The sequence below is a fragment of the Callospermophilus lateralis genome, chromosome 9 (assembly GCF_048772815.1).
Source record: "Callospermophilus lateralis isolate mCalLat2 chromosome 9, mCalLat2.hap1, whole genome shotgun sequence".
Taxonomy (NCBI): Eukaryota; Metazoa; Chordata; class Mammalia; order Rodentia; family Sciuridae; genus Callospermophilus; species Callospermophilus lateralis.
In genome coordinates, this window is record NC_135313.1 from 41,815,367 (window position 1) to 41,887,455 (window position 72,089).

At 37.5% G+C, this 72,089-nt stretch overlaps 1 long non-coding RNA gene across 1 annotated transcript; it reads right to left on the reverse strand.

The window, feature by feature from the left end:
• Positions 1–806: 806 nt before the first annotated feature.
• Positions 807–41,559, reverse strand: LOC143407610 (uncharacterized). Its single transcript, XR_013092364.2, has 3 exons — positions 41,375–41,559; positions 21,998–22,195; positions 807–1,023 (listed from the first exon to the last, which is right to left on the reverse strand). It is a non-coding gene; the product is annotated as an uncharacterized LOC143407610 (long non-coding RNA).
• Between the last annotated feature and the right edge of the window lie 30,530 nt (positions 41,560–72,089).

Consider the following 72,089-nt stretch of genomic DNA (forward strand, 5'->3'; position numbering starts at 1 on the left):
CGCAAAGGTCACACTGGGATGAAGAGGTGATGACAGTGAGAATCAATGAATTATTTGCTGCAGTCTTTACTGAGAAAGACCTTAGAAAGAGTCTCACTTCCATCTTGCTTTAAAGCAGAAAGGTCAAAGATATTAAAACAAACTGGAAAATACAGGATTCTCCCAGGCGTAACTGACAAACTAAATGTAAATAAAAATCGCCAGGACCAGATGGCATCCACCCAAGACTTCTAAAGGAACTCAAGAGTGAAATATGGAACTGCTGGCCTAAATGTATAACCTGTTATTACTAACCAGCACTTTGTAAGAAGAATGTCAAACTGCCAGTGTGACTCACACACATACATGGACTCCAAAGGAGATTCTGAAAACAAAGATTTCACTTTGTTGTTTTGTTTTTTAATGAAGGTGTTTTTAATTTTTTTAATTTAAATTTATTTTTTAAAAACTGATATATAAAACAAAAATATATGGTATTTTTTTATCAGTTTCCAAACAAATGTGTATGTATATATATGTATGTATGTATATATATTGTACCATAGGAGATATATATATATATATATATATATATATATATATATATATATATATATTGTACCATAGGATATTTTGGTACAAGTATGCATTCTGCAATGTTTTACATCAGGTTTGACGTATCTATTTCCTCAAACATTTATCATTTCATGATAGTGGAAACATTTAAAATCCTTTCTTCTAGTTTTTTGAAATATGCAACTCATTATCATTAACTATAGCCACCCTACTGTGCAATAGCATACCAGAATGTCTTACTCTTACCTAACTGTATAGGTATGGGGCTATCCACACTTTTTAACACAGCAACTCCAGCAACTTGTGGGTACTGGCCAAATTTCAGTAGAAATACAAAAATTCGTGGACATAGAGGTGTTCTCCATCTGCAGGACAGCTACCAGTCCATCCACAAGCTCCTGCAGAACAAGCTGTGAAGGTGTTCACTAGATAGGACACATCCACTGATGAATCTTGGTCATCTTCTCCCTGTATTGGGGGATCAAAGAGGGATATTTCAACATGGGAAGAGCAGCCACCAGCAAAATGGTACTGACATACAGTACATTGAACAGAACAAAACCTTTTCCCTCTATAGTCTCCATATAATTAATTAGCATTAATTATAATGTTCCCATCTTTCAGTTATATAATTTAGTAACAATAACCATAATGTTGCCCATTCCTCTGAACGGAGCCTCTGCTGCCATGGCTAATATCCAAAGCCTTCGCACTTTACTGGGCCCATTGGCCCCTATAGGCCTTTTTTGATCCTCAGCAAGTAGCAGAAGGAAGATCTGGAGGTGCACTTCCTGAGGGACTCCTTTCCATCCCTGGGTGCCCTGGCGCCCCTGGCCTCCCGCCTTGGCCTAGAGGAGCAACACCTGAAGGACGGGTTTAGGGTACAGCAGTGCTCATCCTGGTACTGGGAACCAGGCTGTCACCACTTTGAGTTCCACTCTTACTGGCCCTCGAGCTCATGCTGGGCACACTCAACCTGGGCAAGCCAGAGCTGGGCAAGCCCCCTTCCGCCCCCCTCCCTGCCCTCCCCGATCTGGCTCATCTTGTACATGCCCATCCACCAAAGACGCCCACTCCCCCAGCCCAAGAAGCACCAGAAGCTTCTTCATTCAGGGCCAGGCCTGTGGGAACCTCCCGGAGAGTGCCCAGGAGAGTGTCCCAGCAGCAGCCTTTCCCAAAGGGCCCAGTGGCTGGGGCCTGGGGTATATGGCAAAGAACTAGAAGCCGCCTTGAAGAGACTTGCACATGACCTTCAAGATGTCCTTGAAGAGGGAGACAAATGAAGTCCAAGAGATTTCTGAATGGATGGGGGTTCTGCACCTGCCCCATTCCACAGGTCCCACAGGTTCTCACTCTGGCCACTATTCCATCTAATTGTTGTCATTTGAGTCACTTGGGAGTGTGTCTGGGTCTCTAGGAGTGGAATGGGGTTTCTGGGTGCACTTCCTTCCCTTCATGCTTTCCCCCACCCTGCAGGTGGACACTCAGTAATTTGAGGCTATGACCACCTGCTGGGTTGTGTCTTAACCACGGTTGTCCCTCATGAATAAAGTCCCCCCCCAAAAAAAAAACCATAATGTTAATAATTATGAAGAGACAGTAGACTACAATTCATGTACAAAAAAGTATCCACTAAAAGTTGCAAACATTTCTATTTTGACTTGTCATTATATTATTTTCATACAAAAAGTTTAATTCACCAATGATTAGAAAATTAACATTAATAAATTATTTTCTTTAGCTTTTCTTTTAAAATTTTATTAATTTTATAAACAGGTAACTAAATTATTTCCTTATTCTTAAATGTAGATCATATTCCCATATGAGATTTTTATATCAATGTGTTACTCATGGCATTGTCTTATAAATCCCAAAAGACTGTGTGTGAGATAGAAAATCCATTTCATCAAATAACCAAGAGGAGTTGTTTTACACTTAGGGAAAATAATGCAAGATAAACATTAGACCACAAAAAGAATGTTGTCCATCAAATACTTGCTTCTTTTACCTTGTTTTAAAGTCATCATAGTGCCTTCCCACTCTGTTATAATCTGAATTTTAAAGTTAACTAATCTCTAATTCTAAGAGTAAATATTTTCTGACAAGACAGCATAATTTCTTAATGTCTTTCAGTTTGACTTGTTCATTCATAGACTCCTTTTAGATCAGACACGGGAAACTTTGTGATCTTACAAATGATAAAACCAAACATGAGATTGAACTGAAAATTCCCATTTCCCACAGCAGATGGTAGCCATGGTTTTATTTCTTGCTCCATAACAGGTGAAGGCAGTCTGGAACCCTGGGCAGCTGCACAAGGCCAGCTGGCCAGAGTGGACCTGACACTGCTTCATACAGATCTTAGTACAGATCAGTCTCTGTACTACCTTGTAGCTCTTGGGCAAATAGCAAAAAACACAAAAACCTCATCATTAAGACCAACATTAATGGTAATAATGACCCTGTATAGTAGTTGTGTTTGTCTGCACAGTGTTCTAAAAAGAAAATTATTCAGTTAAAACAGCTAATTAACTAAAATGTTAATAGTGGTGACTTCTGGTTAGTGATTTTATTGATGACCTTATTCTAATGTCTTTAAAACAGATTAATTGATTTGCATCTGGAAAAACATTAAGAGCATTGTCAAATACATATCACTAATCCCATTAATGTAACCTGGAAGGAATATTTAAAGTTAATAATATCTGATTGGCAAAGAAGTTTTCAAGTGTATAATGACTTCCCATTTTCTCTAAAATAGAAAACACACTTAACTTCCATCCATGTGGAAGTTGTGAGAAATAAACTAAACAGGTTTATGAGGCTCCATTTTAATTTTTGATAAAAATATTTGATGGCAGCACTACCTACCATCCCTTATATCTGAGAGAAACAAACTTGGAGATGGACTATCAGAGCATGCAGAGAATACCACTGTGTCACTATCCTGGCGACTCTGGTATAGTCTGAATCACAAGAGGAGCTTGATGCTTGACATTTTGGAGTAAAATGCCACAGAATCTCAAAAAAGGACTTTTAAAATTCTCAGGATCCACATACAAATGTGTGGGTGGGTAGGTGTGTGTGTGTGTGTGTGTGTGTGTGTGTGTGTGCGCGCGCGCGTGCTCACTCATGCATACATGTATGCACATGTGTATATCTCTAAGGGAACTAACAGGAGTTTAACTTTACCCCCATTCACTTAAGGAATCACAATCTGTTGTTCCCCAAATAGCAAGGTACAGACTCAGCAAAAGGACCCAAGAATTATATCACACATTGTTTATGGCTGAGTGAGCTTATGGAGTGCTGGTATATGCTGAGCACACAGCTATTTGTCATGAAGCCATCAATCAAATTCAGTTGATAATAGAAATCCCTAAATAAATGAATTACAGAAATCAATGAGTCTGCTATTCTTTCAGAGTTTAAAATCACTGAAAAATTTACCATGGATTTAGGAGGCAATTAAATAGTGGGGCATCAATATTCCCTTATTCATCTCTCAGCTCATTCAGGCCTAACTGCTCTGTTTATCAGGGACCCAAAGAGACTGCAAAAGACAGAGTCTACTGGGCCATCCCAAGGATAAAGGGATTGAAGGGGAATGAAGGCAATAGGCAAGTTGTTAACCTATTCTGTGTGCTCCTAGGTACAAAATAAACTGGAGTTTCTTGGGACCTATCCAATCACATCTACGAATCTAGACCCAGATCTCACTTTCCTATTATCACAATTAGTAAGGCCAGATGGAAAGAGAAACTGAAACCCCATGGGCAATCAACAACTCTCACATGGGCTGTGATGCTCCACTTCACTTTTTCCCTCCTGTTACTTAGAGTAACAATGACTTTTCTGAGTTTCATCTTTTCTCTTTGTTCCATTGCAAAGCACTATTATCAATACCTAAAACTCCCAGCTGACACTTAGTCAGGTCTAGAAACAGAAGGCACAGATAATTATAAATTCAATAATACACACAGAAGTGAGTATGAGACCTTGGCTGGCAAATGCAATCCAACACTGTGTTGAAGGGAAACTCATGTACCTATACAACAGTGAAGCTTGATTTCTTTCATTGTTTAAAATACTGTTGCATAACACCATGAAGGCAGTGTGAAAAGGCTGCCTGCTATGTGCCTTGCACCGTGTTAGGTGATAAAACACAAAGATGAACAAACCTATGGGTTAGTCCCCTAGGATGGTGGGAATAGAAGACAAACCAATTACCATATGCCAAATGAGGATGTTTTAGTCAATTTTTTCACTGCTGTGACCAAAAGACCTGACAAGAACAATTTTAGAGAGGAAACGGTTATCTGGGGCTCACAGTTTCAGAGGTCTCAGTCCATAGATGGCCAATTTCATTCCTTAGGGCCTGAGGTGAGGCAGAATACCATGGCAGAAGGATATGATGAAGGAAAGCAGCTGGGGACATGGCTACCAAGAAGGGGAGAGAGAGAGAGAGAGAGAGAGAGAGAGAGAGAGAGAGAGAGATAGATAGATATCTCCCCTCATGGACAAAATATAAACCCAAGGGCTTGACCCCTTGGACCCACATCTTCCAGCCACACCCTACCTGCCCTAGAGTCAACACACAGTAAATTCCTATCAGGGGATTGATATTGATGCACTGATTAGGTTAAGGCTCTCCTAACTCAATTATTTCAACTCTAAACTTTCTTGCATTATCTCACACAGGAGCTTTTGGGGGACACTTCTTATTCTAACCATAACACAGGATATTGTATAAGATGCAGCATCAATAGAAGACTAACTCTTTAAGGCATGGAAGCCCAAAAAGGGGCTCAAAAGAGATGCCGATCTGAGTATTGTTGGCTAAGAGATGGCTTTGGAGAACAAAAAATTTAGCTATCATTCATGTACAAATTATAGCATGTGCAAAGGTAGAGAGCATAGAATAGGCTAGAATGTTGGGAACTGTAAATAATAGGTGTGCGATAATGACAGTGCCTATCCTCTAAGAGTACATACTGTGCACTCATTCACTGACCGCAGGATGTTTACAGGGAAGAGTCTGTTGGGGTTCACTGTGTTGTGCAATTTTTGCACAAATAGAAGTTCTGATTACAACTCCTTGTTCATCTTGTGTCATTCCTAATCATTAGCAGCTATGTTGCACAACTGACTTCCGGTTATGCTTTATCATAACCTCTGCTCACCTTGCTTCAAAACACTAGAAAGGAAAACTGACACTGAAGGAGTCAATGCATTTTTATGAAAATGCAATTACTAACAGAGCTTTATTGCCGAAAATACAAACCGAGTTCTTTCTTTTCTCGCTTATCTATATCTATTATCCTGCTCCTCTCTCCAAAGATGCATTTTTTAGTTTGCACCAAAAAATACAGGTTTGTCTTTTTGAATACTCTTTGATTATAGGGATTGTGTGGTATTTAACTGTTCCTAGTTAGCTGGCAGAGAGGCTTGCCTACAAACGATTGATGAACAGAACAATCAATCAATCATCTCTTCTGATTACTGCATTGAAGGCAAGTGTGCAAGCATATGCCATGGAGAGTCAGCCAATTGAAGCAAAGGAAAATATTGCACATTGTGTGCAATTTTAATGACCTAAGAGACTGAGGCAATATGAGAAATCATAAACATTTAGTCTTTACATAAATCCTAACTAAAAATAAAATGATAGTAAGTTGATATGAGTAACATTGCCTTGCTACAGGAAATGAAAAGTTGCCTAAACAATAAGGAAAATGTGTTCTTTCACATAAGAAGCCCAAATTTCCAAGGCTGAATAATTCAGTGGCTCAATAATGACATCTTTCTCATCTTTCATCTTCAGATTTTCATTGCAGTTTTCTTCCTTTGTGGTTACAATTGGGTGCAGTAGGTTCAAACATCATATGATCCCATAATATCCGCCCCCTGCCCAGTACCAGATGGAAAAATTAGGCACATGCCTCTGTTTTAGTCAGTTTTTGTCACTGTGAACAAAAGACCTGACAAGAACAACACTGTGGAGAAAAAGTTCATTTTTGGCTCATGGTTTCAGAGCTCTCAGAACATGGACAGTCAACGCTATCGCTCTGGGCAAGAGATGAGGCAGAACATCATGGCAGAGGAAAGCAGATGGAACCTAGCCACCAGGAAACAAAGAGACTAAGCTTCAGTCACCAAGGACAAAATATACCCCAAAGGCTTGCCTCCATTGACCCACCTCCTCCAGCCCCACCCTACCTGTCTAAGGTTATCACCCAGCTAATCTATTCAAAGGGATTAATGCACTGATGAGGTGAGGCTCTCATAAACCAAACATTTAACTTCTAAATTTTTTTGCATTGTCTCTTACATGAGCTTTTAGGGGGATACCTCATATCTTAACCATAATATTGTTCTCATACTGTTCTCCTGTCTCTTTGGCCAAAACTGTATCACATGCCCAGTCCCAAGCCAATGCAGTTAAGTAGATTGGAATTATTGGAATAATTGACTTAGTCATGAACTAAATAAAGATCCATCTTCCTGGGGTACTTCTTTCAGGGATACGAACAGAATATGCATTCTTAAGGAAGGAATTAGAGGATGGGGAAGCCCAAGTAAGGTTTGTTGTTAAGTAAGCAATCATCAGCGTCCATGATAGTCAATGACCTACTTCATTTCATTTCATTCATGGAACTTCCAAAGGGTGAAATAAACAATACATAAAAGAAATTTTCTATAAAAAGGAGGCATGACTGTATATACTCTTTTTTAAAATTTGTTCTTTTAGATATACATGACCATGGAGTGTATTTTGGCATATTACATATACATAGAGTATAACTTATTCTAATTAGGATCCTATTCTTGTGGTTGTGCATGATGCAAAGTTAGCCTGGTCATGTATTCAAGAAAGTTGTGTCTGATTAATTCTACTGTCCCTCCTATTCCCCTCTCCACTCCCTTCCCTTCTTTCTTCCTTGTCTAGTCCAAAGGACTTCTATTTACTCCCACCTTGTTGTGGGTTGGCAACCGTATATCAGCACATTTGGGCTTTGATTTTGAGGGTCTGGCTTATTTCACTTAGCATGATATTCTTCAGTTCCATCCATTTACCAGAAAATGACATAATTTCATTCTTCTTTATGGCTGAATAATATTCCAGTGTGCATACATACCACATTTTCTTTATCCATTCATCTGCTGACAGGCACCTAGGTTGGTTCCATAGCTGGGTTGTTGTGAACTGAGCTGCAATAAATATTGATGTAGCTGTGTCACTGTAGTATGTTGATTTTAAGTCCTTTGGGTATAGACTGAGGAGTGGGATAACTGAATCAAATGGTGGTTCCATTTCAAGTTTTCTAAGAAATATCCATACTGATTTCAAGAGTGATTGCACCAATTTGCAATCCCACCAGCAATCTATGTGTGTACTATTATTCCCACATCCTCATCAACATTTATTGTTATGTGTATTCTTTATAATTGCCATTCTGACTGGAATGAGATGGAATCTCATTGTAATTTTAATTTGCATTTCTCTAATTGCTAGAGGTGTTGAACATTTTTTTATATATATTTCTTTGTTCATTTGTATTTCTTCTTCTGTGAAGTGTCTGCTCAGTTCCTTTGGACATTTATTGATTGGGTTATTTGGGTTTTTGGTGTCAAGTATATTTACTCATAGGAAAGAAGGACCAGATAAATAATACTTCAACAAATAATATTCAAAAAAATAAGTATGAAGAAGAAAAACTAGAAGTAGATCATAAAGCATTTTAAGCACCATTGTCTTTGACAGAAATAATATTATTGTGGATTATGTTTACAAAATAAATATCACAATATCACTGCATCAGATTCAGTAAATCGAAGTTCTTGCATGTATTTCTTCTGTTGACAGTAAAGATTAAAAAGTGATCATGCTTAATACCAGAAATGATAGACTAATAAAGACAGAGAGACTCAACTTTAGCTACAGACCTTATAATTACATTTGCTATGTCTGCAATATCCTTTACCCAGAAATATGCAAGCTTTCACCAAGTCTTTGAGAACAACACTAATTAATTTGTTAATTTATTCAAAAGTTATTTAGGTGGGCAGAATAATTTAGCTCTAACCACAGTTAATAACAGTTTTAAGAAACCTTTCTGGAATTCAGTGCCTGTCACACATTTAGTGTTAATACCATGTTGCAAAATTTAAAAGTTTATTAACATAAAGTATTTCAAGCTATACATTTTTTAAATTAATCTAAAACTAAATTGAAGATTACACCCATTAAATATACACTTTAAGAGTTGAATCTTGGGCATAACAATCACGACTGGTTGCCTAGCAACCATGGTACCTGCTCTTACAGCAAGTTTACCCTAAACACTAATGTAAAATCGGTGATGAATATACATCCACTTCAAGCCTCTATTTACTGGGGGGAAAAGGCACTTTTTCTGTTATTAGTAATTGCATAATTTGCTATTCCAGGGAGTTGAATTTCAATGGAAGGGTCGGGAAAGTGGTATACCGGTCATTAAGCTACCAGCTACTCTTAACAAGCATCCCTAACAATGATGCCTGGTTATTAAAGGAAGAATGCCAATCACAGGTCATCAGAGTTAAAAAGAGATTAATATCAAGTGACTATCTCAAACCATCTTAAAAAAAAAATAAAAAGTCATGTGGAAAGTATACCTTGCTTCCATACATTCTAATTTCTAAAAGAATATAGGATTAGACCATGAGTGCCTTCGGGCATTCCCAAGGCTATGCTACTCTTTAAAATGCCTGAGGTAGACCCCACAGTCAAAAAATGTCATCTCTTATCCCATTTTCTACAGCTGGAGTGCATTGTTACAAATAACCTTTCTAATTCTGCATACATTCCCATGTCTGCACATTTACATTACTGGAGTCTCTGGTGCCACAATTGCCAAGGAGCTCTCTGAAGCACTGCAGCTGTGCTCTGCCAACTGCGTTTGGCTGCCCAGCTCCTCCTGGGCTCCCAAAGCTGGCAAGTTAATATGCTAATAGAATTCATTAGCCCAGACTTTGACAGACAGTTAAAACAGGACTCCACATCAGCACTCCAGCAAGCACAGCCATTATGCCATTTCAGGAGGCACAGCTAATTCAAAGAAGATGATGACAGGGTTTGCAATCAGGGAACATTAGAGTGTCGGGCAGTGGAGAGGCAGAACATGCTCGGCAGGCAATATTGCCAGCAACCCTGATTTGATTTCTGGCATCACTGGCGGGCTTGGCAAAAAAAATGGAGGTAATGAGATAAACTGAAATACCAGGCACTGGGACTGGTCTTTGAAGTAATTATTCTCTGGGGTAACAAGGGACAAGATGAAAAAGCTTTCAGGGACAGGCAGTGGGCACCCGTGGGACCTAGTTTCCATTACAGCATGACACTCTGCTGAGCAACTCTCTCTCCACTCGGGAGAGCAGAGGACTAAATAGGCTGTCAAAGGGGAGGGGACACTGGGAAAGAGTTTGTGAAAAGAAATAAAGCTGAAGAAAGACAGAAGCAAGATAGAGAGGTTGTCAGAGACCTGTAAGCCAGCTAGAATGAAGAGAGGTGTTTCAGAACCCGTTAGCAACTATGATAACTTATGTGGCTCGCAGCAATTAGTCCCTACAGTCAACACACTGGGCGGGAAATGGAGAGGGGACAAGGCAAAGGACACCACAGCCCACAGAATCCCTAAGAGGAGTGAAATCCCTTAAGATGTTGGTGGAAAACGGATAAGCCTGTGGCGATTCCCCTTTGGGGCTCTTGGCGCTGTCAGGCTGAGGACCTGAGTGAAATGATTAAGAGAGCACTTTCTGGAAGTGCCAGCCTCTGAGCCTAGGAATATAATCAAGCTCACCCGGCAATTCTTTATGGAGGAACAGGCCCAAGGCTACAGTTGAACCAGAAATGAATCATTTCTCATTCTGCAGTGAATACTACTTCTTCTGAATCAAGTTGGAGGTCACTAGCTAAACAAACTGGGAAGCGTTCCTGTTACAAACCAGGAGTTACTCCCTGCCACAAACCTGGCTTGTTGGCTGTGTTTTCTTCTTTCTTCCTTCCTTTTTTTTCCTTTCTTTCTTTCATGCATTTTTTTTCATTAAATCTTTACATAGGAATACATTCCCCAGCTGAAAATAAACACCATGCCAGGATTGACAACAGAGAAGATGCATAAATCGTGTCACCTTTGCTCTGCTTGTTTAAAAAGTGGAATCAGGATCTAATATTTGACAGCATTCCTATGCCAACATGTACAATGCTATATGATTCCAGAGACACTGTATATTTCAGAGGTGCGTTTTTAATTTGTGCATGTAACAAAGCCTAGTTGGTGTATTTATCAGCTATACTTCCCATGGATTATCTCCAAAAATCTCCTTTGTATACTTTCCCTTTTCATACTTGCATCCCAACCATTCCTACAATTTCAACTATCTCTTTAGCAATGCATCCTATCTATTCCTGTAATTTCAACTATTACAGCTATGGAAACCCAGTAATCTATAAACTGCAAGCCCAAATTACCACTGGTCTGTTGGAGAACACTAATGATGTACACTGAGCTGGCAAGCCATATGCTTGACTCATAGTCACCACCTCAAATTCTCCTTGTCCCAAACTCCTCGCTCTGTGTTCCTGTTTCCATGAATAACATTGTTATCTCATTATTCATCAGGTGCAAAACCTTGGAATCATCTTCTCTTTCTCTTATTTCCCACATCCAAATTGATATGAACTTTTTAGATTAACTCTCTCACATCTCTTTCATGGATCCTGCTCTTCATTCCCACCATCTTTTTCTAATTTAAGAGCCTTGTTACTAATGAAATCATGTTTATGAAGAAAATAGAAATATCATATGAGCAGAAAAACAAATAACCCAAGTGCTCTGATAAAGGTTAGATAACATTTATAAATTTTTCCAGTATTCACTTTCTTTCAAAGCAAGATAACAAGGTTTATGTTTGTGAAGGTTATTTTATGGAACATACCACATGCAGATTGGCCTGTAATCATGAGTCTTCCCTGGGATATAAGTTAAAAGCCAGGATCCTAATAACCAAGTTAGTAAGACAATTCAATTAACTGAAGAAAATAACACACACAGTTGATTAGTCCCATTGTTCTCTAAAAGGTTCCCTCCAAGGTAACATCCATGGTCTCTGTGTCCACCCAAACCATTTGAAATGAAAATTATTTTTTAAAGTGACATTCCCACATATTTCTCACTCCTAACATCTCTACTTGGGTTGTGAAGGAATCCTGCTGACTCTCTTGAGCTCCCTCCTCTGATATCTACAGAACTCTTGATAATCAAAGAAGCTTTTCAGAAGTAGTTTAAACAACCAGAAGAGGTTAGGTGGAGCTTCACTCTTAGTTGAGAGTGAAGCTAAGATCATCCTCAAATTTCCAACATACCTTCTGGGAGGAAGGACAGAAGCCCTCCTGTTGAGAAACTGCCATCCCCAGCACCCAGTTGATTTGAGTGCCCTGTGTCACTCAGGTGTTTTGAGAAAGAAAAAATGATTTTCAGAACCTCTGGTTTGGGTCCTGCTGATAAACACATCATCTATATCACAGAGCAGTTATGAATATAAAGATGATAATGACTCTGAAAATGCATTAAAAGGAAAAAAAACCTCTCTAACTGTAGTTTTAGGTAATCTAAATATGTCTGACTACACAGTATAGAATAATTAGTAGTTAATAATCTACCTTTGGGTCACTCATCTTATGTTCACCAGGTGGTTCTTCTTCCAGATTACACTCACACAATGCAAAGTGGAATGACCCATAGAACTAAGGAAAAAAGATGATCTGGCCCTACTTTCTATATCTGTCATGTTGACTGGTTATTTTCATATCTCCACCTTACTCTGAGTTTTATAGAAGCAGCCTTGTGCCTTTTATTGATAGAGCCATGGAAACAAATTCACGGAGAGCATAATTAGAATCATAGAATTTTAAAGCTAGAAGAGACCATAGAGATTGTAATTGAGACTAAAGTTTATTTGGGAGATATAATTTTATTTTTCCCCTTTGGGGGTTAAATGGCCAGTACAATCTGCTCCAGATTGTTGTGTCCCTTCTTAAAGGTAAATTAACTCAATCTTCTAGAGAAAGGAAACCTTTTTTTTTCTTCGCACATATTTTAAATGGTACTTACTGGTACATTTTACAACAGTTTGTCTCTTGCCGCCATCCCAACCAGAAATCCAGTTTGGCATTTGCACGTCCCTGTGCAGATTCTAATTACAACCTAGTAACAATGTCAGTGACAAAAGGGAAAAGGCTATGACGAAGGAAATGTCCTGGTGCATTCCTTCACAAAATCTTCAGAAAAGCAGATACATTGTGTTAGTGTAGTTTTAATGCTAAGTGGATACAATTGGCAATCACAAAAGAAAGGGAACAATATAATGTGGATTCTGATATCAACTCTTTAAGTAGTATAGACATGAATTAAATCAGGTGAAAATAATTTGTAAACTGGTTTTTTTCTTAAGTTTAAAACAGCAGAGTATTTTTAATCAGCCTCTGTTATATACATCTATATTCAATTATTATTTGCCCTATGAGCTTGTAAACTGTGGATGTAAAAAAAAATCAAGAATGGCGGGGGACATTATCATACACAATATCTTGCATATAAAAGATACTTAATAGATGTGAGTTGAATAAAAGAATATATGATAAAGAATATAAAAATGAAAGAATGATTATGTGATTGATTGAATGAAATAATATGCTAAAGGAAAAGGAAGAGAACAAAATCATAAATGGACCATAAACACCGTACTAGGTGAGAATTGTTGCATTGCATTCTAATGTGACATACAAAATATGCTTTCTCTTTTTAGTAAATAAGAAGGGTATTAATCTAAGGTGTTTCTCTTCCTGTTTCCAGAGGAATAACATTTCAAAACACTGTCACCTTTCAGATTTTCTATTCAGATAGGGCAAGCCAGAATGCACCCACACGAGGATGGGAATTAGAAGGGCTATTCATCCGAAAGCTTCAGGACATAAACTGATCACCAGCTGGGGTCAGGAAGAAATTATGGAGACTCCTAAAAGCTTCCTCCAGAGCATGCTGCAGTGCTCCCAGCTGGAGCCACAATACCAATACTGAAATGAAGCTCAACTGTTATTTTTTTATTGAGTAGCAATTCTTATGGTTTTCAAAATGAGAAGAGAACACAACAAAGAAATCTGCTCAAACAGCAGCAGCAGCTTTCGTGTACTGGCTACCAGACAAAATGCAGGCTATGGGTGATAAAAGCAAGGAAGACTGTGACATTGTTGATCTAAGGTCCAAAGCATTTCTACCTGTGTGAGGGACCACCATATTTCACTGAAGGACCAGGAAAATAGCACAACTTTCTCTTGAGAAAATACACAGCATGCAAAGGCAAATATTTCATCTTTAAGGTCAACAGCTATATCACCGTCAGTTTTCTTATTGAAAAAGTACTTGGGAAGTAAAAAAATGTTCTATTCAAACATAAAGCTTTTCGTCCAGGCTGGTAATTTCATTAAGCTAAAATGGTATTTTTTGAGATCATTCCACCTGAGAAAATAAATAGGATATGTAAGAAGAGATGAAACCCCTTTCAAGGACACATTGCCTTAATGCACAGGAACTTACTGCTGGTGGCAAAGCTGTTGGGGTTTATTTAAAGAAGAAAACAATTGTCAGACATTATTTCCAATACCTGGATTTCCAGGAGTCCTGGATGACATATTTAAAACAAGCCTTGATCTTTAACTGTTCTGTGTGCTTTTTAGGCAAAAATAGGTGAAGCTGCCTAAAAGCATTAGCGAAAGCCATTGAAGTACTTAACTCCTTCCAAGTTCCTCACTCCTACAGGGAACAGCTTGAAGCTTTATCTGGTGCCCAGAGTCAAAAGTTCATTCCATCTTGGGGATATTGGCAGCCATGGCACCTGAAGAAAACAACTCCACAGTCTGTACAGCCAAAACATTTTGCCAGATCCTCACTGTTTTGCCTTAGACATCAATGAGAATGCTGTGAACAGAATACAAGCCAGATGAACAAAACCTGTTTTCAAATTTATAGTGCCCTGACATATAACAAGAATACAGCCTATGTTAGAGAATAGGAACATTAGGTGGTGCTGAGCTATTTATAGAGAAACTGAACATATTTAACTTCAGTGCAGGTCTCCTGGAAATTGTAAACTTATTTGCATAATAAATATTTGTTGAGTACTTATTCTGTGTGTAGGTGATAGAAATACAATGGCAAACAAGGCTTGGTCCTTGTCCTTCAATTGTTGAAGTAAAGAATTCAATAAATAAATTATTCTTCTTCCAAGTTTTCCCTAGGTGTCACACTTCTGTAAAGGAAAGAGAAAAAAAAAATGTTTTTGAAGCCCATTGTGACTATATTCATTCATGTGTTTGGAGGAGTCAGGACCAGGATGGTGATGGTGATGTTACTCACATAATGAGGGAGAAAGGAAGAGGGGGGGACATGGATGGAACAGTTGGAACACTGTTTAGCAGAGTGCACTGGAGAATAACTGCCATGCAGAGGAAGCTCAAGAAGAGCTTATAGGTAGGGAATGGAGAAAGTTGGAGCATGTAGTGCAAACAAGTATGAGAAAAGATTATTTTCCATTTTGAAATGGTGATATTTTGAGAATCTGAGGAAAAGAATCATGGAGACGAAATGACCTCCTATGTCTGAGTCAATGCCCGAACAGAGATAAAGGAACAACCAGAGGACACAAAATAAACAATATAAATCCAGTTCAGTAAAACATCAGAGCCCAAGATGATGAGATGAAGCAGAACTCCCTGGGCATTTGCAAAACTGCTAGGGCAGATATTGGATTTCCCTGAAGACGTGGGGTAGACTTTTCTAAGAGCAGCAGGTGATTTCTAGATTGCACTTCTGAAGGGCAGGCCCAAGTCTTTGTCTTTGTGTAATACATAATGCCTCTGCAGGCACTAGTACAAACCTCCTAGGAAGAACTTATGAATGTTTGTTGAATAATTTATAATGGTGAGATGAAATCTCAGCACCTAACTGCCAAACAGGGAATCAGGGACTTCCCAGGGGCTTCAAGTCTGAAACGTAAGAACTTCTCTATTGGAGGTAAATGAGTAACTTCCCCAAGACCCTGATTGGGAGGGCTCAAAAATTTCCTCTTCACCAGTCAGCCCCAGACTGAGATTCCCACCATTAAGAGTTCTAGGTTTGACTTAGGACCACAGATGCAAAACCAATGCCTTCATACCAGGTTTTCAAAATTCAGCACAGAGAACAATCCTGCCAGGTTTTGAAAAGGTCTTCAGAATCTTAGAAGGCTCATTTTTTACTACCACTTGGATTTTAAAACAGCAAAGACCAAGTTAGTAATTCATTTGGTTATGAGTAGTGTTTAATGCAGAGGCACAATGTCAGAAGGAAAAAGAAATAAACAAATAGTACTTTAAAATATATATATAAATTTACTATTATTTTTTCTGCCCTAATGAGATGATAACTAAAGAAAAGTGAGGTTCCTGGCCTTCAGTCATTCTCTGATTTACTGAACACAGGTGATGCCAAGCAGAGAGCATTTAAAAAGTGTATAAGATAAAAGTTGATTCTGCCTTCATGGCAATAGCATTATAATGGGAGGTAAAACAAGAAGAAATTGTGACATAGAATGGTAATCGGAAAATTGAGGGAATACAGAATGCAAAGAGAGCCCCTAAGCAAAGGGCTTAGACCCTCTCTTTTTTTTTCAATCTGGTATATTCCAAAAAAGATCAAAATAGCAACATTGAAAAACATCACACCCTTGTTAGTCTCACTTTTTGCCTAAAATGGACATTAAAATTCTGAATTGTTTTGATTTTGAATCACAAATGTGGGGTCCCACGTTCTTCAGTGCTAGGGCTAGTGGTAATAGCGGATAGAGGGTGATTTTACTGAGTATGCCCCAGCATGCTCTAAATGTTTTACTCTCATTGACTCATTTAATCCTCATAATAATTTCATCATTATTCTATATTATAGATGGGAATCTGAGATTGAGTACTTAAGTAAGCTAGCTACCTGAGGTCATAATATTAAGTGATAAGCTGGAATTTGAACCCTTATAGTTGTAAGTCTATGTTCCTAACTAGGTACTTTGTACTCATAGTATGGAGACTTGGAGTAAGTTCCACACACCTCCTTTAAAAATAAAGCCAAAGAGGAAAACGAGAACAAGATCATGAAGGGTCTGATAAGCTCTATCAACCAGTATGAACTTCTTTATAAGAGAATAGGGAGTCATTGAAGGATTTTAAGCCTGGAAATGACATAATCTGAATTCCTTGGTACCAAGATCCCTGGCTACAGTGGAAACCACTGACAGAAGAACAAGGCCACAGACAAGGAGACAAGTAGGTGATAAATGTATTCTAGGTGAGAGATTGTAATTGCCTGATCCAGGATGGTAGCGGAGGAGTGGAAAGAACTGCACATATTTGAGAGGTATTTGGAGGGTAGAAGCAACAAAACTTAATAACTTACTAGAGATGAAGTTGACAGAGGAAAAGACAAGAACGGCCTCTGCATTTTGGAGTGGATGGTAGTGCAAGATCTATACAAGGAGCAAGTGATGAGTTCAGGCTGGACAGGTCTGATGTTTATCCAGTAGGTGACATCTAGCAGGGAGCTGGATATGAAAATATGAAGTTCAAGAAAATGATAGTAATTATAGCCATGGGAGTAGATGAGACCCCCACAGCAAGTGTGCTGCATTATGCAAAATGGAAGCCGGGAAGAGGATTCCGCCAAAATGTAAGAGATTTGTCTAAGAAGAGAAGAACACAAAGGACACTAGAACAAGTCATCGGAGTAGTGGAGGACTGAAAGAATGAGTCACAGAGCAAAGAAGTATCAAGAAAGGAGCAGACACTTGTCATCTCCAAGAGGTTAGAAGAAAAGGGTTGAAGAGCATCCTTAGGATTTAGCAATGAGGATGATATTAGAGACTGACAAGAGGTGTTTTCCTGCAGAGGAGAGGGAGAAGCCAGAGGACAGCAAACTGAGGAAAGCACAGGAAAATGGAAGAGTGGAAACAGGCTGGAACATCCAGAGATTTGGCTGGTAGGGGGAAGAAGAAAGAGGACAGAGAGTAGAGTAGAATTGTCATTATCTTTGTCATCACTTCTGTAACTGTTGATTTCCTAAAGATGTGAGCACAAAGACAGAGGTGGATAAATATTAAGTGTTATTAGGTGGGATAATGCTAGACAGATGGGAATTATAGAAATAAAGAAGCACGCCAGAAAACAAAATCAAGAAATCATCCTGATATAAAGCTCCTTCTATAGGATGAATAATAGAATCTTCTGGAATACTCGGGGTTTTTTCCTTTTTTATATTCATATTGGACTTTGGGGTCTCTGTGATAGCTAAATAGAGAAGTCTGCCACAAGATAAAAGAGCCCAGCACTAAATATTTATGATGTTGCAGATTCATTTTTCTCTCATTCTAAATTAGGATATTATAATTTTCAGAGTGAAGCCAAATTTATTTTACAAGTTTTTTCTTCATATTTTGTAAAACTGTCATCAAAAACCTTATGTTTCTTGGGCATTCCTTTATTAGATTCTGTGCATTAAATTTTATTTAGAATAAAATGCTGACACTATCCCTTCTGAAGAATTGATATGCTCACTCCATCCTGATGACAAAAATTACGCAACCTCTTAGGCTCCCCTCCTCTGACCTTGCCACAGAAAAATTCTCATGTGTCTTCAGAGGTCCCTTTTGCCCTGGTAGTTAGCATACACCTCCTTTTCCTTTTCATGTCTCATATGTCTTCTTCTAGTCTTTTTTTCCAAATTATGTCCCTTCAAAAACAACCCTTTTGGATATGTAATACAAATAAATTAATTAAAAGGCCACCTTAATCTCATGGGTAGTTGAAACAATCATTATCGACATGAACATTTAAAGTTTACTGATCTTCATAATAAAGAATAAATCTGTATAAACTGAATACTGAGTTTTGCTTTAAAATCCTGAGCCTACACTGCGGAAAACAAAAAAAGTATATTGAAAAATTCTCATACTTTAGATTAAATCATGTCCCTGGTAGACCTTAGTAGTAAGCAGCATTCCACCTTGAATAAGCCACAAAACAATGTAAAAGAAGACAAACAAGAATACAATTCTTCAGTGTTTTAGCAAATACGGAAGCTGAGGGTTGTTTTGTTTTGTTTTGTTTTTATAAATGTTCTTTGATATATATATTTGTTGTAGTTGGACACAATACCTTTATTTTATTTATTTTTATGAGATGCTGAGGATGAACCTAGTGCTAGGCAAGGACTCTACCACTAAGTCACAACCCCAGCCCCTTGTTTTGTTTTTTAACCATATCTTTTGTTGCCCATTTGACCTGGGTGTCTTCCAGAAAGTAGCCTTCTAACATTTCTGATAATCACTGATCTACTCAGTGGTTTTTATTCTTCCAAGTGATTTGTTTTGCTCAATTTATACCATCCCGTGTCTGGTATCCTTTTTCAGGAGCCAGCCTGTGCTATTGAGAGGTGATACACATCTGGCACCTTTAAAGGTAGCATCTGCATTGCCTGCAATAATTAGCATTTTGCTTTATGATGCATCCTGCTTTGCATTTATACTGCACCCTGAATCAAATGACTTTAAGACCCTGAATTAGTTAATCTGCACAACACAGCTCTCTTGCCCAATATTGCAGAAAGATCTGAAGAATTTTTATTCAAATTTAACCTAGGAGACGTGAAAGTGAAATTAGGTAAGCTAGGCAATAAAACAAGAAACCTGGGATAGTCGCACCTGGAGATGAAAAACCTGGAGCTGTGTCTATAAGCCAAGCAAGAATTCCTGAGCACTAATAAAAGCAATTAAGGCTACATACAGCTTGCCTCCACCCATATCTTGCATTCTGTTGACTCGCAATGACCTATATATCTTCTCTGTGATAGTATTAAAATAAAGCAAAAATTATTTATAAGACAAGGTCCCCTATCCTCTCATTCCAGAATTTCCTTTACACTCACTGAAACAGGTATTTTAAAAATCATTAAAGAATACCACCAGTTTCCTTGATAAGCTCAGTGGATTATTCCAAATTTTAAGAATGACTCCTAGAGTTTAGAAGTATTCTCACTCTTGCCTTTGTAAAATATCTAATTGCCTCTCTCTTTCCATAATACCTACACACCAGAGGATAGAACAATGAATACATATAAATTTTGCCCTGATCAACTTACTTCATTTGGATACAAGAACAATTTCTCTCTCTCTCTCTCTCAAACTCTTTGCTGAAGTTGTGGGTTTAGTCAGAGTCTAAAGTGCATTTTCAATCTCATTAGGCTTTTCAGGATCTGGGACAATCCTGATGCATTTTGTAAATATCATTATGTTTATTATACAGTGATCCACAACTTTCAGCTTGAAATAAATGAGTTGTTCCAACATCATCTCTTTCCCACTAAGTTGAGACTGTACCCTTACTGTGTACAAAATTTCCATTATTTTTTGAAGTTCATTTCTGAGTTCCTCCTTTTTTACCTGATCTATTTATTCTCTGGTAGAAAACTGCAATAAGTTCCAAGGCCCTGTAATATTTTTAATAGAAAGTGTTAGCCCCCACTTTGTGTTCATTTTCAAAATATTACTAGCTATTAATATTTATTGTTTGTATTCTTTGACATCAGCATGAATATTTCAAAAAATACCATTGATCTTTTTATTGGGATGCCAATATACAAATTAACTTAGGGAGAATGATAACTTTATTGACTATTTCTATCAAATCATGATGCATCTCCCAATTTGTTCAATAGTTTTTTTTTTTGTGTGTGTGTGTGTGTGTGTGTGTGTGTGTTTGTGTGTGTGTGCCCTTCAAAAGCATTCTAAACTTTTCTATATATAGATTGTGCATATACTTTACAAAGGGTATTTCTAGGTTTTTATTTTTTTATGCTACCACCATATATGAGTTCTCTTCTTCTATTTGATCTTTTACTAGTCATTTGTAGATAAAACTATTGATTTTTATATATAAAAGTGTTACCATACTATCTTATTTAATCTCTTATTGTTTTAGTATTTCTTTTTTAGTTTCTTCTTTTGGGTTTTCCAGATATATAATCATATAATCTGCAAAAATGCTAAATTTTTAACCTTCTTTAAAATTGTTGTGCCTCTATTTTCTTTCTTTAGTCTAATTAGATGGACTATTCTCTAGTATAAGATTAAATAAAAGTGTTGATCATTGTATGTCTTATTCTTGCATCTAGAAAAATAACTGTATCCATAGATTGTACCTTACATGTTATAGTAACAAATTCCAAATCAATCAATGGTTTACAAGTAAATAATTAAATCACAGAAAGAAACTTTTTTTTATAAACTGTGTTTCAAGGAGTTCTTTCAAAATATCATTCAAATTTCAAGAGCCAAAAAAGATTGACATTTTTTACTACATTAAAAAAAGTGTTCTGGGGCTGGGGTTGTGGCTCAGTGGTAGAGTGCTTGCCTCAAATGTGTGGAACACTGTGTTCTATCCTCAGCACCACATAAATAAATACAACTTTAAAAGTATTGTGTCCATCTACAACTAAATTTTTTTAAGACAGAGTTCTACATGACCAGTAAAATAAAATGAAGCAAAAAAAAAGAGACAATCATTAGAAAAGTATTTTTAACACATTAAACAGAGAAAGAACTAGATTATACATTAAATGCTTTTAAAATTGGTTTAAATAATTAAAGACCAATAACCCAAGGGGAGAAACGAACAAAAGATATAACAGACTCCATAGAAAGTAAAATATAAATGGCTCATAGTTATATGAAAAAGTAAACACTCATGATAAAAGTATGAAAATTTAAAAAACTAATATTACCAATCAGTATGGGTAAAACCTAAAACTTGACAAGACACTATTCTAGCAAGTTTTAAGGGAAGCAATCATTTCAAAATTTTTTGATAGAAATATAATTTGCTAAAACCTTATGGGAGATATTTGGAAATATCAATTAGTATTACAAAATCAAATACCATTTCATTCAGCTCCTCTGATTCTAAGAATTTATCATATGGACATATTTTCCCATATGAAAAATACATTATTACAAGGTTATTCACTACAACATTGTTTGTAAAAATAATTGATTGGAAACATCCTTAATGTTTATCTAGAGGAGGCTGATTAGCCAATTGCCCATGCAGTGGAACACTATGCTGCTAAATAAAAAAATGAAGACTCAGTGTTCAAATTTGCAAAGTTCTTGAAGATATTGTTTGATGAAAATAAAAATTCGAAGTAAGCCACATGGCATAGCCTTCAATTCAAATATATGATAGTGAAATAAGAAAAGAATTTATACTTGTTTGTGCATAAATACATTGTAGATGCAAATATAATAAATAATTAACAGTGCTTACCTATAATAGTAGAGTGAGAAACTCAGCACACTGAAGACAGGAATAGGACAGTGACATTTCCTTTCTTCTTTCCTTCCTGCCTTTCTTCCTTCATCTCATTCTTTTCAGAATTTTAACCATTTAATACACCTCTTAAAGTATGGACTTCTCAGAAAGGTGAGAACAGAAAAGTAGGGTCAAATCTTCTCTTCATACCAGCTGAAAAATAAGCAAAGAGTGTCCAAGAGTTTCTCCCAGAAATGGCCCAGATGGAATAAAACTGAAGCTAGTCACCAAGAGCTAACGGATGACCTCGGTTTCCAAGAAAGCATGGCCCACAAACTCACCTAATGTTGCACAGACCATGAATAGCCCAGGGTAAACTTTTGTGCAAATTAGAAATAGGCATTTGCACTGAGAGGACACAAGTCCCCACACTGGGCAGATAAACAATGTCTTTATGATAATTTGTAAATGGTGCCTATTCCTCTGGCAGGAAGGAACCCTGCTGGAGGTCACACAGCTTAGTCAGCAGGAGTATGTGAGTCAGTCCCCTCTTGGGTTCCCCTGTACAGTGACAATCTGTCCAGCCATTAACAGTTGTAAGAAAATGAGGCAAGGGACAGATAAGAACTACTCTACTTGGAACACCTGAATCGGTTTCCTGGGAGCAAAGTATGCCTAACAGAAAAAGCGGTAAGGATTTCTACTGACCACAACTTCCTGTTAGAAGTCACTCCTCTCCAACGTGATGGAGTGCTTTTCTGAATCAATGAGGAATTTTTTTCCTATAACAGAAAGGGAGTGAGAGAGAAAAAGGCAGAGGAGGGAGGGAGGGAAGGAATAAAGGAAAGGAAGAAGGAAGGGAACTGTGGAAAATAAGAACTTTTTACATTTAGAGTGTGTTTCAGTGCTACACAAACACACACACACACACACACACACACACACACACACACAGCTGCTCTTAGGCAGAAGCACTGGGCTGAAAAAATAAACAAGACCATGCAAAAAGGAGTTACAGACAGACAGCTTCCCATCCAATGATATATTCATCCTGACTCAAAGGCATTTTCCTAAACTAAACAACATTTGCCAGGATTGGCAGGTAAACAACAAAACAATGTTATTTACCTAAAAGCAATCACTAGGTTCAAGGGAAAATTAGATATGAAAACCGGGTCACTTCAACAAATATTAAAAGGACTGTTTTCCTTCTGTTCTTCCGTAGACTGCTTACACACCTCAATTTTCTCTCCATTCCTCTCTGTCAGTCTAATAACCAAATGATTAATATAAATCTATATCATCTCTTTTATCAAAATTATAAAAGGAGGAGTGGGAAATGTCAAGCTACATCATGAGCAGACCCAAGGAATATATGCCATGTTAATTTTTATTCAAATAGCAGATCAAAATAGACCTGCCTTCTATCAAAGATAAGAATATACAAAATAAACAGTGTTAAAGCCTTTGAAAAGTTTTGGCAAGAAAACCAAGACAGCGTGATAAAAGCTGGATGACTGTATTTTTACAAAGATTTGTTCCAAGGAACAAATATTTTAGAACATTGCTTCATAATATTTAAAAAAAAAAAAAGTAAAATGAAATGAAAGATAAGATATAGGAAGACGTTTTTGAAAGGAAGTTGACTGTATTGGGGGAAAAAACCATAAACAATGTTAGGTAACTAATAATGTTGTGACAGTATTTAAAAGATCTCTCTCAAAGTCCTGAAGAGCTAAATTGAGCTTGCAGAACATTAAGCTGGGCTGTGGAGAAAGATTTGACACACTCTTAGAGAAAGCAAAGGTAAAGGAAAAAGAAATGAAAAAGTCAGAGAGAAAGAACAGAATAGAAGAGCAAGTGGCAGAAATCTGACATCTGGATAATTGATCTTCCTTGAGGAGAAAATAGAATTGCCCAGTCCAAAGCCATTTAAGAAATAGGGCTTTATACTTCCAGCACTCTCCTCCAGTTTCCTCTTGTTAAAAACTGAATGCTATTTCAAATGTCCAATTCATTGATCCCCATCCAGATTGTGGGCTGTTTTCCTCAAGAGCTAAATATGAGAGTGGCAACCCAAATTCCTTATTTTAAAGGAGAATAACTCTATGTGTTAGGTAAAAGTAGGAGAGACAGAGTGGTAACACACGGCCCTGATTTAGGTACTGACCAGTGATAATAACAACTACCACATAGAACATTATCTAAATAACCTCAATCTGCAATAGTCCTATGATGTAGGTATTATTATCATCCCTAATGTATTCATTAGTAGTGGAGAGCTTGGCTAATTGGTTAAAAGTCACACAGTTAAAAGGAGAAAAGCAAGGACCTGAGCCTGTTTCTCCAGAATGCTTGCTTTTAATCACTACCACATTGGCATACGCAATGATCCTGGAAGCCTGGGTTATCCCCAATAACAGTGCTCATTCCCAAGATGGTCCTTTGTGGTGACTTCAGAGCTCATGCTTCCAGATGCATGCAATGAAGAATTACAGAGGTTGCATCTCCAGTGTGAGCAAATCCACCTCACATCTCTCTGCCAGTTAAATCGTCATCATTTCTATGATGTAGAGAAATCTGTAGCTCATTACTGGCCACAGTCCAGAGCTGCATTCAGTGAATCAAGCCTAGTGTTGCTTGCAGGTGAAAGCCCCACAATGCTCCAAATGAGGCTGAGATAACAAAAAAGAGACGGGGGGTTATGAAATTGCAGAGAAAAGATAATAGACTCAGAGCAAAGACAGCTTTCTAGCTGAACAAGCAGATGAAACTGATCCTGCAGCCTCCAGCATCTGGGCAGAGTTCCATCGACATCAGAGATGCCATCAAATGTCCAAACAATGATAGAAATATCTCCAGGTTTGGCCTAAGTAGGATGACATGCACCATTACCTGTACCATTGCTTATCAATTCCTGGTGTTTTTTATGAAACATGTCTTTTTTACTTGAAAGTAAACACTGTCTTGCCCCGGACTAATATAGCAGAAAAAACACATTTCATGGGAAGAAATAAATAAACAAAATCAAAAAATAATAAGATATACCTGCATGTGAAGCAAAACTTATTAAAAGTGACCTATGACATGACCATCCTAATAAAGTACTGAATTTCCACCATTAGTAAGAAATCTACAACTATACAGGTAGAAAAAGAAGGTGGCCTATAATAAGTGACAAAAGATCTGGCTGTCTTAAGAATCCTCCTCTGGAATCCCTGGTACCAAAAAAAAAAAAAAAAGAAGAAGAAGAAGAAGAAGAAGATGACGACGACGAAGAAGAAGAGGAGGAGGAGGAGTCATCTACGTTGTATTCAGTGTTCTCTTGAAGACTCAGAGTGCTCATTAGCATACATAGATACTGCAAAATCCTGTATGCATGTGAAAAAGAATAATGGCAAACCTTGTTGAGTCTACATATTAATTTATTGACTTCTCATTGTTTCCATAGAAGATAATAGTATTATTATATTCATTTTACAAAGGAAGATATTAAACCACAAAAGAATTTAGTGAACTTCCTGAGGTCACTTATCTAAAAAGTGGGATTTAAACCCAAACACTGAAGTTCCAGAATCTATATTTTTAACTGTCATACTGTTTTAACCTGCATGTGTGTGTGTTTGAGGGGGGGGCGGGGGGTACTGGGATCAAATTCAGGGCCTTATGCATGCCAGGCAAGCACTCTACCACTGAACTACATCCACAGCCCTCTCATTATATTCAAAATGAACAAATCTAAAATTAAAGATAATGTACACATATTGTTTGTACCAATTATGGTCAATTTGTTTTGGATAGCTCATATCCAGGTTTTGGCTTAAATGTCATTCCATCAGGAAATCTTCCCTGTGACATCTTCCAGATTAGGCCAACAGGAAATGTAAACACACTAGATACCTCAGTCAAAGGGGATTTATACAAAGAATTTATACAAAGGTGTTTCAAAAGTTGGGAAACCAAACAAGAGACAGTGAAGCGACACAGATTTACTATATTTATTTAAATCAGGAATTTCCTATGATCTCTATGGAGTAAGAGAACAGTGGCCATAACCAGTATCCCAGAATCCATGGCCATTTAGAAGAAGCTAGGACCACAAAGTGAAGGGCTTTCTGATCAGAGCTGAAACCTGGGAGGTGAGATGAGAGGAGGCAGAGAGATAAGGAGAAATAAACTGGATTCTCCTCTTTCCTACTTTCCAATTTCTTGCCTGTGCCTCCTGTCTGCTGAACCCATCAGAAAGGCACCAGGAGAGGGTATTTATGTAATATTGTTTACTATGACATGGAACAAAACAGGGAAAGAACATGCATGTTAACTTCCCTTACTGTACCACCAAAATACCTCCTTGGCATCCTTTCTGTGATGCCTCACTCTTGTATCAGTTTGTCTAATGTTTGTATTTTCTATCATTCCAGTCATGGTAATGTACCTATTACTTCCCCCTTCAGGAACAAACCTACACAGTTAGCTGACAGCCTATACATGCTGTACCTACTGGATGCACCATGATGTTCAATCAAAGCCAGACTCTCCCAGAGCTTCTCTGAGTCAATTACTAAGACCAGCAGAAGTAGTAGAGCTGGACCATTTTTGGCCAACCATGGGACTTTTCCAAGGAGCAATTTTGCTCAGGGCTCCACATCAGCCTAGCTGAGACTTTCTTGGGATGCACTGTAATCTTAGGTTCTCCCTGCCCAGTCCTCCTTCCATATTCTTTTCCTATAGCATTGTTAGGCCTGCATCATGGACTGAGTCACTCCCCGTATACTCTCACTATTCCCTTTCTCTGTTATGCTTCATGAGCATTTTCTCCAATAAATCTCTTGCACTACTAATTCCATCTTGGCATATGCTTTCCTAGAAACCCCAACCTGTAATTTCCTGGAGAGGACTCAATGTATAGATCTTGTTCATTGCTATCATCCCATGATCCAATTCAGAACCCAACAAATAGCAGGTACTCGACATATATATGATGAATGGCTCTTAAATGTTTGAAGGAATTAATTGGCATTGTTCAATAAATCTTTAGTAACAAGTTATAATCATGAAGAGATTTAAGAAAAGAAGTAAATGAGGATTCATTGTGAGTCATCTCACAGTTTGCACTTTGGTCTACACAAAAAAGAACTGTGTATTAATCATTAAACTGAATAAGATCCAAACATTCCTGGACTTGACATAGAGAACTCCTACAATTCTTCCTTGGTTTCCAAGTAAACCAAATAACTTTTAACTTCACATTTTTAAAACTTTCATATTTTCACCATTCACTGAAAGACATGTATTCAGGAAATAGTGAACAAAGAGTCCTAACTACAAAAAGTCAGAAGAAAGGATAATTAATAGAATTATTTGTGTGTCCAGGGAACTGAACACTATAGAATCCAATTTAACTGCCCTTTTCCCTGTTGGTCCCATATTTAAGTCTCACTTCTTCTTTTCTTCTCCAGAGGAGAAAACATTTTAAAAATCTAAATCAAAGCTGAGATTACTAAAACCAAGCACATGGTGTTACAGAACATTAACAATTTTCTTTTATCTTATTCCACAAAACCAAAAGCCAAATAAGAAGATAAGATGTCAGGAGAAATAATAGACATCATGTTAAGTGCCAATCTCTTTTAAAAAGTCTCCTTTGCCATGAACATTAGGCCCTCCCTAAGACAAAAATCTGAACTAAGTAAACATTTTTATGCTTGCGTAGGAAATTTCTGAAGAAATCTGGGCTTACTTTGTATAATGAATATACACATTCATTTGTAGTTTCTATGTCTATTATTTTTTAAGAAGTGTATAATGTAAGTTAAACAAAAACATAGTTGTTTCCCTTGACCTATAATTCCTGTAAATTAATAGTTAAATCTACAATTTTGATATGATTCAAGCTTTATTTTTTTTTAACAAGGCTTCTTCAGAGGTGTTGCTATGAACTTCCATGGGAGGTCCATGACTGGTCATCTTCCCTTTGGTAATGGTCAATGGGGAGCTATACCAAATCAGTAGGAGTTGCAAAATACTAACATACTGTTATATTTTTTTTGTTTATCAACTAGAATATTTTATAAAAAGACACAATCTCATTAATAATTTTGTTGGTTTAGGTACAGTTAGTATTAAAAAAAGATTAGATTCTATCAATTTTCTTACCATTTTTCAAAATAATTAATTAGATCCTCAGCATCTTCCAATTTGACTCATGAAGTATTTTTTTTCTGCTTTAGTGTCATTATGAACATGTTTCTTTAAACATTTTTGATATGTTTTAATCCATTGGAACTATTTATTATCTTTACTAATGCACAAGTTATTTTATCTTTGGCCAGTGACCACCTGTTCAAATTGTTTTCTGGGTCTTTTGAAACATCCTAGCTGTCTTTGATACTGGCTTCACTTTCAAGTATGACAAGAGTTCCATGACTATTTTGTGCAATTCCTAATAAAGGCCAGAAATCAGCCTCTTCTCCAAGATGGGCATGGTTAAATTTAGTGGAAGTGGTTTTAAACACACAAACCAGGGCTGCAATTGTAGCTCAGTAGTAGAGTACTTGCCTAGCATTCAGAAGACCCTGGATTTGATCCCCAGCACCCTTCCCGCCCCCCCACTCACACACGCACAGTGCTCATTGTTCTAGACTTTTGCCAGAAGCAGAGTAGGAAATATATAATTTGGAACAGAATAAAATATGTCATCTGTCCATGCCACACTGATACTTCCAGTTTAAATTCAATACTAAAGGATTTTTACTGTTTTTACAAATTTTGCATTGTATGTTAGCAGTATGTGCATATATTCAGGAAAATAACTGATTATGGAAAATCAAGACATTCTTGTTTCTTTAAGGAAGAGAAAGGAACAATAGAGAAATAAGGAAAAAATGTATAGATTAGAATAGAATTCAGTCATAATGATGACTTATACAAAAAGAATAGAAAATAGCAAGTGTTAGTGAGCATATGGAGAAATTGGAACCTTAGTACTGTTGGTGGAAATGTAAAATAAAATCATCATAAGGCCCAATTGTTCTACTTTGAGGTATATACTCAAAGGAATCAAAAGCAGGTCTCAAAGAAGTATTTGTACACTCGTGTTTACAGCATCATTATTTACAGTGGTCAAAAGGCATACACAAATCAAATGTCTATCAATAGACGAACATGGTACATACCTACAATGGCAGATTATTCAGGCTTCAAAAGGAAGGAAGTTCTGACATGTATTATAATGTGAATGAACCTTGAAGATACTGTGCAAAGTAGAATAAGCTTGTAATGAAAAGGAAAATAACATATGTTTCATTACATGCAGTACCTAGAGAAGTCAAACCCCTAAAGACAGAATGTCATAAGAGCATTTGAAGTACAATGGCTGTTGCCAGAGGCTGGGAGCTAGGAGGAAGGGAGAATCACTCTTCGGTGGGTACAGAGTTTCAGTTGTGTGAGGTTTAAGGATATCAAAGATGGATAGTGAGAATGGTCGCACAACTATGTGAATGTACTTAATAGTAATGAACTGCACTCTTAAAGAGAGTTAAGATGATTATCTCTATGTAATATATACTTTGGCTTTTTGTTGTTTTGCTTTGTTTTTTTTTTGTTTTTTTTTTTTTTTAATGCTATGGAAGGGAACACAGGGCCATGTGCATGAGGCAAGTGCTCAACTACTGAGCTGCATCTCAGCCCTGTGTTATTATATACATTTTATCACAAGGTTTAGAAAAAGAATTAAGAGGCATATCAACATATTGCAATGCCACTTAAAATGGGATTAAAATTATTATTTTTCAAATATAAGGTACCGTCATTTGCACTCATCCACGGACTTGAGATGTAACTCCAGGAAACAGAACTGTGGGAACAGAGAAAGTATTTCTGGGAAGGAGGAAAAGCCAACATAGAGGTGCATTAGGAAGGTTGCCACTGTAAGCATATGGGGCTGGCTTTTCTTGGGCCAAGAAGCACATGGCAGGCTGCCAAGAATCATCTTCTCGAAGAACCAGAGGCTGGAATCTGTTCCACAGACACCTGTCCCCATTGGTTCCGTGTTACACCTGGGCTTTTGTCACCTCCCCTTTGAGGATGCATTGCTTCACCCAGTGGTGTGCCATCTACCATAGTGCAGAAAAGCTTGGAACATATGCTTAGAATTAGACACCATGTGAGTCTGAGCTTGCTGTGTGATGCTGACATCTGAGAGAGCAAGAGGATGCAATGTGGGAACCCTAAGCCCCCCCACCAAAAGGCCAGGCTGCAAAAAAGGTTGCAGAGTGGACATTGATGATAACAAGGAAGGATTAGCTTTTTAAAAGATGTAATAATCATGTTATATATATATATATATATATATATATATATATATATATATATATATATACATACATAAGAGAGAGGGAGAAGGAAGAAAAAATTTTTTGTTTTATACATATATCTGGAAAATATACAGATGAATTGATATGATGTTTAGGATTTGCTCCAAAATAATCTAAGAGAGAGAAGTAGGTGAAGTATATAGAAATAAAATTGGCCATGAATTAATACTAGTTGAAACAAAGTGGTAAGTACAGGAGGACTCAATATAATTTTCTTTTTTCTAAACTGTGCATTGAAAATGTTCAATGGTAAAACATTTATAAGTATAATTGTTTGACAACATTTGCCAAGATAGCTTCCTTATTCACTGAGGTCAAACTGTGTATTTCTGTGTGACCTGTTTTTATTGGTTAGTCTTGACAATATTTTATATTCTCAAATCCTCAGGGATTTCATAGGTGTGAATCTTGTGTTTTATAAAAAGTAGTTTTCATCTTTCAACAAACTTTCAAAGCATTTGCAATTAAATGCATAAGTAGATAGACTTTAAGATAAATGTTAACTGCACATGCAATGTAATTATTTATTATCTATAATTGTTTATTTCCTTAGTCCAAATAAGACTATAAAATTTAAACCTAACTTTTATTACATCATGTCACTCATATTGATTGACATAATAAAGCACTAAAATAGAAGGTTAACAAAATCAATTAAAAACAAAACCGTAAGGGTTGTGAGGTAGGAAGCTTGAACCTACCAGAATCATTGCATATCAAATTTCCTGTAACCACCCCAAAACATGTCCTAAAAGTCAAAAAGACAACATATTTTTCAATATGACTTCCAGAGAACTTAATTTAACTAAGTTTGAAACTTCATCTGGTTCTATAATTGTAAACAATATTATAGAATTTACTAATACAACATCCCATCTGATTCTATAATTTAAACAAAATTGTAGAAATTGGGTGCAAAGCAGTAGTAATTGGCTATTGCTTACTTAATCTAAAAGTGAAATTATTGGAAAGATATAGGACAGAATTCACAGTTGAAGGAAAAGCTGAGGAACCACCTTGAGAAAGGGCAAGAACCTGAGCAGCTCCGGATGTTGTGACAGCAGATATAAATGAATGATATCTCAGGGTACTACCATCCAGACGAATGGCCTCAAGCTATTATTTCCAGGTCAGTCTCTCTGCTCACAATTCCGTTTCCCTTGTAGCCTGGGTCAGGACTGCCCTCTCTGGTCTTAATGATCATTCCAGCATGGTTCTATCAATGAGGATGGAAATTTCCCTAAAATAAACATAAGCCAATATTGTGTCAAGCACAGACTCAGACTCCGGAGCTGGCTATCCAGATTCAAAGTCTTCCTTCATTGTTCCTTAGATGTGTGACCCTAGGTGAGCTTTAGTGTCCTAATCCATAAAATGGAACTTACAACAGTATCCATACTATAAATTTGTTAAAAGAATTAAGTGGGTGAAAATGTTACTTTCTGGTGAAAGCTGGTGTTCTTTAAGTATTAACTATTACTATGGAAATAAAAAAAAAAAAAAAGAAAGAAAGAAAGAAACATGCAACGTGCAGACTGAGGCAGGCAAAATCAGTAGATGCAGTTTGCTATCTCTCACTGAAGGGCAAGAGGCTGAATCAGTTCTATATCCCAGCTCAGTGCCTGATTGTTGAATGAGCATAGTGGTTGTTAACATTGGACCTCAGTAGATAGTGCCGAAAGTGTGGACCCAGGATATGGAAAGGCAGTACAACTCGACACAACTTGATTAGGTTGGATGTGTTGGGATACAACAGATGAATCAAGCAGATTGAAGAGCCAGACAAAAACAGAACAGAGAGTATAAATTAGGAAGATGCCCGCTTCAGGCTGACCACCCAACTCTATGCAATCAGACTCAGGACATCATTTAGAACAAGTGCTTGTGAAAGACAAAGATACTATGTGTACATGTATATCAATTAGACTAGTTCTTGATTGATTATTTGAGTTCCATACCCTGATTTATTTATGGAAGTCCCAACTTTAAGACAAAGCTACAAACAATGTGAGACTCTGTCAATAATGTCTATAGTATTTTCCATTTTGTGTGCAGTGAATTATTGATCACATATTGATCTGGTAGATACAACCTTACATATGTTTATTTGTAATAACATTTCCAAACATGAAGGGCAGCAATATTTTGCAAATAGTATAAAGAACTATCATATATTGCAGGGGCACAATTAAATGATATGCATTTTAAAATATTTAATGTTTTTATGAGTGCATGATAGTTATACATAGTAGTAGAGTTCATTTTGACATAGTCATACATGCATGGAATATAATTTGCACCATTCAACCCCTAGTACTTGCACCTCTCCTTTTCCCTTCCCCTTCTTCCCTTCTCTAGTCTTCTTTTCTTTATTCATTTTTATAATTTGTGCTATATAAATGTACATAAAAGTGGAATTCTCTGTGATATATCCAATCACATGTACATGATATAATTTGGTTAATTTCTTTCCAAAATTCCTCCCTTTTCCCACCCTTTCTCCCCGCCCCCCTCTATTCCCTTTCTTTACTCCACTCTCCTGGCCATCTATCTTCATGGGATTCCCCACCATTTAAATTCCTTATTTATCTCTAGCTTCTGCATGTGCAAGAAAACATTAGAACTTTGAATTTCTAAGTCTGTCTTATGTCACTTAGCATGATGTTCTTCAGTTTCATCCGTTTATCAGCAAATACAGAACTTGATTTTTTTTCTTTCTTTTTTTTTTTTTTTTGTATTGAGGATTTGAACCTGGAGCACTTTGCCTCTGAGCTACATCCTGATTTCAAGCCTTTTTTTTTTCTCTTATTATTTCTTACATACATCACAATAGAGGAGTGCATTACATTCCTAATTTTTTTGCATAACAATTCTTAATATACCTTTATACCACAATTTGTCAAATCTCTATTTGTATTTAAGGCATGTTGACACCAAATTCATCTCTTCATACATGAATTTTGTATTATGATCATCTCCTTCCACTATTCTTGCTATTCCCTTTCTCCCTCCTTTTCCCTCCCACCCCTATTCCCTATCTAGAGGTAATTTTCCACCCATTCTCTCCCTCCCTACCCCACTTTGAGTCACTCCCCTTATATCAGAGAAAACATTCAGCATTTGTTTTTGGGGGGGAAATTGGCTAACTTCACTTAGCATAATCTTCTCTAATGCCATCCATTTCCCTGCAAATGCCGTGATCTTATTATTTTTTAGTGCTGAGTAATATTCCATTGTGTATAAATGCCACATTTTTTTTATCCATTCATCCACTGAAGGACATCTAGATTGGCTCCACTGTTTAGCTGTTGTGAATTGAGCTGCTATATACATTGATGTGGCTGTATCCCTGTAGTATGCTGTTTTTAGGTCCTTTGGGTATAGCCCAAGAAGAGGAATAGCTGGGTCAAATGGTGGTTCCATTCCCAGCTTTCCAAGAAATCTCCATATGCTTTCCATATTGGCTGCACTAATTTGCAGCCCCACCAGCAGTGTATGAGTGTACTTTTTTCCCCCGTCATCCTCGCCAACACTTGTTGTTGTTTGACTTCCTAATGGCTGCCATTCTTACTGGGGTGAGATGGTATCTTAGAGTGGTTTTGATTTGCATTTCTGTGACTGCTAGAGATGATGAGCATTTTTTCGTATATTTGTTGATTGATTGTATGTCCTCCTCTGAGAAGTGTCTGCCTTTTTCTATTTTGCATTTTGAGACAGGATCTCACTAAGTTACTGAGGACCTTGCTGAGTTGCTGATGCTGGCCTCAAACTTGAGATCCTGCTGCCTTAGTCTTCAGTGTCACTGGGATTACAGGCATATGCCACCACACCTGGCTATTTCATTATTCTTTATGACTCAATAAAATCCATTGTGTATATATACCACATCTTCTTTATATATTCATCAATTGACAGGTGCCATGTTTAGTTCCATAATTTGACTATTGTGAATTACACTGTTATGAACATTGATATGTTCTTTAGGATAAATATCAAAAAGTGGAATAGCTGGGTCATACAGTGGTTTCATCCTGAGTCTTTTGAGGAGTCTCCATATTGCTTTTCAAAGCACTTGTACTAACTTGCAGTTCCATCAACAAAGTATGTTTTTACCTTTTTCTCCACATCCTTACCAGAATTTATGATTATTTTATTGTTGATGATTTCCATTCTAACTGGAATGAGATGAAATCTCAATGTTGGTTTGATTTGCATTATTGAGAATGTTATATAAACAACTATATAAACATGTCAGTGCCTACCCATTTCTATCAACATTGTAGACCACTAATGTTAATATGCAATTTAGGAAAGGCTATGCATACAAACCTCTTTTAAAATGCAGGTAATTTAAGTAGCAGCATACATGCAGGAGTATATATTAAGTTTCATATTCCATTCATTAAAAATAAGACTATCTGTGATGTAATATAATATTTTTTTACCAAAACATATATTAAGAATTATTAAGAATAACAATGTCCAGATTCTAAGATATAAAGCCTGGTGCAGTGGTGCAAGCCTATAGTCCCAGCTGTGTGGGAGGCTGAGGCAGAAAGATGACAAGTTCAAAGCCAACCTCAGCAACTTAATGAGGCCCTACGTAATTTAGTGAGACTCTGTCACTAATAAAATATGAAGAATCACTGGGGATGTGACTTGGTGGTTAAGTACCCCTGGGTTCAATCCCTGGTACCAAAAATAAAATAAAATACAGCTTCTAAAGTATCAATAAAAATGCTATAGTCCCAGCAGCTCAGAAGGCTGAGGCAAGATCACAAGTTCAAAGCCAGCTTCAGCAACTTAGCAATACCCTATCTCCAAATAAAATATAAAAAAGGGCTGGGGATGTGGCTTAGTGGTTAAATGCCCCTGGGTTCAATCCCCAGTATCAAAAAAAAAAACTAGATAATTTTAAAACATGATTCCTCTATATAAATATATGTCTACTCAAATACTAAGAAGAAAGTTAGATTATCAATTTTTTTTCTGAAGAGTTTGAATATTTCTGTACTTTTCTAGTTATTTCTAGATATTAGTTATTTCTAATTATTTATATTTAATAGCTATAGCTAACTATTTCTAATTAGCCAATTAAATCAAAGTTGTTTCATAATCAATAGCCTTCTGTGTATATAAAGGCATTGGCTGGGGGAAAAAAACATTTCAGAAGTATTTTTCTTCTCTGCTAATTATGTTTTATTTGAAAATGATTTAATGGTCTGTGTTAAGAGGAGTCCTACATATCAATTCTTCCATTCAAACTAGTCTTCAAGAGGAAAACAATTCTTTAGAAAAGAGAGAAATAAGTGTATCACACATAAAATATTCTCAGGAAATGTCTTTCTTTAGAATGAGCATCATCAGGGTTCCCGGTTTGAATGTATATTGTTACTATCTTTCATAAAATGCTGTCTGAAGATCTCAGAAAAACTGGTAAAGAAGACCTGATGGAAACTTATTTGCTTCATGGGATAAAGAACTTTCCAGAAAAAATCATACCAAGAGTATGAAGATGACTGTCCCACCCTGCCCCACCAGAAAAAAAGCCCTGGTTGCATAAAAAGGACCCAGCCTGCACTCACTACTTCTCATTTCCCCTCTCTGGATGCTTGCCAGGTACCCAAGAGAGTATTCCAGGTAAAGAAAGGACTCTCAATGACCTTTTTCATGAAACTGCATATATGAATAGAGTCACCAACAGTAATGTGTTTATATGTACTAAAATAATCCAAAACAGAGTGAAAATGAGGCTTTGTGTGCATTTCAGGACTGACTGGTAAAGTAGAACAGCCATACAACAGCCGACTGGTGATGTCACAGGTGTACTGGGAATCCCTGGAATGGCCATTTTAGGGGCACACATGATACAGCTTGAGCAGATGTCAGTGAGAGGCTATAAAATTAAAGGCAGTACTGCTCATGAGACTCCATTGTACCCACAGATTAGTGAATCTTACAAATAATTGTGTAAGCCCCAGGCCCTTTTAAACACTTTCCCTTCACAAGAAAGGAAAATTTCCAATCAAAATGAGACATCTTGATGTCATCGGAGAACGTGATATATTGTGGGAGAGGATAACAAAAGAAGATATCAGGGTTTATCTTGGATGGCTCTCTATGACAATTGTCATTTACTGTAGGAAATCAAACCAAGCAATTCCTAAGCTCCTCAAAGATTTGCTTGATATTTTTAAAAATATGCATTCTGGATGATTTCTTTTGACCATTTTAATGTCATCTTGTCCCATCATATCTGATAAGCAAAAAGAATTAACTCAGGTTGACATACTGCCTACCAGAGACACAGATATTGAATTATCTAAGGATGGTTCTAAATACCAACCTTTAAATGATAACTGATCTGCAAAAGGCAAGCATTGTCTCTGACATGCCATGTCACATTTCTAACTCTTCATTCTGCATTGTGCTACATCCTGCAATGTCAGCTAACGTGGAAAGCAGCCGTACACAACCTGATGAGGTGACTTAAAATTGAATGAAAGCCACTATTCAGCCTGAGTACCCATTTTAGGCCATCCATTAGGAAAAATAAAAGGGCAAAGAATGAAAGGTTATTTTCAACCATTGTTTAAAATATGCTATGCTTCCTTGAATGCTTGCATTAAATGTATCTCTCTTCTGTCTTTATTCCATGATTCATTATTGTGAAAGCAAATTTAAAAAATAAATCCTATGCCATTTCCCTAATCAACTTGCAGTTATACAAACCGTCACCTCATTCCATAATACAGTTTTTGGCTTGAAATCATGGGCTTTTAAAAATTCTGGCATTGGAAAGGACCTAGGAGATCATAGAGGTCAACCCATTTACTGTGCTGATGAGGAAACAGCGCCAAGATGTAAAAAGATTTGTCCAAAGTCACATTGCTAATTAGTGGCAAAGCTCCTGCTAGACCCTGCATCCCTTTACAGTCAGTGTCTTTCAACTGTACTGCATGGGGCATAAACTGCTATGAGGAAACTCAGCGAGCAGGAGGGCACCTTGAGATTATTTACAATGGTATAAACAGCAGGCAACTAGACCTAACTTGCTCTGATTGAATTTCTGCTGTATTTTCATTTCTTTTCACATTTCAATGATTTAAGAGAGTTTGCTGTTTATTTAAAGTAGTCAAGAAACAAAATGCCTATGAATCTGATAAAATATGCTGTGTAACAGGACAAAAATAAAATTAATGGGAAGTCCAAGAAAAGAGCACGGAAATCAAGGAGTGGGTAGAGAATCTTGAGAGAGGGCCCCGGCTGCTGTCTAGCCATTGTTCTTCTTTCCAAAATGAGAGAACTAAGGATCAGAGCTGTTGGCTTATCCAGGGTCATCAGGAAGCAAGTATGTATCAAATCTTCTCTCAGCAATTTTTCCAACAGGCAAACTTTTCACAATTTCAACCCAATTAAAACACCCCTTCTAACAAACTAATCTATTCAAGTTAGGTTGGGAGAGATGATGAAAGGAAGGAAGGACAAGAGCAGACAGTCTAGTCCTAAAAGGCAATTCTAAGGCCTGCCTCTGTTTGGCTGGGTAAAAGAGACCTCCTTGAAGTCAGGAGAACCATTAATCTTACTTCTCCAATGTCACCAAAGCCTAAAACAACAATTGAAGGTGTTTTGTGTTGAGGATTTTTGTTCTTGGTGCACAGATAGCTCGTACTGAAGTCCATGCGGGTTACCTTCATGTTGACCTAACTGACACATTGGACAATTCAGTTCTAGCTTTGCCACTCTGCTACCATCCCTTAGCTGTCTGACTTTTCCCCATGTTGTCATGGTTTGGATGTGATAGGTCCCCCAAAGCTCATGTGTAAAACAAAGCAAGATGGTTTAGAGGAGAAATGATTGGGTTGTGAGAGCGTTAACCCAATCAGTAAATTAATCCCTGATAGGGATTAACTGAGTGGTAACCAGAGGCAGGTGGGGTGTGGCTGGAGGAGATGGGTCACTGGGGGTGTGTCTTTGGGTATAAATTTTGAATCCGGATAGTGGAGTCTGTCTCTGTTTCCTGATCATCATGTGGGCTGCTTCCTTCCATCATACTCTTCCACCATGATGTTCTGCCTCACCTCGAGCCCTAAAGAACGGAGCTGCTTTCTGTAGACTGAGACCTCTGAAATCGTGAGCCTCCAAATAAACTTTTCCTCCTCTACAATTGTTCTGGTCAGGTCTTTTAGTCATAGCAGCAAAAGAGCTGACTAAAACACATGACTATAGCACTTATTCCTAACTTGTTTCCTTTTTTAATTTTATTTTATTTTGGGTACAGGAGTGCTTTACCACTGAGATATATCCCCAAAGCTTTTTATTTTTTTTGAGACAGGGTCTCACTAAGTTGTTGAGGGTCTTGATAAGTTGTTGAGGTTGGCTTCTGACTTGAGATCCTCCTGCCTCAGACTCCTGTGTTACTGGGATTGCATAGTGTGCCACCACGCCCAATTTGCTTCCTTTTATAATGTACTTAAACCAGTTGCTTAATAATATAGTTCCCTTCTTTTAAATGGGGACACTTACTCAGTCTGGAGTTGCCCTATTGTCACTGTTCCCTCAAGGGCTGTTCTGTGATTCCTGTCTCCCTAGGATCTGAGACGCACGTGTCTAGACCTAAAAATCCGAACAGTGCTCTTTGAAAAACATCTTACATATCTTAGCCTTCCCGTTCTCTAACCAATGGTTCCTCCATCTTTCCTAGTCTGAAAAGGCATTATGCCTAACTTGGGAGACAGATGTAAAAGAGAACTGGAAATAGTAACTTTTTTATCACTGCCCATGGACCTTAGACTGCCATTCCATGCACTAAGCACTGACAATGACTTTAAAGCTTCTTGTCCCCTTTGGTATTTTTCAAAAGTCTCATTCTTTCTGAGTCTTAACCTTTATGACTTTCTTCATGCAGTTTCCTCCATGAATTTCGGGTCTGTACTAGGTCATCTGCTCATTCTTCCTTTCTTTGAGCATACCCTTATTAACTTGAGACAACCCAAGTGGTTGGTCCTCACCCAGCTTTACCACCTTCAGAAAAACCACCCTTTTTTATTTCTCATGAGAACAGAAAACAATTCAGAATCATACCATCAGAATTACATTTGTAGAGCCTTCTTTTTCTCCTGAGTTATCTTGCCTATTAGAGTCTTGTTTCTGCACAGTCCGGAGACAGAAGAGAACAGGAACAGAAAGGCAGGGAGAGAGAGACACAGAAGAGAGCTGACATCCCTTCCTTAATGTGGAAGTTAAGCCAAGGGGGAAGGACTTCAGCGTCTTAACCTGCAGATTGTAACCGTAATAATAACAGGAATGACATTATGCTCTATTCTCTCTTCTGCTGAACACCATATGGCTATTACACTGCTTTGAAAGGATAGGAAGAGGAGAGATATCTTGGGACTCTAAGAAATAACAGTTGTTAATATTTCAGATTAAAGTCATTGTGAGTGCACCCATGGCTAAAATAAGACCAGTGATTGCCTGTCCTTTCCAGGTCTGAGTGGCTGACAGTTTCTTTATCATAAAAAATAGAGGGATCTACAACAAAGCATGAGTTTCCACATTCCAGGAATGGGATGCAGCTAACCCAGTATGGATGGGAGGCACCTACATTTTTCCATCTGCCATTCTTGGAGGCTCCAGTGTGCACTAAAATTTGCCCCCAAGTCCAAGCCCCATTTGGACCCAGTGATTCATCGGGGGTGCTGAGATGTATCAGGTGAGCAATAGTACCCTGAAGAGTCTCTCTGCCCACCTGTAAGTCACACCGTCTGTCATCAAGCATCATGTAGCCTCTATCCTGACTCACCACTGCCAGTAGTGGGGATGCCAGTAAAGACAGGTGTGCCTGCTGCTCTTTTTGATGTGGCAATGCCCCCATGAATGCTGTCAAGAACCAGTGACTGAGTACCGCATGCCTTCTTCCTGCCATCCTCAACCTTTCTCCTTTCCAAAGCCCCTTTTCTATTGCAAAGTTAGAGGAATCTTTGCATGCTCCCAGAAAGCCTCTAGGTCTGGTACACATGACTGCAGAAGCTGCCATTTTAGGAAGACACCTTGATACCTCTAAAAAGGACTGAACTGCAGGGTAGACCCTGTGCTCAGTTTAATCTCTGCAGCTAAGCACATAGAAGTAAGACCAGAATCACAGTTTAAATTGTTGTCAGAATTTTTCGTAATCTTCTAACAAGTTGCTTTTGCAGCATTCATAAACCCAGTTCTTGGAGGGCAGTCCCGTGCCAATTTGCAGGGCTGCTATTTAAAGATGAAACCCGAAAGGTATACATATGCTCCAACATGGCTGCAATTTTAGCTGTTCAGAGAACACAGCAAGATAAATAACCATGCCATGAGAAATTACAGCATTATGTACTGCAATAAATATGACAAATGATAGGCCAGATATTCATTGGCTCATAACAGTTGGCAGGCATAACCATCTGTGGATCCAAAGTTCAAACTATTTGTTTTCTCTCCTACAGCTGCCTTGATATTTCTCCTCCTCAGCTGGAACCTCTGGCCTCTAAGGTAGCCTGGACAACCTTGAGAAACCTCTGACCTTATTAGGTTTTCATTAAAAAATAAAGGCATTGTAGCAAAAAAAAAAAAAAAAAAAAAAAAGCCAAACGCTTCATACGTAAGGGAGAAAGAAAAAAAACACAACATGAGATTTTGACGTCCCTTTTGTAATGTAGAGAGCTTTTTACTTGCAAAGAATCTGAAAGCAGGAAAGGCAAACCTGAGGATAATTAAGAAAAATGATAGTGTTTGTTGCCTCAGAAGAAATAAATCTTCTGTGCCTCTCGTTTATTTATTGATTAAACAAGGAACCCTACAATGGATTTAAGTTTCTGCTTTTGTCACTAGAAAGGTAACACTGAAGTCCATTATTTCATTATGCAAAATGCTAATCTATATTTCTCATTTAGAATCTAAACCTCTGCTTGGTTGAAATCTCACAGCTTACGCCACTGATAAGAGAAAGCCTAATGAGCCCTAATGTCACCACAGCAAAACTTACCCAATTAAACCAGCAGCTCCACAGAGAAGGAGACTGCCAACTTCTAATGCAGAATCTTGACAGTTTGGAATTGAAAATCCAGGCTCAAGAAAATCAGGTTTTTAAACAGTTGTCTTTCTAAGCATACTTGCTCCCCGATCTTGATTCTCCCTACTAGGATATAGGGAAGAATATCATCAGAAAGGTCAGGAAAATGTTTCCTCAGGCAATGAGAGATGCTAACAGAATTCTGGGAATAGGAACCTTTTCTCTAGATACGCACCCAGCCTGGGCGTGAGACAGCTGGGTAAGACAACTGGCCTTTTATCTTTTTAATGCATGTTTTCTCTTTCAGTACATATTAAAACGAAGCAAAATGATTACAACCAAAAGTAAATTTTTTTTCTACCCCTTCCCCATCACACACAAAACACCAAACCAAAAAGTCATCAGGATCAATATATAGAAAAACAGAAACTGCAAATTATTAAAGCACTCTACTACCGTTTCTTATCCAGGTATACCAAACCATCAAATCAACAACGTTGGAATAAATCTGCAATATTTATTGATGAAATATGCATTGAGTACTATCCACATATAAAGCAATAAGTAGAGATGGGGATGGGGCAGGGAGCAGGAGATAAAGATAAATCAGACATGGCTTCACCTTTTATGGCTCCCCGCTCATGAAGATGAATCATTGTCCTATAGGTCAGAGACTTGAAGGACACAGACACTGCTGGTGAAATGAAGAGACATTTTCAGCTGTGAAAACAGAACAAGAGAAGGTTTCCTACAGAACACGAGACCTGAAGAAAGTTTGGACTTGAACATAAAGATCTGGGGAAGCACACAGGCACCCCAGACAGAGAAAGAAATTCAAACAAAAGCAAGAAGGTGGAAAGGGATTTTTGAGCCCAGCAGGGTGAGAGGCCGGCAGAGCACGAGACACACAGATAGGCATCAAAAATGAGGGACTCTCTTAATACAGTTCTGGCCCTCTTCTAGGCACCCAAGAGAGAGTAGCAAACAAGACACACAAGATCTCCATCCCCACAGGGTTGTATTTCAGCTGGGGAGACATACATGTACGAAGGTAATGAACGAGGCCTCGGATGTTTTTTAATTATACAAGTATTGAAACTCAGAGATTACGGAAGGCATTCAGGTAGCTTTCTTTGATAAGACAATTATTTAGCAGACATAAAGTAAACAAAGGGTGAATTGTCTGTCCATTTCAAGGAATTATACACTAGGCAGAGACCTTGAAGAAAGACAGGTCTAGTACAGTTGAGGAAGGAGAAGTTCAGGATGGCTGGGCCAAGACAAAGAAGGCAGGAGAAGGCTATGACAGGGGAGGGCTGGGAGGTGAGGGGTGGCAAGCCACAAACTCAGAGCCTCAGGATGAGAAGACATGGAGAGTTGAGAGCCAAGGAGTGACCTGACCTGCCCTATATCTTGGGAAGAGCACTATGACTGTGGTATGGAGGACTGACAGGAGGTGCTAAGGATGGAATTAAAGAGCCCAGTATGGATGAGAACAGTGTGGCCACAAGAGGACATGGGCATGAATGAGGAGAATGTTCTGAATGTGAATATCATCAGGACAAGAGAAGGTTTAAAACAGTTTTCCTATAGCATGTTTATTCCCGATCTGAATTGGCCAAACATTTCTATCTTTGTTTTAAAAAGTTTAGCTCACACAGTTGTGAGTTCGTCTGACCCTGGCACACAGTCATATTATTCACATTGTATGAATAGCAAAGTTAGCTGGTATTACTTAGAAGTTCCAGCTATAACATCAGCCTCACTGCACAAGATAAGAATATAATTACCGTGGTGTTTCAACTAGTTTTGACTGTTAGCATCAGTGACACTGTCCCAGTGGGCTTTCTCATCAACGCTTGAGATTCCAGTCCTCTCAGTTCATAGCTTCAGTGGCCCCCAGTTTTAAAAGACAATTGCACTCCTCTTCTCCTCTAGCTAATGTAAACAGTTAAAAAGAATAACATGTTCTCATGTCCAACAGCCATGTCTTATTTTCTTCCCTAGTAAAAACTCAGCATAAGCCTTCTCTGAGATGAGAGATAAGAAAATGCATGGTACCAAGCTTTGTGTTTTCTTTCAGGCAGCCAAGAAGGGGCAGGGAGTGACTGATGGCCATCTCTCCCCCATCACTAATGCTGTGTCAGGGTCTGTGGCTCCACTTCCTTCTGCATGACTTAGGGACACGGCTTTCCTCCCATAGTCCTGACTCCTTCATCCTCTCCCTCACTCCCCTGAGGGCCCCACTCTGATTTCTATTTTTCTACATCTCCTATCACAGTTTCATTTTATTATTAACACAAGTTATCATGTCATGGGAGAGGTGCTTGCTTGATGGCTTGGGTATCTCAACAGTCACATGATTGATAAGCTCTTAAAATCACCCAGGAAAGAACTGCTACAGCAGACACAGCAGATAGAATGAAATAGACAGAGAAGACCATATTTCCAAATGCCTGCAGCAACCTCCTGGTCAGTTTCCTTCTCTGACCCAAAAATAAAAAATAAAGAAGGCAAAGAATCCACCAGCATAATATGGCAAGAAATGCAATATGATGTGTCAGAAATAACAATGCAGGTCAAGTTGGCATTTGTTGTTACTGAGAGTGATGAGCTGCTATTCCCCCATAGCTGCTTCTCCTCCTCCAGGAAAAATAATTCTCTGCAAGTCATTATCTTTTCAGAGCAACAGAATATGAGACTTTTTCCCACTATGAGATGATGGCCTCACTGCAAAACAGGGGTGACCATTAATCTCGGTATGTGATCTTGTCCTCGAAAAACAGCAGTTGTCCACATAATTCCATTCACAAAAATACTTTAAAGCAGCACTTTCCAAACTTTAATGTACACATGAATCATGTAAGATCTTGCAAAAAATTAGATTGTGGTTCAGCAGGTCTAGGGTGTGGCCTATGATTCTTGATTTCTAAAAAGTTCCCAGGTAAAGGTTAAGGGTATCAGTCTTCCAACCATATTTTTTGTAACAGAACAGTAAACAATATCTTCAGCATTATATTTATAATTACTTTGTATTTTGTTTTGCTTTCTAGAATATTCCAGTTTCTACTAGATTTGGGTTTTGGCCAGGACCCTTGCTTAGATGCGTGAAAGTTCTCTGGGGGTAGTATTTGAATATTTCAACTTTTTGATAACTATGGTTGACCATGTATTACTGTTCCCAGTGATGGTTGAATTCTTTAGTTATGATTCATGCTCTGCATTTTATTGTTAATATGTAAGTCACTGTGCTGATCCATGGATGTGGGGAGATTTTCTTTCTTAATCCTTCAGAAAGATGGCAATTAAATCCTTAGAAATCCAGTAAGCAAGAGGCAGATTTTTAATACTTTATTTCTTTAGAAAATACTAGGTTCTAACAACCTTTCTAGAAGAAAAAAAAACAACATGCTATTTTGCCAATTTTACTTGCTCATTCATAGAGTGAGAACTATGAAAAATCATGGAAGGGAACTTAGAATAGGGATAATGTATTTTACATTTTGATTCAGACCCTGTAATTTAAAAGAAAGCCTTGGAAGATAGATTGATTTTGATAATTTCCTGCATTCCACTTAACATCACCTGGAGCCAATCAAGAGAAATCAGAATATCTAGCTCTGACATTTGGGTGTGAAGCAAAAACAACACCTTTATATTTTAAACTTCGGTGTTTCTGAAAGTGAGAGGTTGAGAGGTTGAGAGGTTGAAACTTCCAGCTTCATCCATGCACGTTAGGAAAGAGCCCACCATTTTTTCCAAAGGTGAATTTGAATCAGATTGGCTAAGTTGGTGGTTCTATCTCAAACCTCTTCTAAGTAGAATCTGCTGAGCAAGCCAAAGCATGTCCTGTAGTTTGCTTTGCAGATAAACATCCTCTAAAGTCTGGTTGTGAAGATTCCATCTCCTTAAAATCTATGCCAATTTTAAGATCGTCAATTTATTTTCAAATTGCAGAGTTGGGATGGTATTTGGGTATGCAGGAGGATATATTGCTCAATTGTCATTTAACCATACATAAATTAAATGTCTGCATAAAAAGGAATGCATTTTACAATTTTCAAATTGATGAAAGTTTTATGGGGAGATGTAATGAGAATAAGGATGTATTTTATGCAGGAGGGAATGCTGTCTGGCACAAAGAACCTTTGACAAGAATTTAAAAGTCTGAGATTGAATTGGTGCCTCGAAAAAGAAGCCTTCAGGCATGGATGCTCCAAAGTAGGTCAAAAGAACATCAACTGAATCAGAGATGCTCACTGCTACCTTTGAAACCTCAAAGATGCTCTGGTTCCCAGGATGTCAGGAGAGGGCAGGATCACCTCAGATCTGGCTGTGTGAACTTAAGCACATCATTGAAGGAAACACAGCATGGAGCAGAGGTACCCTAAGAGTGTGCCCAGAGGCTTGGATTACCCAGTCAGAATGCCTCTGCTGGAGTCTAGTTACTAGCTGTGTGACTTTGGACAGATTACTTACCTTCCCTGTGCCTCAGTTTCTAAGCTATGAAATGAAAATAATAGTATCAGTGTCATAGGTTGGTATGAGGAATAAGTGATTAACATTTATATAAAGCTCAGATCAGTCTCACATGCAAGTGTGGGAACTTTATGTTTGTTAAATAGGTGGGCAAGTTACTAGCCTACCTAAAGCTCAGCTTACTCATATAGCAAGGTACTTCTTAAGGCCAACATATTTTAGCTAACTCATCCATACTAGTTTTACAATTAAATTTAATAAGTATTCTTTAAAACCCTGAAATATAGTTTGCACAAGAAAAGGGTAAAAAAAGAAAACAAAATTTAACAAAAACAATAATAACAACAACAACAACAACAAAATCTGTAGCACTGCAGCAGCAGTATTCCTCCAGGTTAGCATCCACACATTAATCAACCTTTCTGGGCACAGTCATTCATCAATTATGACTCCACTTCACAGTGCTGTCATGCAGCCCATATTTGACTATTTAGCCCACAAAAATAATCTCTTTTTACTGCATGTTTTCAACACACAGTACATGATGATAACACCTTCCATTTATATAGCACATTAATGGTTTGCAAAGCCTTTCACATCCATTATTTTATTTAACCAGACATCTTGTAAGAGGCTCATTTGTCTTGGAAGAGGCGGCTTTGAGGAAATTTCCAAATTTGATTTTAAAACATATTTTCACTGCTCCTAAGAGTTATCACTGAAAACAAAATTTCTACCAATGGTTCTTTCTCAGTGATGGACTATAGTTACAGCATCTGAGGATGTTTGTTGCAAGGGACAAAGCCATCCTGACATTAAGATATTCCTCATGCTCCCTCCTCTCTTCTTCTATCCAAGCCCATATTGCCTACTTTTTTGAAACCATCTCTGCTTAAAGCACAGTCTGTGTTTCCACATATTCAGAATCCCCACACCTTTGCCATTACTGTGAGTTCATCGGTAGCTCTCTTTCCTTGAGCTCAGTGCTGAAAGCCCCACATTTAACCAGTGTGCAGTTCCTTAGTGCTGCCCAGCATCCCTCAGTCCACCTCTCTGCAACCCAGTGATATTTTTGCCTGGAACTTACTAGTCTTTATTCATTTATTCCGAGGGATTCTTTTTTACTTTACTAAAAGGTACTTTACTGCCTACTTTCAAAAGGAATCTGAGATATCTTAAAAACGCACGCACATTCGGGGGTTCATAAGGAAGCACAAAAGAGATGGCCTCTCAAGGGTCCCTCTCACTGATCCTCAGCTTGGTGTCTTCCTTCTTACCACATGCTGCACACATAAGCAGGTCACTTCGCTTGGATAATTATAGAATTCATAACGCTTTGTAAAAGGAATGTAAACTCCAGTCATGGCTGGCAGAGTTGCCCAGAGACCAATTTTTCTATTTTCCCAGTCCTGAAATCTTCCATTTCAGGCTTGTTTCGGCTTCTGGAGGATCCATATACCTGGTTCTCCTTTTCCTGTCCTCAGAACTTTCACAGAAAGTTGATTTATTGAACACTGATATCTTAGTATGTGCCACTCTCAAGTGCATTACACAGATTAGCTCACTGAATCCTAATAATGCTCATGGATGGGGAAACTAAAATAGAGGACAAAGGGCTTACACAAAGTTTCAAGCACAGTGGCAGAGCCAGGATGGGACTCCAACCACCAGTCTCTAGAGCCCAGGTGACTCTACTCTATCTCACTTCCAACTACACAGAACAACTGCCTTCTCAGGTGTATGGAACACCCTCCTTGCCTTTTTAACCCAACATTTCAACTAAACCCCTGAAATGGGACCAATCCCTCTCCATGTGGCAGGGAAATTATTCAAATCATCTCTTTCAAAATATTTTAGAAATGTAATAAGTTTAAAGATTTAGTTCTCATGGTACTAATTGATCTCCTTAAGGCTCCTCGTGGTCAGAGTATATGCAGCTCTGCTATCCCAAGCATTTGTGTTTCTCTAACTCGGACTTCAGTAGCTGGAGATCCACTAGATGTAAAAGAAAGAATGACTGGAGTTTATTGAGAATGAATTTCATAGACCCTAGCAGCTCTGTATTGTTCCTGGGAGGTAATTTTGGCATTGATCCTCATGAGACCTATATGAACTTAGAGATGTGAATGCATTGTCTAAATTTAGAAAGAAACAGAGATGAAATGGGTTTAAAAGACCAGACTTATAACAACAACAAAAAGCATTTCTAATTTTTTTTTTTTTGGAAGAAAAACATAACCTCTATAGGAAATTATGAGGAAGACGATCTAAAAAGAAATGAAAATGCACAGCCTACCTAGCTACCATGTTCTCTTCCACTGACCTGTTGTGGTAAAACTCTAGGAAGTACCTGGGATTTACATAGACCCTCTGTCTCACCAGTCTAAGTATTTTCATCTCTAGACCATTGTATTGTTTTCATTATTTCATACTGCCTAATAAATCACCGTAATGTACTGGCTTAAAATATTTATTATCTGCAGTACCACATGATCAGTGAAGAATGGCGAATTTCTGTCAGAATAACTCACCCCCATTGATTTTACATGAAACCAAGCCTTGCGTTTCATTGCATGGCTCTGGAGGGGAAAAAAGAAAAAGTAAAAAGTTCATTCCTTCCCTATTTCTGTATTCCTCTCTGCCAATACCACTGCCAAAGAATATAGGATGTTGCCTAAGGAAATTTTTCCACCTTCCACCACTATCACAAAAAAAGTATATCGTGTTTCTTGAGGAGCAATCTTCTTCCCTACACAGGTAGCAACTCACTGTTAAAGCCAGTTACATCAACATTCGCCCTCTGTAGCCATGTCTAAAAGAATGAACTAGGTCTTCATTTCCCCCAAATTCAACAAGTTAAAAATGTTTAAAAATGTAGGATAGAAAAAAATAATCTAGAGATGATATATGTATTATCATTTAAATGTCTTCTTGAGTTTTGGAAAACAATTTTTGTTGAATTTTGGAGTACACAGTAGAGTTACACAGTAAGTACTATGTACTTTACTTGTTCTTATCAATACATAAAATTTAATATTTCTAATATGTCTATGTCGGTCTCTAAGAGATGAGCATAAGTTGTAGCTGGAATCCAAGGCAAGATTTGTTCAGTACTGAACTTATGAAGAGAGAGGGGAATACACTTCAAGCACGACATTTTATCAACAATTTTCTAATTAGTGCACTGCCAAGAAAGTACCACTGCTGGGTATGGTATAGCTCACTGTTGGGGACATTTGCTGTTTAGAGGGAAAGATGTCTTGGCTGGATCACATATCAAAATACATCTTGATATACATATTTAAAAATTAAATATAAAAAATTTTAAAATCAAATACTTAAAAAATTATAAAACACCTGAAAAATTATGGTGGGGAGGTATATGCATAATGGTTAGTTACTTCACTAGATAATTTTAATTTAATTAATTTCCATTTTTATTTTTAATTTCCAAATAATAAACAATGTATTGAGAATATATATTTTAAAAAATTTACTATACAAAATGTTACATGGAATGTTTTTACAAATATTTTTCTTTGGTAATAAATATATTAAAATATTAAAATAATGAGGAAAGAGCATGAACAAGTTTTTTAAAAACAAATACAAATGATGAATTGATGCATAGAAAAATACATTGCCTCTCTACATCCAAATGTTCTGTATTCATTGATTCAACCAACCTCGACTGAAAATATATATTTTTAAATTATGGTTATACCAAGTGCAGATCATTTTGCCTTAGCGTTATTCTTTAAACCATAGCATATAACAACTATTTACATAGTATTTATGTTGAATTAGCAAAATAAGAAATCTAGAGATGATTGGAGCTATATGAGAGAATGTGCAAGGTTGTATTAAAAAAACACACCATTTTATATAAGGTATTTGCATATCAGTAGATATTTGGTCCTAAAACCAAATTCCTCCATATACCAAGAGACAACTTTATTTTCTTCTTACTAATTAATAACTGAAGAATCTTACATCTTAAAAACATTTTTCAACTATTTTATTCCTAAAATTAAAACATTCAATTGTAATAAAGATGGGAGGAGAAAAGCAGTCTCCAATATATATGTGCCATATATATAAACCAGTAATTATTCTTGAAAGCAGTCTGGCAATAGAGACAAGAACTTTACTATAAAAGTCAATCCTTCAACTCAATAATCTTTTTTACAGGAATCTAGCCAAAGGTACCAGAAGCCTTTTATATACCAGAATGTTCATCTTTATGGTATTTAGTATCAAATTTTCTAATAAAAAAGGAATATAGTTTATAAAGTGGCATATTAAAGATAGAATATTATGTGATTATTTAAAATCATAATTTAAAGCAACAATTCAAATTTTAAAATAATGTTTTCAATATGTAAAAAAAAATCAAAGCTACCAAGATACATGAGTATATAAAATTATCTCAATTTATATGAAAAATAACATATAATTGGAAAAGCCAATATTTTAAGAGACTACTTAAGTGATTAAATTATAAACAGTATTTGTATTTTTCTTTATATTTCACCCCATCTTCTATAATTAGTGTGTATTACTCTTATTGCCAGCAAAAAAATAAAACCAAGCTATCAATTATGTATTTATTGATAGAAAAAGACTTTGAGTAGAAAGATGATTTCCTGGGATAATTTGGAAAACTGAGAGTCAGACCCTGCATAAGCAAAGTACATGATTGCCTCTCATAAGACTTAAAATTTACCAAGAACAAATCCTTACAATGACCACTTCCATTTCTCTTTTGATCCTGCTATTGTTGTTGGGAGACAAATCTTTACTGGTCTCTCATGTTTCTTCTTGTCTTTATCCTATGTTTATTTAATGAACCATGTGGAATATAGGGTATCTTTCTCTAAAGCAAGGGGTAAACATACTTATCACCCATGATATAAGATTCAAGTTTACTCAGTTCTGGATTCCTTTTCCCTCCCCCATAACACCTGGCCCTTTAAACATCCCTGTGAGAATTAGAATGGATATATGGCTATTAATATTCCCATAATAAAGTATCCTTTATCTCTGACCCTCAAGTCTCATATCTTCTGCTAGCATCCATGAAAATGTGACAGGCGTACTTGTTAGCCTGCAAGTAGGATAAAGTCTCAAATCCTTCTCAACAATTATCTGATTAGAGGTTAATTTCTTTGGATGTACAAGTTTGTTTTCTATTAAAATGAACATACATTTAGGAGGGATAGTTCTTAAGCTTTAATCAATCATTTGTAATTTATTATGTAAAAGAACTTATACGATACTTTGTTATCAATGAGTTTAGACAGAGAAGAATAGCAACATGTATCCTTAGCAATTAAACTTAGTAGATAATAATACAAACAAAACAGAAAAGTAGAGCCTTATGAAAGGGAAATAAGAAGAAGATAATCAATGAATAGTGTGACCATGTAATTTATCATCACTTTTGAGTATGAAAGAGTGTTATTAAACAAACAGCATACAGAAAAAGGCAAAAACACTGAAGTAGGGTATATAGGCTATACTTTGCCCACGGCAGAACTGCTTGGTTCTTCCTAATTTCCCACACTGGGAGGTCCTATACCCTGACCCCAAAGAGCATCTCCAAAAGTGTGACAGCACAGGGCTAAGCTCAGAAATGCTGATCCTTGTCAAGGGTGGAGATTTCAGTGGCATAGCACAGTCTGGGGAGACTGTTATCTTGTATTCCTTGATAGGATATTTTGGTACTGGCTGCAGTTTGGATTTTTTTTTTTTTTAAGGAGGAAATAATGTGTTTTCAGTAAAAGATTTTCCCCAGTGCCAAATTTTACAGGAAAAATAGTAGAGTCTATGTCAAGCAAGTTCAGTTCCACTTGTGTCTTCAGAGATGAAACGCTTTCAGTAGCATGCAGCCCGCAGCTGGCAGCCACACATGCCATGCCACAATGACAAGAAGCTTGGCATCCGCGGGGAGTAATGTCAGACTTGATCTCCATGTCAGTACTCTTGCAGTTAGCCTCTCTAACCTTCCCAGTTCAGCTGTTGTCTAAAAGAGGGGGGAAAATCAATATATGGATTGAATGATGTTTTTCTCAAAAATTCTCCAAAAACTAAGACTCAAGTGACAAAAGAGTTAAAAAAAAAAAAAAAAAACAAAGTGACTGATTCAAATGCTTTGTATCATACTAAGTGGTAACAAGAAAATAAAAAGGGGACAACACATTTGAGGACTTACAAATTTCAATTCTTGAAATTCCACAGGTACTTGACCTCTTTATAATCTCCAAATTAAAGAAACATTCTCCAACACTTCTAAGAGAATTTTGTACTTCAAAAAAACCAAGTAAAATCAAATTCAATCCTAATGAAAATGACCTCTGTTTGAGTAAGGAAATATCAGCTCATGGTGCCAGAGTCAATTAAGGCTTGTTGAAAATATCCTTGTGTTTATGTGGTATCACTTTAACTGTCGTGCTCTCTCTGCATTAATCTTGGGTAAAGCCATTTATTATGCTGGGTTGCCCTGACCCACACTGATGTTAGCTAGCTCTAGTTTCACTTCTCTGCTTGAAGAAAAAGGGCAAACAGATAAGAAAGTAGGAAAATCTCCTGGATTCTTCCATGGTGTGCAAATCCACTTAACACAATTAGAATGCCCAATTAATCTTAGCAACATGAGTGATGAATCATTTCTCCAGGTGTCTCTTCAAAAGAGAGTAAATTTAGTTCCAACATTTCCCTATTGTTTTAAACCAACTGTAATTTTGAAGATTAATGGGGAAGCAAATAATTGAACCCAAATATATATTCAAAAACAGTTTCACCCCAGGTATCAACATAACAGAATACTGACTACCCTGGATGCCAATTTTTCTAGGTACTACAAGGAACAATGACTAAATTCCATCATTTGTGTCACTTTTTGTATCTTGATTTGATGGTATCTCCTGCCATCTACTGATAGATAAAAAAAGATAAAAACAGATAAAAACAACTTTTCTGAATCATTTGGCAATTACTCCATACATGATCAATTGCCATCTTTTGTTTGAATATGAAAACCATCCAATACATCACGGTTTTTCCATCCAGAAAACAGCAGTAGGTTTGCTTCCAGTATAGAAAACCTTTGGTTGGCTTCACAACATTTTACACTTTGAAAGCATTATGGTATAGAAAAAAATACTGCTGGATTTGGAGTCACAGACTCTGGATTCTCGTGCCAGCTCATCCAAGGACACAGAATCTTATTCTGAGCTTAGATTTCTTGTCCTAAAATAAAAGTGTTGGGGTGGGGGGGACACTTCCTCCCACCTACAAGATGATCTAAGTTTTACAGAGCATTTGAATTCTTGATAAACTCAGTTCCAAAGAACAGGTCATTCATCGTTTTACATATAGCTCAATTAAAAAGTCAGAGTCCCTCACTGCCCCCTGCAGAAGGCTGCTCTCCATTTTGTCTGTCACCTCTAAACACTGCACATCCAGCCTGTCCCCAGTGTGCAGCCTCTTCAGGAGCTGTCTGCTGCTTCTCTGCCCATTGACACAGACATCTTCACTGTGAAAGACTCTGCATTCACACAAAAAGTTCGCATGGGAATAGTGATTAAGCTGCTGAATTTAAATGATTTCTCCAGCTACACTGCAGCTGACCCCAGCTCCCAATTGGGAGATAGATATATTTGATTCGTTTTCTAACCTTTGAAGAACAGTCAGTCCAATGACTCTTTACTTATCTGAGGGTCACTTATCTGGTAACTTCAAATATCTAGGACACCACCGAGAACCAAAGATGGCCAAGAAAAGGCCTCGGAGAAGCATTTCTAAAGGTCTCTAGCAGAAATGCATGTAACCAAACTCATTCACTGAAGTTCATGCACTTGACTTCAGAGTTTTTTCTGCTTCCTTCAAAGACATATATAATCAATATAAATAAATTTCCAAGCCTAGCCATGCTGATTTTTTAGCCATTGCTATTTAGAGGCAGCAAATTAGACATGGGGACAGTCTATTAGAGGCAGGGTCAGCAAGGTGACATCTGAGCATCTGACGATAAATAGAAAAATGAAAGTGTGTATTATCGTAACAAAATCTTCTAAGAAAGCAAAGTGTGTAATTCAGTTAAGAAAAATTAGTATTAAAATTTGCCAAAGTAAAAGTAGTCAGAAGCCTTAAAGGTGTCAGTTCTAGATAAGAAAAATTCACTATGTAGACTTTCTCAATTCTAAATGATTTTAGAAAGATTAAATATTCCTTAAAAAAAAAAAAAAAAAAAGAAAGAAAAAAAAGTCGGAAGTGGGAGGGCTGAGACAGCTGGATTCTTCTTTGGCCAAAGTTTTCAATGACCAGTTACTTAAAAGTTGTTGATTATCCAGGGATATGTCCCAGTTTGCTCCCTTACCCCATGCCCCCAATTCATGGTGTGTAGTGAAAGCAACATTAATTTTCCTTGATTGTTCAAGTTCTTCCTGTTGACGTCATTGGTCAATACCATGATGCCCTCAGGGCTGATAAAGTAGCAGGGCTCTCTACAGAATTGCCCCTGGCCTGAACACTGTTGCAATACCTTTGTCTCTTTTGTTCTGGTCTGTCACATCAATTTCAAGCTTGCCAAGTGGCTGGGATTCACAATTTTGAATGCAGTCTTCTTCCTTCAGGAATTTACCTGATAACTAAGTTATTCACCTAAGTCCTCAGCAAAACATTCTCTCCTTCTCTACTTTTCTAATTCTAGCAGAGTTTGAAAAGTCCTGCTAGGCAGACCAGGTAAGTCTCTCTCACACTTGACCTTAGTTTTCTCCATTAGTACTGTCATGTGAAGCAAAGTGTGTCAGAAGAACAATAACGTGTAACAGATTGCAAGAAAAAATAGGAATATGTTTCTGCCTCCCTCGGATTTGCCCTTTTACTGTTATGCACCGGGGTGTGAAGAAGCACAGCTTGGGAGGAATTTGGCCTGCTCTGTAAAGGTCATAAAAGTTTCCAACAGAAAATGATGACTCATGTTCCATACATCCTGATATTTCAGAGTGTTCAGGAAAGAATGCAATCTAGTCCAACACACCCTTTCTTTCCATCGTTTTCTTGCCAGCTCACAGTACTTGTGAATTTCACTACAAAGGGAAGTTCAACAGCCAAGGTGAGGGAAATTGCTCCTGTGAACAAAAGTTCAAACGCAGGGCAAGAGGAGGCAGGCCTCTCGGCACCCTGTGTTTACCAAAGAGGCAGGTTCCATCCAAACACACAGATCTTTCTCGTACAAATATGCTGCTCAGTGTTTTGGCATCTTTCAAAGCAAAGTTTTAGAGCCTGCTTTTCCTCCCCAGTACTGTACACACACATATGCACGCACACACAAACACCAGCTTTGAAATCGCATGGTATTGTCTCAGAACTTGAAACACATCCAGCATTTGACCTTAACTTTCCAACACCACAGGAAGCAGGAATTCTCACACCCTAAGGCCTCTAGTTAAATGAGCCCACAGAAATATCTCCCCAGAAGATGCTTAATTGTACATACTGCATACATATCATTTTCCCTTTTCACTGAAAATATACAAGGCCACACATTCAAATCTTGATAGAAACTCCTCATCCAACAATCAAGCAATATGGCTACATAAACACACAACTTGTGAGATCAATTTACCATCTGCATGTGAGTCTAGGAAACATGAACTAAAGGGCATTTTCTTTGCAGAGCTGTTGGGAAACATTCAGCTCCAACTTTTCCCTATCCTTGTGTAGGGAGAGCCAAGGGTTGGCCAAGTTTCACCCAGTCCTTATCCCTCAGCTGGGAACAGGCAAGGATTCTCAATGGAGGGAACCACCAAGATGACATGTAATGTGAGAGGCACAGTCTCTCCAAAGAAAAATGAGGGTGCTGTTATCAGAGGAAACAGGAATGAACTCGAGATAGGCAAAATCCACAGGTTAGCTCCAAAGCACTAAGGTGACATAATGCCAAAGCACGCTTAGATCTTTGCAAGTTGGTCAGACTACAAAGAGGATCCATGAATAATTGACTGATGTAAGCTTTTCTTCATATAGTATTATGTACCCCAAAGAGGAATAAAATAAAGTAAAAGTGGATGTAACACCAACTGTGTTAAGACCATGCAATAATTTATCTGACTCAATTCATTATGCCATTAAGAGATGGAAAAAAGGAAAAAAGAAAAGAGAGAGAAATCTTTCAAGCTTCTATCAATCCTCTTTCCAAATGTAAAATTGAACAAGAAACTTCTAATTCAGGAAATTATGGAAGCTGGGTGTGTAGCCCAGTGGTAGAGCATTTGCCCAGCATGTGTGAGACCTTGGCTTAGATCCCTAGCACTGAAAAAAAAAAAAAGAAAGAAAGAAAAGAAAAGAAACAAGGAAATTATAGGAATCTGAATTGGAAGAAATCTTTATGGGTCTGGCTCAACTACTTACTCAGTGCAGGAATTTGCTCTCTCTGCAAGATCTTGTAGTTTTTGCTTACATACATATATTTCATCATTGCACAGTTCTAATAAGCAGAATGATCTTCTTTATGTTGAATAAAAATCTGTTTGCTCTTGAATCCCACATATTGACTCTAGTTCGGCTGATTGGAAAAACTACAAGCAAAAGGAAGAAATTATCCACATTTTCATCTGACACTTTTCAAGCTTTTGAGTCAAGGCTACTCACTCCTCTAATAATAATAACAACAATAATAGTCGATCCCTTTAGGATGAATATCTCCAGTTTCTTTTAAGTTCCCAATGGCATTTTCTACCTCTTCATCACTCTTTTAGCCTCTTCCACGCAGGTACTAGTTATACAGACACAAATGCAATTAAGTTTCCTCCTACTTTGTTACAGAAAAGATTTCCAGTGGCTGAATTCCAGCTTTTCAATACCCCTTTAAGAAATATGATACCCAAAATGAAACACAACACTCCAGAGTCAGAAAGCAAATGTACTGCACTCAGCACACTTCACACATAGGCTACCATATGTCACTAAGTGTTTCGGGATCTGCCGTCATTGAGGAGGAAGTACAAGACTGCAGGGGAGTCAAGACAGAGTCCTGGGTTGTGTTCCAGTATCATTCAGTGTGAAATAGACCCTAAATAAGGAAAACAACAGATGTAATGTGCTGCTTTTCATACAAAACTCTTCCAACATGGGAATATCTTATCATAGTCACAATCTAATGTTGCCTTACACCCTCTAGGGGAAATTCCCTGGGGATGTGTTAGAAGAGGAAACTGCCTTGAAAGAATTTTTTCAGGCACATTAGAGCTGACAGAAATCAGTTCTGATGTCAGGACTGGGTAGGTGTAGGATCTAATGAGGAACACAGACCAGGTGCACTCAATGAGCCCTCACAGCCTGTGTTTAAAAAACCACCTCCTAGATGCTCCTGGCACTGAGAATTTTCCCTACCTCTAATCTGGGGGTAAGAAGGGAAAATAAGGATCGGGGAGATAGGAGGTTGTAATAGGAAGCAGATTTTTTTAATGGGATCTCAAAAGCACATTTCACAAGTTCAGTGCATTCCCCATGCCTGCTAGAACAAACAACATATAGGAGCCTCTTTTGATTTGCAGTTGATTGTAAACTGTCTGGCTCCATGTGATTTTACAACTGTTTCAGCTAATTCAGAGATTTAAAAACCCAGCCCAGGGAGCATCTTGTGCATTTATGAAGCATCTGAGAGATTACGGGTACTGAAGCTAGGGAATACTTTACATATCCCCAACCCACAACGCACATTCTTCTATTCCTAAGGTACGCATAGGCACAAACACACAGGACGTGGATCAGCATGGAGTGTGTGTATATGAGTGTGTGTGTGTGTGTGTGTGTGTGTGTGTGTGTGTGTGATAATAGTCGTTTCTTAAATCCAAGCTTAATTATTTACTTTCCAAATCTCTTAAGCAGTGATAATCAATTCTCCATACTTTGTCTAAAGCCTACTCCTGTGAACTTCTTATCCCTACCTTTGAAAACAATGATATACTATTTAACTACTAGCAGAAATGGAACTGTGAAGTTTGGGAGGATCCCAAACTGTTGTTTTATTTTTATTTTAGTTGCTTTATTTTTTTTCCATTATTTTGTCCTTATCTCTTGATTTGGAGTCTGTGGTTGCTGAACTGGACCAGGCTGGTGATTCTGGCTAGCACTGACTATATACATTGCTTCAACTGGGATTGTAGCATTTTTTCCTTTGGTGGCTCAGTCCATCTCCACATGAAAGGTGTGTCTCACCAACATTCTTCAGAAGCATGGAAGGTGTCCCTCGTATGTATTTAAGAGAAGCCTGCCAAAGTCCCTCCAGTTTGAAAAGTCAGTGTGACATATTTTGACTTTGTTGGAAGAGTCTCTACTTCCTATACAACAGTAACTGCTATATCCCAAAGGCAAAATACAGAAATATATGTAGAATATAAGTAAATATATAAATTCACATGTATTTTTATGCATGTTTGATAAACGGGAAATACGTCTATCCTAAGGACAGGGATATTTATTTGTTTGGCTATCTTGTTGGCCAGGTTATCCCAAGTGTCATGCCTAGAACAGGGCCTAGCACATGTTGAATAATTGATGTGGTTGAGAATCACTGATCCAAGTTCAACTCCAAGAAGTTATTATTCCTGGACCCACTATCCTCCTGATTAATGTTAGAAAGTAAACAATCCCATGCTGGCAAATAACAGCACTCAGAATAATGTGATAATGGATATCAAATGAGAAGCCCCAGTAGAAGATAATATTTGGATTCATGGAGATATTTAAAAAAATTATGATGCTGCTTTGCTCCTCACAAAATCATTTTTTATGTCTTTTTATATTATATTATAAAATGAGTTTACAAAGAAAAGGCTGGAAGTCCTGATCATCAGGTGTTTTTTTCTTTGTGTGTACTAGGAATTTAATGCCTTAATAACTTCTAACTCAAGTCAGTACAAGTTGTTGAAACAAGGACTAGGAGAAATGAATGGAGTCCAGATGCCAAGGAAAATCTCTAATGAGGAGGGTTGGGAAGCTGGTCTGTTGAGGACCCGATGTAACCAGGACTGTGAGAACAAAACTGAAGGATACAGGTGTGGTGGCCAGAAACCAGCAGAGCAGAAGGGCTGCAATCAGGAGGTCAGACAAAAAGGGAAAGTCCAGAGGAAGAGGACATCAGCTTCACTACTGCCCACCCTGAGGGATGGAAAAGAGAGGGGACAAGGCCCCTTAGCAGGCATGCTTGGACAAATAGCAGGCCTAGCTGATGGATAAACCAGGATTATTCTCAGGAATATCCTACAAGCAAGAATTAGCATTGGCTTTCTAATTATACAACCTTAATAAATTATTTCTGATAGATATATTAATAATGATAAGAAGAATAACTCTAAGATGTTCACAATCTCCTCAAAAATAAGTGACATTTTTTCCTCAGGAATTTCCCAAACTTCATTTTATAGTTTGTACATAAGCAAAAACTCTAGCTTCAATAATTTAGCCATGCTTATTGTGATCAATAATAGTAAAAACCAGTCCTAATCTGGGTCACATACATGTTAAGATTCTACTAGTTTCCTACTTGGTTTGAGAGTTTTGCAAAATGTGTATAATTGTGCACATTTGAAAATGATACAAATGTTTGTTAGGGGCTTCAATGTTTTTTTATACAGACTTACAGGTCAAAGACTTAGATCCCTCAGTGAAACATCGATTATCCTTCATTCCATATTAACTTTAAGGATTAGCATGTTTGGGTCTAATCTAATACCAACCACACTTAAACTGCTGAGGCCTGATGAGCAAGCCAGAATAAATGTGTGAGTCACTTAAAAAAAAAGAACTGCTCAGGTACATCAGAATCAACATTATCTCGACTTTAGAAGTGTTAAAAACCAGCTCTGAGGCAGAGAGCCCTGCCAGAGTCAAGATAACATGAAGAGATTCTCGCGTATGTGGAGCTGTGAGAAGAATGGAGAAGAGCCAGCTTCTGTCATTCAGTATGTAGTTCCAAGGGGCAGAACTAGAGCCCCTGGGACTGACTCCTCAGACCTTTCCCAGGAAAATCTAATGTCACTAACAGAGTCTGCACATATGGGAACCTGGAATCACTCCCAAAGGAAATTACATTGGAAATCCGTTGTTTCCAAGTCATCCCAAAGGAAGATGGAAGCTAGACCTTCCAATCCAAAATATCCACAAGTGACAAAACAGAATTTAATGGGTTGAGCTTTTTCCCCCTCACAACCTTAATGCCATTAGATGTATATAAAAATGTTTTTTTAAAAAAGTTTAAATTCAACCAAATTAATATCTACTATTTTGACTGCTTTTATTTAATAATTGTAGAGTAAATGTTGAGGGTGAAGATTATACTGACAATTTGTCAGAGATGTGAACATGAGGAAGGAGTACAGGGCTGCCTCCATAGGGTCCCAAGAAGCAGGGCCAAGGGTTTTACTCTGGCCCAATCTCTCAGATCATTGATTGCATGAAATATGGCAAGTCATATAATGACTTCTTGACTGTTCCCTCATTTATAAAATGAAGGGCTGACAATAATTATCATGGTGACAATAATAATAAAGGTAGCAATAACAATAGCTAACTAGGAAAGTTTATTAGTTGAACTTTGGTTTAACGCTCCCAATGCCCCTATGGTTTAAAATATGATAACTATTATTTCAGTTTTACAGTTGAGAAAACTGAGGCTTAGTATAATTTCCTCAGCGGTAGAGGCAAACTTATTGTGAAGTTAACGGCTCTGAAATTTCAGAGCCCTATCTTTGAATAGACCCCCTTCTAAGATTCTGTACCTAATTCTGTATTCTCTATCTTAAAGAGGATTTCTCAAATTGTATAAGTTCCAGGAGCCATAGAATTTGGATTTGTGCCTGATATGGACACAAGGCAGAGTTAAAATTCAAAGGCAGATGATCCAAATCCAAAGCCTGGAACCACTCCCCTTAACTGGCTTCCTTTGGAAGTTTTCTTTGTTTTTCATAATGTCCCAGTCTGTTTGTGTCCCCTCAAAATTCATACATTAAAACCCTAACCCTCAAAGTAACCATATTTTGGTTGGATGTAAGAGATAATTTAGGTTAACTGAGGTCCCATCATTTAACCCTAAGGAGCCCTAATTTAATTAGGGTTAGTTTCCTTACAAGAAAAGAAAGAGAACACAACTTCTCCATGTGCATCCCCCAAAGAAAGGCCATGTAGATCATAATGAGGAAATGACTGTCCACTGGTGGGGAGGACAGTCCTCACTGCAAACAGAATTTTCTGCCACTTTGGTCATGGACTTCTGGAATCCAGAACTGTCTGTTCTTCAAGTCACGCGATCTGGGACACTTTGCTATGGCCACTGGAGCAGACCCACACGCCATCCTGTGTTTGCTTCATCCTTGCAGTCTCTTGTGCCTCAACGATATGATGGCTTTTGTGTTATTTTATGTCCTTTAAAGGATCATTTCACCCATAGTATCGTAAGTGCAGTCAGGACAACATCTTCCTAAGCCTAATTTTATATCATTTCATTTCAAAATCAAAATGCCTTCTTCCTTTCGGGTTTCAGGGAAGCAGTGGGAATATCAACAATAAACAGTGGAAGTCCAAGTTCTGATCTCAATTATTCTTGATTTGCTGAAGATAAGTTGGGCTTCCATACACATGTCGTTCTAGCATCCTTAGGCTTAACACTTTCATTGCATGGGATTATTGGTCAGAATAATTAATCAACACTATGCTGCAGAAATTCCCAATATGATGTAGCAAATACTGTTTGATTACCTTTATATTATGTAATTTGTAACAATGATATGATTGTTTCAAATTCAACAAAGAATAGTAAACATACATCAGAACATATAATCAATTGCTCTCATTTTTACTGATTCCTTGGTTCTTATTTAATTGACTTTTACTCATTTATTCACACAGATATGTTAAATACTTACGAAGAGTCTGAAGGGTTAGAACAGTGTGGTAGGTGGAATTAGGATTAGGAATATGCTAGGATTCCCATCCCTAGCATACTACTACTCTTGAGTATGATCACCTGTGAATATGGCAAGCTATCACTTCTGTGATTATGTAACATTCAGTAGCAAATATGAAAAGATTTTGCAAATGTAACCAAAGCGTCTGGTCAGTTGACTCTGAGTTAATTAGAAGATTATCCTGGGTGGACCTGGGCTAATCAGGTGAACACTTAAAGGAGGCTTTAGCAATCAGAAACAGTCATGCTGGCCTTGAAGAAACAGGTTGCCATGCTGTAAGAAAGTCTCATGGATTGAATGCTGGATAGTCTCTGGGAGATAAAAATACCCCACCCCACTTCTATCTGAAGCCAACAAGAAAAACCTTGGTCCTAAAACTCCAAGAAACTGAAATCTGCCAACAACCTGAATGATCTTAGAAGACAACTCCAAATCTCAGATGAAATATAATTAGGCCAACCCATGCATTTCTGCCTGGTGGAACCCTGAGCTCACCCTGATAAGAAACACCTAATCTGCACCTAGACTCCTGACCTGGGAACATGGTCAGATAGAAAATAAGTATTGGTTTAAACTGCTTAGCTTATAGAAATTTGTTACAGGTAATAGAAAAATAATAGAGATAGGAAAAAATATAGTCAGGTCCCTGCCTTCCTGTAGCTTTAGCTCTACTGGGGGACATGGGTAATAAGCAGCTCATAAATTAACAAGAATTCTTCAACTAGTGATATGTACAAAGAAGACTGTGCAATAGGGTAGTAGGGGAGAGGCAGACTGAGGATTGGTAGGATATTTGGTAGGATCTCCAGAGAGGGCTATGGTGAATAATGAGAGGAAAGTCCTCTGTATCAGAATGAGTTTGAAAAGAACATTCCAGGCAGAGAAAACAGCAAGGAACAAGGCCTTTAGCTACAGTGGCCATATCATTACAGAATTAACTCCAAGAACCACATGGAGACACTGCTACATAAACTCATTCGCTCAACGAATATTTAATTTAATATAAATGTATAACTGCCTCAAAAATATGCTTCAGTAGAGTGCGTCCTATTGGACATTAATCAGTTTAAGTGCCATTAGCCAAAGTTCTAATTATAGGAGACTTTTAAATTCGGCTTTTCTTCAACCTTTGCCAGGCAGAAATGTTCCTTATAGGACATAGTACTTAGCACATAATGGAAATTCTAAAGGACAGCTATTGGATTGGAGTGAATGCTTCAACTTATTTAAAGTTTCATGTTTGTTTGATTCCTTTGGTGTAGAATGTTGTTCCCTGGTAAGAAAACATAATGATAGGCCACAATTAAATTTTGCTCTATCTAAAACTTCTGATGTATAATTGAAGATCTCAATTACTATGTATGTAATAGCAGGATTATAATAAATTGATAAATATAAAATGAGGTAGCATTGGTAGTTTTGCTAGTGGACTAGCATCCATCGAACTCTATATAATAGCACAGTGCAGTGTCATTAACCCCATGCAACTTTAAATAACCCTATAGTATTATTATTAGCACATTTTTAGAAAGAAAATTGAGGTATAGAAAGATTAACTTTCTTAATATTATACAAATAGTGGGAAAGCTGGGACATGAACCCAGATGAATGACTCCCGTCAACCACTAGTTGTAAGATAATCACAACAAGGACTAAAATGAATTGAGGATTTACTACGGGCCAGGCATGGCTAAGCACATCACATATATTAACTAACTTAATCACACAGCAACATTCTGAACTAGATACTCTTAAGTTTACATAGCCAAACTAATTACATTTGGACATTTTAACTTCTTCTTAATCATAGATTTCTTTAGTTAGCCCAAGTTGTCTTTTCTGCCTTCGTCTGTACTCTGTCTTGCCATTGCTTGGTCAGTATTCAAGGGTCGGAATAAGGAGCTTCCCTCTGGCCCTCCCAAAATTTCAAATTTGAGTTTTAACTAAAATGTCATGCCCTGCAATTGAGGATAATAGAATCAATTAAATGGAATGTGAATTGCTAGTCTGCAAAATAACCTATTGTAAGAAGCATTTAGTAAATGCTGGTGCTAATGAGACCAGAGTACTCCCTTGTGTTCAAGAGACCAAAGTGACCTCCAAATCCAAATGAAGTCGAGTATTTCTCAATCTAAGCAAGGTGGCAAAGTTATATCCTAAGGACAGGATTATGGCTAGCATGAGGAAACTTCCTTTTTAATCAATTATTTTGTAACTATCCAGGGTAACAAATCTGCAACAGGAGGGATGTGGTCTATATGAAAACTAGGAAAGGAGATCCAAAAAGGAAACACCTGCCAGTGTTTATTCAGCTTTGTCCTGGAAAGAGAGGACAGTGAGTCTATTGCAGTGTTTTTCAAATTGTAGGCTGTGACCCATTGGTAGGTCAAAAATTGATTATTGGATAGTGACTGACAATTTTAACAAGACAGGAGAGATCAGAGATTATTGCATGAGATTTGGTTCAGTGTTATTTTGTGAAACTTCTGTTTCCACTGTAAAATAAATAAATATATACACCTATGTATGCACACATACACATTTGACATACTCTTTGATGTGGCAATACATTTCTCTCCATGGGTCTCTTTGAAAACTATTAGTACACTGATGTTAATTTTTCTAAACTGGTGGTTCTTAAACTTTGGGATTTCATAGAACCACAATTCATCCTTGAAACAGGAAGAACAAGGAACAATAATACGGTTGCCAATATTTTTACTCTGCCAAGTTTAAATATGACAAAGATAATGCTACTCTCCCTACAATGAAGAGTTTTGACATCAAAAATTACAATGACATAATCATGAAATACAGCACATTCTTTCAAATTCAGTATTTTTCGTTTTATGGTAAGTCTACTGCATTGCTCTTATATTTTTTTTCCACTTCAGATTCATGAAATCCAGCCAAATCCAGGAGAACAAGATGTGGCTGAGCAGTGCATAGTTACCCTCACTCACCTCAGTGAAACATCTTTAGCTATATCTCTCTTTTGCTTCTTTTCTGCACTTGCTAAGCTTCTGACGTGTAATTTTATACTGGAGGAGGTACAACCTCTAGTACCATGAGCCAGAATAGAGGAAATGAACACTCGGTTTATTATGCCAGATAGTTCTTTCTTCATTAATTAGTGCCTGGCTTCATAAATGCTCCCTTGTGAATTTGAATAACGTGAATCGACTTTTCCCAAATCTTATCATCAAAGAGTAAGTGAGTAAGATTACATTTCTGGACCTACAAGCTGGAAAATTGGATATTTCAGGCCATGTAACTCTGAGGGACAATCAAAGTTCAGCTCATGATAATTCCTGCTATTTTAACATCAGTCTGATTAGTTCCCAAAGCTAACCCCAGAAGCTCACACACTGTTTACCAGGTTTTCCAATGCTTCTCGTGAAAAGCATGCAGTAGCTCCTTGTTCCTGGCTTCTGCATCCAACCCACTTCCACTTCGAGGGTGCCTTTTAAATGCTGTCATCTCAGCTTCCAGAGCCTGGATCTGATTACCTTGCTACCTGAACAAAAGCCAGGCCAGAGCAGACATTGTAAGCAGTTCTCCTGACCAATTTGTTCATGTTCATCCTCCAATTGCTATCAATGATTTGACTAAGAAGGGCTCCCGAAAGTTGTCAGCCACACCCCTCACCACTTCATGGTGGGTGACAACCCAAAGCAACCAGCTAGCCTCCCTCTTAAAGATATCTCCTTAGCTTCAACTTTTTAGGGGTTATAGTTCCAGAGATCTGACTATAGTAGTGTTGCATCATGACTAGGGCACAAGTGCCAGAGCAAGAGCATTTATTCAAGACCTACGAACTCGTAAACTTGAAAACTAGAACATGCTTCCACGTTGGACACAAGTTAGCCCCTGAACTAGTCATATAAAAAGGGGGTTGCTAAACAAATCATCAGCATGGACAAAATATAAGGAGCTCAATCAGTCATTTCATTTTATACCCGTTAACACATAGATTATATGCATTCAAAAAGACAGTCCTAATGAATCAGAACATATCTATTCATTGAAAGGAAATTCCAGTAGCACTTAAACTTATAAATGCTTTTCCAGCAATTAGTTCAACTTACCAGATATACTTAAAAATAATATAATTGCATTTCTTTTTTTTTAAATCCTATAATTCAGATAATATTTTTTTTCTAATTTAGATCGGGCTTCCTCCCATTTAAACTAAATTAGTTCAGTCTTGTGTCAGGGATATTTACACTTGTTTCTCTTGCTGGCTTCATTACCCTCTCTCTGCCCTGATTCTTTTAAAGGTCAATCCCTGAACTGGAAAAACTCCATCTTCCCACGTTTTCATTTCTCTTACACCCTGCAGAGGAGTGAAATTAGCAGTGAGAGATGGACATGCCTAATCACCATAGCAGATTGTGGTTCTAAGTAGCTGCTGCAATGAACTGCATACACCAGTTATAGTGTTTCAAGTGCAGACCGAATATTTCTTTCCTTGAAGGGTTCTTCAGCTGTAGGTGAACACCATCTTTCATAATACTTGAAATTCAGCAGCTCATTCTCTGTCTCTCTTGTGCTCCTAAAACTTTTTTTTTTTTCTATTATAATGCTGTCCTTCTTGCCCACAGGCCTGAATTTCATTGAGAGCTTCTCCACATCTTTATCTTTTGAGTTTTCCTTGTTCCACCCCCATGTCATATTGAAGGGTCTTAATTACAGGAAATAACTAATAAATGTTTGCATTATTTAATTAGATCATGCCATCAAAACCTTCACGAGGAAACTCAGTCTTCACAAGTTGGAGTGCTCAGTATCACGTAATGAGAGTCAGACCTGAAAAATCAAGTTCAAGTCACTTGATTTCTCAGTCCTCTCAAAAACTGCCTTGGCTGTGAGCAGTGACTAAAGAATACCATATTGTTTTTAAGGTAGAAAATTCAAGACAATACTAACAAAAGTACTCTGCAAAAATGTATTAAAATATTCATTAAATTACAAAATGTTCTCACTTAAAAAAGCCTTAGAACTCAAATATGCTAGTTTTATAAATGATAAAAGTAAGACCCAGAGACACTGATTTCCTTTTGGGTTTTATTACATCTCATCATGTCTGCCATGAATCAGGCCTGATATGACAATTGTGTCTGTGCAGTGGCCCAAAATAGTTTAGGAAGAGTAACCAATAAAACCAGCACCTGAGAACAGCTAGCCAAACCCTACCCCTTCTCCTCTTGTCACCTACTTGTGTTACCTGGGTTTCTGGCTCTTTTCATTTTTTTCAACTGGAATAATGCCATAGTTTCCCTAAGGCCACAGTTTTTTGCAGCAAACAAATGTGAGCCCAGAGAGAGAGAGAGGAATTTGGAACTACACATTTTTAGCATTCAGAGATAATTCAAGATGGTTCAAGTACTTTCTAAGTGTCAACACCCAAGCAAATGCTCTTGCTACCCCCAGTGTTTGCCTGCAAAAACATTTTATTGCTGAAACATACTGCATTGCCAGAATGTTTTTGATAAAGAGCATTTGTCGCAGAGGGTTCTATATAGATACAGTCTCGCTTTCCTCAGGGATCCTAAATTTTAACCTGAATATGTAGAAATTACAGAAAGAAGATTAATAGGTAATTTATAGAAATCCATTATGTGGATGTTCATTAACTCAAAACACAGAGCAGAATGAGAGGAAATGGTTTTATATTGCTACGATAAGGATTTAAATTATCTATGAAGAAGAACTTCCTGACAAATACCAGACTTGGTTACCAAAATGGTTGTGGAATTTCCTTCTCAAAGCTTTCAAATGAATATCATTTCCTTTTAAGACTGGGTTAGAAGTTGTTGTTGTCTTTGAATTTGGGTGGGGTTTTTGTTTGTGTTGTTGTTGTTTTGTTTTGTTTTTGAAATAGAGGACAAAACTGTATGACCCTAGACATCCATTTGTCAGGATGCTTCAAGGAACAACTTCACAAAATAAACCTCAAAATTAACAATTTCAAACTAAGGCTTACTAGATCATATATGAATACATGATCCGAGTAACTCCATATCATATACAACCAGAGGAATGGGATTAAAATTGGAATGGGTTGTACTTCATGTATGTATAATATGTCAAAATACACCCTACTGTCATGTAGAAACAAAATAAATAAAATTTCTAGAAACAAAAATAAATAAAATTTCCAAAACAAAATGAGACTTAGTAAACTCTAAAACATGTGACCAAAAAATTTCTAGAATTTCCTTCATAGTGGAGATTTAAGATTCCATTTACAGTAGAATGGCATCATGAAGAAGGAATGGAAGGGTAGAAAAGATTGGATAAGAAAAGAAAAAGTGAACCATATCAATATGTTCACCTTACTATTCTATCCAGAGCCCTATACTTCGCCAAGCATCCATCTATTTATGAAAAAAAAAAAAAAAAAAAACAGTGGAAAACCCACCCACTTCCTTAAAGTATTGTTTTTCAAGATCTTAACAATATCTTGAGACAACCACATGAAAAGCACCATAATATTAGAAAAGCATTATTAATAGATTACTTTTTTAATTTAAAGGTTTTTGCCTTAGTTCCTGTTTGCTTTAGGATTCTGCAATGAGAAAAGCAAAAGCTAAGGGTTATTGTGATGTTAAGGGGTTTCCTGAGGCTGAAAAGAGACAACTTCAACACTTCATTAGGTACTGCCTTGTATTGTCTTCTAATTGCTTCTTGTGCGTAAGTCTTGCTTTTCCCAAAAGATTTGAGTTCACCAGGATAAGGACCTTGATTTATATTTCTTTCATATTTTCTAAAACTCTAAGTCTACACTGAGCACGTAGCAAGTCACTTAGAGTAATCGACTGATTTACCTGGAAATAAGGGCGAGGCCCCCCTGTATATTTCCCTGAAAGTGTGCTACACAGTACTCTTTGACAGTACTCTGTAAATGAGCAAGGCAGAAAGACACAGCAGAAGGGGTATTACTTTTTAATATAGTATATGCAACACAATATATCAACGACTTATGGGGAAAAAATGAAATCACATCTTCAGAGCCAAGAGGCTGAACTAAACAATTAGATTAGTAAGGGTTTTTATTCATTTATGTATTTAACACATATGCTGCTTACCACGTTCCAGTCACTGGTCCAAACAGTTCACAAACATTAGCTCATTTGCTCCTAATAACAATTCACAGCAATAAGATAAGAATTATTATTATTATTATTATCCTCATTTTATGATAAGAACCTGGGGCCTAGAAAGAATAGGCAAAATGTGTTCAAGGTCATACAACCTTCCTGAATTTGAACCTGGGAAGTCTGGCTTATCATTTATTCTGTTTACCAAGGAGAGAGAGCTCCAAAAGTCAGAGAACAGGAAGAGCCGCCATTTTCAATCTTCAGCAGTTTCCATTTCAGTGACCAGAAAGCTTTTGCTATCTGCAAAGAGAAGTATGGGGGGAATAGGGTAGTGATGAGGGGAGTGAAGGGGTGAAAACTTGCTGAGATAATCTGATGAAAGAGATGAAATAGGAGGCGAAGCATGTAGATGTATTAATGTACAAAAGGGGAAAAAAATTGCCACATGGGAGAATTGAATAAAATTACCCACTTCATCACATTATTAGGAAACTTATATCCCCTTTTTTATCAAGGATAGGGAGAAAGGGAACATAGACAATTTTTAGCAGAATGGTAAATAGTTTTTAGGAGAACTTAAAACCATTGTTGTATGATCTTGGATAATATACAACAGCCTGGGACAAAGTTCAATGGGCTCCTGAGTCAAAGATTGAAAATGATTCTCTATGGGACTGAAGTAGGGCACAGTGGTGGGTGACTATTTTAGTCAGCTTTTTCACTTCTGTGACTAAAGGACCCTAACAGCACAATTATAGAGAAAGAAGTTTATTTGAGGGCTCACAGTTTCAGAGGTCTTAGTCCGTAGAAGGTCGACTCCATTTCTAGGAGCTCGAGGTTGAGCCTGCACATCATGGTGGGAGAGGGTAGTAGAGGAAAGCAGCTCACATCATGGTGACCAGGAGGCAGAGAGGGAGTCCACTCTCCAGATACAAAATATATACACCAAAGCCACGCCCCAATTCCTACCTCTTCCAGCCACACCCTACCACTTCAGTTAATCCCACGAGGGATTAATTTACTGATTAGGCTAAGGCTATAACCCAATAATTTCTCCTCCAAATCTTCTTGTATTGTCTCACATGTGAGCTTTCAGGGGGCACCACATCTAAACCATAACAGTAACGAAGTTCTGTCCAGAGAAGTTGACAGACTTCAGTCTTTCTCCCTGTAGGATATGAGTTTAGTCTTACCTGGTTAATGCAATTTCAGCAAGACTCAAGGTAATTGTGTTCCTCTTTAGGTGGATCCCATCGTGTAGAAAAGAGAACTTTGCACAAAGTTCCTCCCTGTGATAGGAGTGTGGAAACATGGGAAGATAAGAGGGACCTTGATTTTGAGGTAGGTTCTAAGGCTTCATAGCAGGTCAAAATATCAGACTTGGGGGTATTATTTTCCGAGCCCCAACAAGAGCATACATCTGATCCTGGAAGGGTAGTATTTAAGGCATCACTGCTCACATCCATTGAATAGAACTTCTCCACACCTCAAAGGGAGGCTGGAAATGTGATCTTTAGTTGAGTGCCCTATGTTAAAAACAGTATAATTCTATAGAAAAAGTTCTTTCCTGTCATCTGGATTTCTACAACATCTCTGCTTAAATGGCTGTGGTCCAAAAGGAATTCTCTTATCAACCAATCCAAGACAGCACCCTGGACACTCTCTGGGCCTTTACTGTACTTTATTTTTTCTTTCCAATACTTACCACTGTCTGACAACATTGCATTGTATTTTTATTTATAATCGGTGTCCAACTCCCCTTCTTTTAGAACATGTGTTCTATAGGGTCAGAGACTTTGTCTCTTGTTCAATGCTGTCTTCCCAACACCCAAGAATCACTCAATATTTGTTAAATGAATGAATAAATGATGAATGAATGGTTTTATAACTTGATTTCCTACCTGTTGACCAATAAAAAGTACAAGAGTTTTGTTATCTTAACTAGTGCCAGAATTCTTGGGAAAGGGATAAACTCATTCATGATTTAAAAAAAAAAAAAAATCTTCTTGGGGTATAGGATAAGACTCAACATTCAGTATTTGAGTATGATTTCCCTTTATGAACAAGGAGAAAACAAGACAGACAAGTAGGAACAGAAGACCCAGCTATCATCCCAACTATGACCCTGAAATTCCATTAACATCTGCTACACTCAGGATGAATACCTTGAGTAGATTGTATAATGCTTAAAGAAAGGTCAGGGTTCACAACTGGGCAGATATAGAGAAGTTCAAGATGGTACATGGGGACATGTGCACCAAAGAGCCAGAGGAGGCCTTGAGAACCCAAGCCCATCTGGAATTTTTGAAAATCTTAGAGTTTCTAAAGTGACAGCACATAGAGAATGGGTGAAATCCATCTTAAATGCCAACATTCTATATTATTTTTGCTTTATCTCTCATTTAGACAGCAACTCCTTTTACCTGTTGTTATCATTGATGGGTTATTATGGGGACTTTGGGAAAGATTAGAGTCATGTATTCACGTGCTTTTCATCATTAATATTCCCAGTGGAAGTGAATAATTTTTTCACTCTGCACTACTTTGGCAAAGGATAAGGTACAGAGAGGACCTTCAGGATTTTCCAAAAACTGCCCCCTTACTTTCTGCCTGTACCCACTACAGGGTGCAGGGGGTACAGGATTCAGGGTACATCTGATTCACCAAGATGCAGTCAGATATCCTTCAACCCCACCCTGATTTCTGTCTAATCCATTTGATCTTAGTAACATGCCTTTATCCACCATCTTTGGTATTTAGCCTCACATTAGACTTTTCTTTAATTAAGAATATTTTCACAAAGCCCTTTGTTTTATAATGTAATCTTACAAGTTAAGCTTTAAGAATAGTAATATGTATAAAAAGTATTAGACAGAGGGGTTCAGGGAATAAATAAAGACTGTTAACAATAATTCTTAAAGAACTTCATATTCCTGGTTATCTATTATTGCACGTAAACTATCCTCCTGTAGAGACTATGGATGTCACTATGTTGATTTTTCTTTCCGCTCATGTGGTTAACTCGCTCATCCAACCCCAATACTGCTTCCTACTCAAGAGGCCACCCAACCTTTGAAAATTTTTTGAAGTCCAATATGGGGATCCAGAGGAAAAGATACATGGAGTAGCCAGCTT